At 39.9% G+C, this 72,089-nt stretch overlaps 3 protein-coding genes across 3 annotated transcripts; 1 reads left to right on the top strand and 2 right to left on the bottom strand.

Moving 5' to 3' along the window:
• Positions 1–12,634: 12,634 nt before the first annotated feature.
• On the top strand, positions 12,635–19,018 carry LOC140143725 (uncharacterized). The gene is given in 6 exon segments (XM_072165537.1): positions 12,635–13,251; positions 13,439–14,084; positions 14,087–14,432; positions 14,944–15,107; positions 16,985–17,174; positions 18,957–19,018. Coding segments are annotated over 6 exon segments (2,025 nt in total).
• A 25,699-nt stretch (positions 19,019–44,717) lies between these two features.
• LOC140143724 (uncharacterized) lies at positions 44,718–45,362 on the bottom strand. Its single transcript, XM_072165536.1, has one exon. The coding sequence runs from the start codon at positions 45,360–45,362 to the stop codon at positions 44,718–44,720; it is 645 nt and encodes a 214-aa protein (XP_072021637.1).
• Positions 45,363–45,440: 78 nt separating this feature from the next.
• LOC140143722 (uncharacterized) lies at positions 45,441–45,971 on the bottom strand. Its single transcript, XM_072165535.1, has one exon. It carries the CDS (start codon positions 45,969–45,971, stop codon positions 45,441–45,443), a length of 531 nt encoding a protein of 176 aa, XP_072021636.1.
• Positions 45,972–72,089: the final 26,118 nt, after the last annotated feature.

Genomic DNA, 72,089 nt, shown 5'->3' with positions numbered 1-72,089 from the left:
AACGGCTGGGAAATATTGAGAAGGACATTGGCAATATGAAGAAAACAATTCGGGATCTTGAACAGAGTCAGGAATATTATGATAAAGAACTGGACTTAAAAGTCAACACAACTGAATTCGATAGACTGACAACACTGGTGGATAACCTAGAAAATAGATCACGCAGAAACAACTTGATATTGTTCAATGTTCGGAGAAAGCAGAAGGAAATGCTACTGGTAATCAAGGTCAGAAATCTGTTAATTTTGTAAAAAAATTCATAAAGGAACACTTGAGATTAGAAGAAGATGTTGACATCGAGAGAGCACATCGAACGCCTACTAGATTAGACCGCCCTAGAGATAAACCTAGACCTATCCACGTAGCTTTCCTAACGTTATACACAAAAACAAAAACACTAAATGCTGCCTCAAACTTAAAAGATCATCCTTTTCCCAATGCTACGGTGATTGTAGCAGAAGATCTGAGCCAAAGACTACAAGAAGAAAGAAAGAAGCTGTGGAAGAAAAGAGGAGAGCTGCTCAAAGAGACGCAATTAGAAAGGTATATGTGAATTACCCAGCAAGTCTACGGCTAGTGAACCAAGATGGAACCAGCTGTGTAATAAAAGCAAGCGAAATTTGACATATAGACTGCAAAACTTGATTTCATAATTTATGGCATAGAGAAACAGTGACATGTGTTTTGTTTACATCAAGAACAAGTATAATTTTCTGACCAGTTCCTTTTAATTTTGTTTAAAAGAAACAAAAAGTTTTCCTTGAAGTGGTCTAAATCCCTTGAGTATACAGTACCGTATTGAATATCATATCGGTACAGCTGTAATTATGCGGTACACAAGGAAGTTAATGTTTTGTGTAGTCCTAATGGACTTTTTATGTTTCATGTTTATATGTGGTGCCATCAATAGCGCATAATTTTATGCATATCAGAATAATACTTAATCAACTCAATGACTGAACTCACAGTATGTACGTTGAATGCTAAAGGTCTACGGGCAGAAAAAGAGACGTGAAACATTTTTATGGCTACGAGAAAAGAAATTCTCTGTTTATTTTTTGCAAGAGACTCACAGTGTTGCAAATGATATAAAATGCTGGTCAAATGAATGGGGTGCAAAAGCACTATGGAGCCATGGAAGCTCCAACAGTAAAGGCACTGGTATCCTGTTTCATAGTAATTTTGATTTTACAATTATGAAAACCTTATGTGACCCGAATGGTCGTTTTATTATTATTGATATTGATGTATCTGGTAAAACATTCACCCTGGTTAATATTTATGCACCAAACGATGATTGTCCTGAATTTTTTAGAGCAATTGATGACCATCTTAATCAATTCCAGTGTGATTCAATTATATTTGGTGGCGATTTTAATTGCCTGTTAAATATAACTTTGGATAAAAATGGTGGTAGAATGCAAACTAATTTTAAAGCTCGCACTGAAATTCTGAAGTTAATGGAAAAAAGGTGTCTAATTGACATTTGGCGTGAAATGAACCCTAATAGTAAAAGTTTTACTTGGAAGTCGAACACAAATCCACCAATCATGTGTCGTTTAGATTATTTTTTAATTAGTAAAACACTTAGAGGATGTATAGAAAATAGTGCAATTTCACATGGTTTTAGAACTGATCACAGTTTGGTTTCTGTAAAACTCAATGATAATTAGTCCCAAACAGAAATGTTTGGTAGACTCATAACCGGTGCGATCTTACCTTTCCGATGTTGATTAAGATACTTCTTGCATCGATCCCGAGATGCGGAAAAACCAATAGTCATTTTGTCCCACATAAATGAATAAATAACAAAAACCCCGATCCCCGGTGGACTCACCCAAAAGGTGACGCCACACCATCTGATCGCCCTTATCCGACTTGGGATCCCCTACCGGACCAAACTTGTAGGGGGTGGCGGGGTCGGGATAATCAACATCGGAAAGGTAAGATCGCACCGGTTATGAGTCTACCAAACATTTCTGTTTGGGACTAGACTCAGTACACCGTCGATCTTACCGCTTCCGATGTTGATTAAGATACTTCTTGCATCAACATCTGAAAGATCGATCTAGCATGTAACCGGACGGATGGAGGTATAAGATTGGTCAGCATCTGATCAGGGATCGGGAGCGGGTAACGATGGTTTTCGCGAGGTCAGAAAATATTTTCCCCAACGGTCGGGAAAACAAAAAGACCACGCGATCACAGACATAAACCTCCTTACTTAATAAGTTCGTGGTTAAGAATAGAGACACTGGTTCTTACCATGCTGAGTATTCTGTATAGTCTGAAAACCTGGTACCCGTACACCACCGTATTATGATCGCCGAACAATGTCCCGGTAAACCTCCCGCCCGCCTCTGATTACTAACGTAAACGGAAGTATCGTAGAGAAGGGCGAAGGTGGCTTCCGGGACAGCGCCTGCTAGATCTCCTCAAGGGACAACCGAACGGTATACCCAAGATGATGAGATAGCTCGTGTCGAGTGGGTCGTGGGGACGCGAAACCTTCGCGATCGCCCGGACTCCACCAACACCTGGACCAGCCATTGCGACAGCGGCTGGACGAAAAGGCTCTGTAAGGGTGATGAATGCGGTCGTGAGTCCTCGCAAGGCTTGTGTTCGGAAGAAATAGTGCTGCAGCGCCTTATCGGACACCCCAGCCTATCTTTGGCTTCAGCCGAACCTTGCCCAACCCTGGGGATTGGAGAGGGACGAATGTCAGTATGCACCGCGCCCGTTCGTAACCATGAGAACAGAGCGCCGAAACAGTGTCGCTCCAGTGTTTGTGAACACGGAAGCTAACCTCGAGACCGTGTGCAACTCAGCACCGGCGTCCCGAAGCCAACGCCAAACCGGAAAGCCATCTTGAGAGTTACGATTTAAGCGTCGCTTTTGGACGGAAGCTCAAAAGGGTGACCCTTAAAGTAATCTAAGACTGTGTTGGGATCCCTTAGGAGGATCACTTTCCTTTTTGGCGGACACTCGTTGAACATACCGTCGAGGCGTAGACTAATAAGGTAACCATCGGCTATGATAGTCTAACCCGCCTCGAAACCTCGGTGAATGGAGAGGATAGCTGACTTATAGCTGGCCCCAGTGGCCCGCTGAAGTCTTGCTTGGAACTTTTCTGTCAGAAACTCCGGAACTAGCAGCACAGAGGTTTCTAGCGGAGAGCTATTTGTCTCATTGCACCAAGCGTAGTATGGAGCCAGACTCTGGCTATACGCACGGAGGGTAGACTTCCGTCAGCCCGGCGATGAGAAAAACAGCTTCTGATGAAAAGTATCCCTCCGCTGCGCGTTCCCTGGTAAGGGCCATGCAGCTAACTGCAGGTGCTCTAGTGATACACTGGGTACCTCCGCTCCGGGCATCCGGAGTAGATCTGGTACCTCGGGGAGTGCCAGCGGCCTTGCCGCTAGCAGAATGACAATGCAGTCTTCCCACCCGATCTTGGCCACCACCCTCATGAGTAGTGAGATCGGAGGGAATGCATAAGCTGTCATCCCTCCCCAGTCTATGGACAGAGCGCCCACGGCGAATGCTTGGGGGTCCGCGACCCTTGAGCAGTACACCGGCAGTGGATGATTGCGATGAGATGCGAACAGATCTATCGAGGGGTGGTACATCCCCCTGAAGATCGTCTGAGCGACCTGCGGAGCAAGGGACCATTCTGTTGGTCCCGACACCCTTCCTCGTGACAGATTGTGCGTGAGGATGCTGGTGACGCCCGCTGATGTGTATCGCTCTCATCGTAATCTGCCTGAACTTGCACCACCCTATCAGGTGTCGTGGATGCAGGCACAATCGTGGTGGCCCGGAGTCCCCTTGTCTGTTGGGGTAGGCTACCACGGTTGTGTTGTCCGTCAGGACAACGGTATGTGATTCCACGATCACCTCCTCGTAAGCGAGGGAGGTTGATGTGAAACTCTGTCTCTATGGCCCCCATAGGCCCGAGACGGAGTCTCCGTGGATGTGGACCCCCAGCCCCGCTTTTGGCGCTTATGGTCGTCACTACGTGACATACCGGGGGTGCAGGAAACCTGACACTCTGGGTCAAATTGGGCTGATGGTTCCTCTCGCACGATCTCCGACAACGGAACCGCGAGGGATATTGGGTGACGACTGGGCCTGCAAGCAGGCTAGAAGGTGTAGTTGGGTAAGCCTAACGTAGAAACGGCAGCACGGCACGAGGTCTACCATACTGGCCATTAGGCCTACCACCTTCATCCATGCCACAGCGGTATTGCCCGAGACTCGCCAAGAGTCGGGCACACCGCACCATGTTAAATCACCCGCCGGGTGAGGGCACGAACCCCTCCGTGAGGGTGATCTGAGCCCCTACAAATAGTGGTGTCTGCGTCGGGACCACGCTGGACTCTTTGTGATCAAAAATCCAGGGTCCCGCACCCCACGGACTATCAACCCCATGAGACCCGTAGTCTCTAGTGGAGTGCGTCCGTATATGAGCCAAACGTCCAGGTAGCAACTGATGTTGACACCCCTGTGCTTCAGGTACGCTGCCACCGCTCTGACCAAGAGTGTAAACACCCTGGGAGAGATGGACAGGCGGATGGCCGGTATCAAAACTGGTAATTTTGATCCTGTACCTAGAAGCGCAGATACCTCCGATCTTGAGAGGCGATTGGCATATGCAGATAGGCGTCCGAGAGATCTAGCGATGCTGTTCCCATACCCCTGATGGGGCAGGCTAGCACCGAGGCGAGAGTCCCCACCCTGAACCTCTTGGGCCTGAAGAACTTGTTCAACAGCCTGCGGTTCCGGATGGGGCTCCTGTCGCCGGTCTTCCTTGGAGCCAATGGCTCCAAGTTCACCCGTAGAACGGGGGGTAGACCGTGACAATCGCCCGCTTCGTGAGAAGCTGTGTGATCCCTGTCAGTAGTGCCCGACGCTGGGGGCCGTCTGGCGGCACTACTGTGGACCTCTGAAATGTGCAGACGAATGTGGGGAGACTGGGTTGCCAGTCTGTAACCCCCACTCACCACTGACCATACCCAGGCGCCCAAAGAGATGGTTTCCCACCTCTGGGCGAAAGCCATAAGCGGTCGTCCACTGGGAGATCCCCCTGTGGAAAACCGCCGAGCCCCCAGGAATGCTCCGCCTAGCTTCCCTTGGAAGAGTGCTTGCTCTTCTTCGGGGCTTGCCAGCTGTTCCTGTGCTACCTTGCGCTCGGGTATTGTTGGTGGTGCACGGCCTGCAGAAGTCGGAGATCCTACCCATGGTAAGGGCAGTTACCGACTTCTTCAGAGTGCTCCCGTTGGTAGCTTCTTTGCACGGTCCTCCACCGTAGCGCAGAAGCATCCAAAGAGAAAAAGGACCCTGCCTTTCCATCGCGTTGCGTGATTGGAGTGGCAGGCCCCCACCCCCGGCGCTGAGTGGACACCCTATGGGCTAGTAGGCTCACCTCGCGGAAGAGCTCAGATGTTGTCTGAGCGTCATACGCTTGACGACATCTGGGTCCCTCTCGGATCCCCTCAGGTAGGTCCCGTGGTCCTCCCGCGTTACACGCAGAGGAAGCGTGCAAGCACGCGGCGTCATAGCTCTACTGAGCTCGACAGCCCTACGAAATCTACCCTTGAGGTTTGCCGGGAATGAGAGTGCAGGCGTCCCCTGTGAGGAAGCAGCAGCTGAGCATCCTACTGAAAGGATCCCCTGGTCCTCCTCCATGGACTCCCCCTTAGGAGGTGTCCGGAGGGAGATCAGTGCTGTTGCTCCCCTCGCGGGCAGCGGGGGAAGGAGATTGTAGTGATGTCGCCAGACTCACTACCGGCTCAGCTTCCGACTCCTTTCCCTCGCCCCAGTATCCGTGATCATGCTCCGATGATGACGGTAACTGGGGACGGGCATCTGAAAGCGGGTAAGAAGGCATAACCACCGTGTGGCTCGCCGACTACCTGCCAGCAGAAGAGGGAGGACTCCCGCAAGACCCTGAGCTACGCGTTATGGCACCACTGGGTCCGCAGATGCTCTCGCAGCGTCGCCCTAGCGCTAGCAGCACGGGCCTACCCTGATCAAGATCTGGGTTAGCCCCATGCCGCTGGCGTGGTCAACAGCTGATGGTACTGCGTGGCCATCGCTAGGCGACACTTGCCACGGTGCTAGACCGTGGAAGAAAACACCCTGCGGCGGGTACTACGGGGCATACCCAGCCGGCAGCTGACCCTGAAAGGATCCGCCACCAGGGTAACCCCATGGTACTGCAGTACCAGCACCGCCTCCCCCTTGTTGCCACACAGACTGTGGCGACTAAGGCGGGTGCTGCGGTACCGGTGCGGTATCAGCGTGGGTACCCGTGAGGGTTCCCAACTGTGGACCGCTGTACCCTCGCGTTCCCTGTTTGGGGGATCAAGCTGTGTGCTGGCGTGGTACCGGCGCGGTACTAGCATGGGTACCCGTGAGGGTTCCCGGCTGTGTACCGCTGTATGCGTGGTTCCAGCGTAGGTGCCCGCGAGGGCTCCCGGCTGTGTACCACTGTACCCATGCCTCACCGCGTCCCCGCAAGGGGATCAAGCCGTGTGTATGGGTACCCCGCCATACCGGCTGTCCCTTGGCTAGAGGGAGCTTGCCTAGTACCACGGGTAGCTGAGCGTGCATACCCCCGATCAATCACCTCGCCACCTGAATAGGCAGCGTCAATCAATGGAGCTATGCTCTGTTGATTTGACAGTGATCGATCAAGAGAGGATAATTGACCCATTGACGATAATGGATCACCCACGCTCCGCTGGCTCTCGAGGACATAAGTGGGTTGTTGATCAGCTAGGCTGTTCAAACCACCTACACTACCCTCTAGAGCTTCGCCCAAGGTCGCTGTGTGTGGCGGACCACTCACGGCAGCTATGGGCGGGTGCATAGCGGCTACCACTGAAGTCAAGCCGTAGCTCGTCTTTGTAGCTGCCACCGAATGCACCTGGGTCGCTGTCCCGTGAGAGACTGCGAGCCCAACCCCTGAATAATCGCCAGCCAGTCCCTGAGGACAGCCAGCAGCTATTCTAGGGCCCAGGGTATCACTCGGCGGTCCCGCCATGGAACGCTGCCGTGTGACAACCCCAGTTGGTTCTGCTAAGACTACACCCACAGCGTTAGCAGCGGTATCGTCTCTGCTGAACCCATGCATGCTAGGGTTCAACCCAGGCAAGCCCGGGTACCCTTGCATGCTGCCCGTCGCTGGCTACTACTGTGGCTGTTTGAGCCCGTAGATATGCCTGCAACAGACGGGTGTCCTCCTGCTAAAAACCCGTGAGGATTTTTGCTAGAGGACTGGTATCCTCCTGCTACAAAACCCGCTAGGGTTTTCGCTGGTGGTTACCGCTCTGCTGCCTGCTACTTTGCTCCGACGTTAGTCAGTGCTTTCGCTGGCTGCTGAGCCTTTGGACGCGCTAGCAGTCCCCGAAGGAACCGCCTGCTTGTCCGGGGACCGGAGCCCCCTTAAGCAGACCTGCCATGACCCATAGGGGCTGTCACAGCAGAATCTACCGTGTCGACTGGTATCCTCCTGCTACAAAACCCGCTAGGGTTTTCGCTCGTGGTTACCGCTCTGCTGCCTCCTACTTTGCTCCGACGTTAGTCAGTGCTTTCGCTGGCTGCTGAGCCTTTGGACGCGCTTAGCAGTCCCGAAGGAACCGCCTGCTTGTCCGGGGACCGGAGCCCCTTAAGCAGACCTGCCATGACCCATAGGGGCTGTCACAGCAGAATCCACCGTATCGACCTTCTCAGTGCCCTTGGTAGATTTCTTCTTCGTCTTATGGCGATGACGGAGCCTATCCCAATCGTCAAGCTGGAACTTGGAGAGTCCTAAGCAAAAGAAAGACATCTAGAAGATCGTGAGCACTCCCTGTGGGTGAAACAGAGCGGGTGTGGGTCCCACTCCATCACCAGGGAAGGGCAAGCCCGACAGGGCCGAGGCGAAGCGAGGAGAAAAGGGGAGGGGGGCACTACCCCCCCCAACACGCGACTCAAGCCCAGTAAGCAAACCTGAGCACGGAGGCTGGTCGCTAACGCTAGTGGTAAAGTAAGGACTGGCTAACTTTATTACTAAAATGTCAGACGGGTCCCTACCAAGCCCCACCGTATGAATATCTGATTAACTCGTCTTATCGGACGGTAATGAAGACATAACGATAGAGTAATCACCCTAACATAGCAACAATAACCTACCGTACATGAAATACAATGTGCATGTACAAACATCTATTGTAACTTACAGGCTGCAATGGTTGTTTTACGTGGGAAACAAAATGAATGGCGTCAACGAGCGGCCATTTTGAATTGCTCGTGTGTCCCGTGATAAAAACGGAGGCACGATATGTAGCTAAGTTTTGGATTGTTTTTGTCACTTTTTCGCCAGAAAATGTCGTCAAAACTATCCTCAACCGAACAATACCGGTTTGGTTTTACCTAAGGTGTGAAACTACAACCGTATATCTCGCCTTTGGTCGAGAAATTGATACACAGTGCTATGAACAATCGATAGGCACGTCTGTGTCAGTCGGAGACCAAGGAGGATAAGGGCGATCAGATGGTGTGGCGTCACCTTTTGGGTGAGTCCACCGGGGATCGGGTTTTTTGTTATTTATTCATTTATGTGGGACAAAATGACTATTGGTTTTTCCGCATCTCGGGATCGATGCAAGAAGTATCTTAATCAACATCGGAAGCGGTAAGATCGACCGTGTACTGAGTCTATGAAAAACCAGGACGTGGTATTTGGAAGTTTAATGTTTCCTTGTTAAGTGACATTAATTATGTAAATATTGTTAAAGAAAGTATTGAGAACATTGTTAATGAGAACAAGGATGCCAATCCTCAGATTTTGTGGGAAACAATTAAATGCGTTGTTAGAGGTGATACCATAAGATACTCTGTAAGGAAAGCAAAAGATCGTAAAAAACACCAGGATGATCTTGAAAAGGATATTACAAGGCTAGAAATATTGTATTATCAAACAAACGACCCAGATACTCTTGCTGATTTAAATATTAAGAAAAGAGAACTGGAATCAGTGTATAGCTACAGAGCCAAAGGAGCTATGATCGTAGTAAAGCTAGATGGGTAGAAGATGGAGAGAAAAATTCCAAATACTTTCTGAATCTTGAAAAACGTCATTACTCAAAAAAATGTATCAGTAAATTGCAGGGGACAGATGGTAGCGTCATAACTGGTAAGAAGAAGAAGTCAATTTTTATTCTAATTTATATGCTAGTTGTAATGAACATGGTAATGAAAATATTCTTCATAAAATTGGAATCACTGAAAATGATATTCCCAAAGTGTCCAACCAGGATTCAAAAATGTGTGAAGGTATTATTTCATATGGTGAGTGTATGAGGCACGCTATCAAATCTATGCCTAATGGGAAACGCCTTTGAGGGTCTGATGGGTACCCCATTGAATTTTATAAAGTGTTTTGGAACCAAATTGGGTCTGTTTTAGTCAAATCCTTTAATTATTCTTTTAATTTAGGGCAATTATCTGTTAGCCAAAGAAGGGGTATCATTTCACTGATTCCAAAAGATGGTAAAGATGAACTTTTGTTGAAGAATTGGAGGCCGATTTCTCTCTTAAATGTAGACTATAAAATTGCTGCTAAGGTAATAGCAAATAGATTGAAAAAGGTTTTGAGCTCTGTAATTTCAAGTGACCAAACAGGGTTTTTGCCAGACAGATACATCGGTGAAAATGTCAGAGTAATTCTAGACATTATTGAGCATACTGATACAAATGATATACCAGGCACACTTTTCTTTATTGATTTTGAGAAAGCGTATGATAAATTAGAGTGGAATTATGTGCAAAAGTGCCTTGATTATTTTGGCTTTGGTAATGATTTGAAAAGATGGATTAAATTATTCTATACACAAATAAGCAGCTGTGTAATAAATAATGGTTATGTTTCAAAATATTTTCAGTTGTCCGTGGCGTATGTCAAGGATGCCCATTGAGCTGCTATATTTTTTTATTTTTATGCGCGGAACTGATGGGTATTGCCATCAGATCCAACGACAACATTAAAGGTATCCAAATTGGTGATGGTAACTGTGTAAAAATTTCCCAATTTGCTGATGATACCACTCTTGTCTTAGATGGTTCAAATGAATCCCTTATGAATGCTATTAATGTTATTGAAAATTTTGGCTCAATTTCTGGTTTAAAATTGAATGCTTCCAAATCTGTTATTTTGAAGATGGCTCATTACAGAATGATAAAGATCATATGCTTCCAGATAAGACCTATCAATATACAAAAGGTCCTGTAAAATTTCTTGGTATTATGATTTCACTCAACAAGCTTAAGGATGAGCTTATTAACATTAATTTTGAGCCTCAGTTAAAACAGTTAAGTACAATTCTTGATATATGGTCCCAGCGTGATCTTACTCCAATAGGCCGAATCACTATAATTAAGTCTTTAGCTTTGTCACAGCTGACTTACCTCTTTTCCATCTTACCAACTCCACCGAAAACATTCATTAAAAAGATTGAGCAAATTTTATTTAAATTTATTTGGAATGGTAAGCCAGACAAAGTTAATAGAAATGTGTTGTACTGTAAAAAAGAGGATGGTGGTATGAATATGACTAATATTTATAACTTCATTGATGCCTTAAAATGTGCTTGGGTTAAAAGGTTTTTAGATGATGAGAATAAAAGTAGTTGGAAATATTTGTTTTCAAATGAATTGTTAAAAGTTGGTGGGGATTGGATTTGGTTGTGTAATCCCAAAAGTCATATTAACTTCAGCTATGACAAAATTTGTAACACCTTTTTGTGTGATGTGTTGAAATCTTGGTTTAAATTAAGGAATATGGATCATGAAAAAACAGATGAAGTTTTATGGTACAATTGTAACATAAGAATTAACCGAAAAACTTTATATTTTAAGTCCTGGAGTAGTAAAGGTGTCAATTTTGTATCTGATTTAATTATTGATGGGCATTGGATGTCATATGAAAATTTCAAAGATAAATATGATATCAATTGTAATTTCTTAAAGTATCTGAGTGTGATAGATATTATTTCAAAAGCCTTTAAAAGTCAGCTGTTGGAAAGTAAACACAACCGTGAGCTACAGCTGATGTCCCAAATCAAGAATGCAAAGAAAGTTACCTCATTTGCATATCAATTACTTTGTCATACAGCTCATCACCCAGTCCCTAAAGCACAACAGAAGTGGAAGGTTGAATTTGAGGTCAATGATATGAATTGGAATTTGATTTATGCTATGCCATATAGATGTACATTGGATACCAAAACACGGTATTTACAATTTCATTTTATTCATAGAATCCTTCCAACAAATAAGTTTCTCTATAAAATTGGCTTAATTCATGAGTATAAATGCTCCTTTTGTAAAGAGGAAGAAGAAACCATGAAGCATTTGATGTGGTCATGTAAATTTGCCAAAGCAATGTGGAGTGATATTTTTGGCTGGTTGAGAGAATTAAATATTACCGTGAATATTACCTATCGGGAAGTATGTTTTGGTATTTATGATGACAAATATGCCACTTTTTTGAACTTGATTCTATTATTGACAAAAAGATTTATTTATAAATGTAGAGTTCAAGAAATTAACCCTATCTTTAATGATTTTAAAAACTGGGTTTTTTTCATTGAAAAAGTAGAGAAGGAAATTGCAAATAAAAAAGATACTTATGGTTATCATGTAAAGAAATGGGAACCATTATTAATATTAAGATGAGTTCTGTCCAAAAGATGTCAGAAAAAAAGTTGTTTGTAATAATTTTGGTATCGTGTTTGATGGTTGTTTGTAAACTTGTGTGTTTTATTTCATTTTGTATGCAAATAGAAATATTAAGGTACATTGTATTTACTTTATGATATTATTGTATTTGCATTTTATGTAATGTTCGTGAGTAAAAAAAAAATAATAAAGACCCTCACGGGCTTTGAAAGACAAAAAAAACAACCCACTAATGGTTATGAATTCCCGTCGTAAAAGCCTATCCTACAATATTGTGCAAGATCTGATTGCACCATGTTGCACGGTACTCTTTGATTGAGAGAGTGAGGTACATTTCGTCCCTATCGACCCATTGCATGTTGCGCCAGAGAGAAAATTAAAACAGAAAACTAAAATCGGAGACATGCATTGTGGGAAGTGTAAGAAGATATGCATTGTGGGAAGTGTAAGAAATCTTCTATGCTTTGGACCCGTATATTATACATTATTTTTTGCAGTACCTCGTATAGAACATTATACTAAATGTCTAAAGAATGTTTAAAAACAGAATTTTTCAGCTTAAGAAAAAATTAAATATGTTATCTTTCAAAGACAAAAAAAAAAAAAAAAAAAAAAAAAGTTACAAATGTGAAGATGCTGCTGATTGCAATCCCATAAGACCAGAGGATGTGAAGATGTGAAAGGAGACCTTTGGGTTGAACATCAATGGTGATGCTTCAAAAGTTACCCATAGTCTTCAAGCTAACTCATTGATGTCATTGATTTGACAAAACAAAATCTATACACAAGCGTTTTGAAAACCTACTCGGGAAGAATGAAGACTCTGGTGCACAGGCCTTTTCTTCAAACTTAAATCTTGACCTTTGCCAACTTTTCTTTCTTGAGAGGACTATCATTCTTGATTCTGACGATGCGACGATGGCGGAAGTCGCAGCTTGAAATAGATCGTCAAGCTTATGTTGAGCAGCAGAATGCCACAAACTTGCTGATTGAACATTCCAAGCAGGTGTACTATAAGCATGAATTTCAGAATGCAGACTGCAAAGCTATTTTCAAGAAGGCTGATGGCTTACTAAATGAAACTACAAAACAGCTTCCAGTCCATGATTCGGCAAAGGATCTCAGCAATGACTTTGCAACTTACTTCAATGATAAGATCAAAGATATTTATCTCTCCCTTGAAGATGGGCTGACTGATCCTAACTCTGCAGGGTCTGTACCTAGCTCTCCTTCTCTTTCTGAGTTTGATCTGTATAGTTTCACTTATAGTAAGCAGGCTTTGCAATTAACATGCAGGACAACCCCAAGTTCTTCCTATCGCACAATAGGTCGATTCCTTAAAGACGAATCAGCAGATCTGATTCAAATGCCAAGCGGCAGTGTACGCTGCGCATTCGATCATAATCATGATCATAATCAGATCATTGGACGAACATATATTACAAAGGGAGATAACAAGGTGCCATCCAGCATCATGACGAGCACATCCTATGTACAGATCAACTCTGGTAGTGATATTCAAACAAAGTAAGAATTGAAGCCAGCATACTGGATGTGGCGAGAGCTAACCGAGTCCGAGAAAGACGAGTTGGTTAATGATAACAAGTCACATCTTGTTTTCTGAAAACACACAGAATACACATATAAAACACCACTTGAAAATAATACAGGACCAACTTAATAATGACGACTCACCAACTGACTACATTGATAGATATGTAGCTGCAGAACTAGAGAGCGAAGAGGAGAAACTGTGTTCAAACTGTGGTGCCGAAAACTTCATATCCTACAGGTCTTGTCGCGTGTGCATGGGACCCCTTCTCAAGCGAGACCCTCTTGATATAACAAAGGAAGCGACCAAGAATGAGAAGTTCAACAATAACATCTTGTTCACGGAAGATATACCAGTCAGAGCCAACCCCGCAAATGTGCAACCTGGAGAGCCAGACTTTGTAAATCCCAATAGTTTTGAAACAATCGCCCAAGTTATGAGGGGGATGGGTCAATGAGCTGGAATTGGCCGTTATGGAGGCACAGTCAGGGAATGGATGTTTTTGGAGTGTGACAGACTCCCCTATAAAATTGTCCGGGATCTATGCGATCATGTGTTATTGTGTCATAGTTGCGGTGTGTCATTTTATGGTACTACCAACTTCGAGTCTGAAGACCATCGGTGCTTCAGGTTGAAGCCACAAGAGTGTATTGACAAGAGAGAAAGAGAGTTTGATTGGGTAGTTCCAGTCATGGGACTCTTACATTTAGAAATGAACGCAGCAAGATCGTTTTTGTCTCTGAACTGGGACGTTTTTGTCAGCCGACTTGCGCACATTATTGGCTTCAAAAGCCAGAGAGCACAACTCTAAGTCCATGCAAAAGGGGATCAGATCATCATAAGAGTTGGAATTTTCTACAGATCATGTACCATGCCTTAACAGAAGAACTTCTAATTGAATATGTGAAATCCTGTCGCAAATACAACCTCCAGGCAACTTGTCAAGGCTATTGGGACTGGTCAGAAAACATCAAGAATCCCAATTACAATTACCTTCAACACATGGTTTTCACTTACCTGCATGGCTTGATGTTGTTTCGTACAGGAGTGAGGCACAACGACGTAAATGCTATACATGCAGCAATGACGAGGTTCACCCCTCTGTTTTACGGTCATCACCACCCCAAATTCCAGGATATACTATACAGAAACCTACGTGATCTGGTAAATATGTATATATCTTAAAGTCTATTACCAACTGATTACTATATATTACCCGGGGCACTCCCACTTTTGGAGATGAATCGTATGTCACCCAAAGACCCCATTTGTTTTCCAATCACTTGCTATGTTACCAAAAGATCTCATATTTTTCCATTCGATCTATTGACCCAAAGACCCTTATTTTTACATTTGAACTTTCATTTTTCACTGAGTTTGTTACTTACATGTTTGAAAATAACAAACCAATTTAGAACTAGAAATTCAATGTTCGATTCTTCTTTTGGCTCTCTTGTTTCTCTTCTTTTTTTTCAAATCCATAATGAGGCAACTATTTCTAGAGAGATTTGTGTTTAATGTTTGCATAATGGATATGCAGTAAATAACAGTACAAATCAAGCAGTACCAGTGACATTAAGGAAAATAAGACACAAAAAATAAGGGCACCGTCTAAGCCTATCTGAAATCTCTCTATCCGCTTAAAATAATTTATATTTTGATTTCAGATAACCATGCCTTCAGTAGAACTGACAATCCCAGCCACTACCAAGGGGGAGACGCAAATTTCGAGGAGCTCAACAAAGAAGCAAAGCAACATGTGTCTTGCACGGGAGTTCCTAAGGACAAAGACTGGGAGCAAGTGTTTAGGAACTTGCAGAAAATGAAAAAGGTAAGAAATCGTCTAGTAAATCAATATTTCTCTCTCAAAACACTCAATATGACGAGAGATGTCGCAGGTGTGTCAAGTGAAAACCCCTATGTCTTTGCACGAGCCTTCTATAAGTCCACACATCTAGAGTTGGGCGACTAAGTCGCAAATAGTCGTTAGTCGCGACTATTACTGATAGTCGCGACTACGACTATTGTAAACCAAAAGTCGACTAATGCAAGCATATTTTTGTGTTAAAAAATTACTTTAAAAGTGCCAGTTATTCGCACCAAAACCAACCAAATACTAACATATAAACTGTGAAAAATGTGAAAAAATGTTAGTCATTGTCTTACCAATAGTAACACTAACCAACAAGTAATCATAAAGTCCATAAATCATCATTAAATTGGTGTTATTGACTTGTTGTTGAACTACTTTCCCACATGATAAAAGCCGTCAAAAAACTCAAATTACTTAGAACTGTCGAACATCTCATTTATGATTATAATTTATGCAGCGATAACAGGTGTAGCAGCGTCATAGCGTGCATGTACATCCCAGACCCAGGTTGGGTGTTTGTACCAACTACTGAAGGTATGAGATTATTTTGACTTTGGAAAGAAACAGCGAGAACTTCCGAGAAGTGTTTTCCAAAAGGGAAAATTTAGGAAAATATTATTAGATTAGTAGAAGTACTTTTCACGTAATTTCAAAAAGCTATGCTTATTGTGGTAACAGAATATTTAGAAAGCAACAGGAAAATAAACAAATTAGCTGACAAACAGTCGTAATGTTGCAAATGCCACCCTGTAGCGACAAATGCAGTAGTCTAGATGAGGTCAGGTGCGAGGTCGGAGGTGAAAGTTAATCGTACATGCACGATGCAACACGTTCATGAGCATACCATGGAAAATATGCACTGCCGTACCGACATGTTTACATATTTTCATGCACAGCAAAACATGGAAACGAACGAAGATCGCTATTGGAATATTGAAGGTTTGAGAAATTATATGAAGTTTCTTGTGCTGTTGCTGGAAAACTTGTGGCAAGTGAATTTAATTGAACAGAAAAGTTAGGCCTATATTACAGCATTTTACAGTCAAATATTTGCATCGCAAACATGCGATACAGTGTAGCAATTTGTATCGCAACAGTGCTGGTTTGTGTAGCAAACTGTGATGTGATACCGGCAATCACGGGTCCTGTAATCATGCATTATAATTATACTAAATTGCCACCAATCTTTCACCCGATTTTTCAGTCCAATTTTAACCACAGATAGGCGCGACTATAGTCGTAGTCGCGACTATTTGCTGCCGACTAGTCGACTAGGAAAAAAGTGATAGTCGCCCAACTCTACACACCATTTCGTCGACGGGTCCTTAAAGAACTTGAGCAAAATTACCCTCGATTAGAGAAAAGCGAGGGTAATAAATTTTGTTTCACTGGTTTCATTTTCTGATATTGGATTTCATAATTTGATCTTATATACCTCGACACCTGCTGATGTTTGACCTTTTGCATGTCAACACATTCCTGGTGCTCTGGAGGTCAGCTGGGCAGGGAGTGAGTTTCAGGGCTGGGAATTGCCAGAGGGCATATAGTATGGTGACCCAAGTGAAGTCCAGCTGGTTAGGATGACAGATTGACCACTGTGTTTTAAGACTAACTTTCATGCTCATGGCAATTGCCATGGCAACTGGCTGTCAAAGCTGAAAACATTTGAAGAAAGCATGGATTCAAAAGTTTTAAGGATGTGTACATGAAATGCATCCACTAGTGCAGCAATGAGAAAGTACGCAACCAGTGCAGGTACAACCAATCCACTAACCATGAGAGCAACAAAGTTTCGCAAGCATATAGCTACAATGACACAACTACTATGTCTGAAGGACAACAAACTTGATCTTGTGGCAGGTTACATGGGCCATGATATCCGCATTCATAGGGAGTTTTATCGTCTACCATCAAGTTCTTTGCAGCTGGCAAAGGTTTCCAAAGTCCTGGTAATGATGGAGAAAGGGCTTGCAGGAAAGTACAGAGGGAAGTCACTGGATGAAATAGACATCATCCTTGATGAAGGTAAGTATCATTTTGTCATGGCAAAGCATATCAACTTTTGTTTTGTCATTGATTTAAAATTTAAGGCAAGGTTGGATTATACTTGCATGCCAGTATATGGATGCCATTCACAGTATCAGAATTTCTATGTACAATGGAATGGCGTTGAGAACCAAATTTGTCTCAAAATTGCTATTTTAGCTCTCGTAAACAAAACCCCTATAGTGTTTGTGGTTTATTATTGCCACAAATATTCTGTGCTTCAGGTTTTTAAAAAGCAGCCACGGTACCTATTTTGTCCTTTTTACCACCTTTACACTGTACCCCACCCCTACTTTGTATTGAAGATCGAACCAAAGTTCAATACTGTTTTGGGTGGGTGTATATGACTATGCAATGAAAAAAGGCTGAGAAAATCCGTATCCCATGTTTCAAAGTCAAATAGCGAATGTCAGTTTCAAAGTCAATAATATTAAAGTGGGTCCATTGAAATCCTCATTAACATGCTAGTTTAGGAAGCAGGTAACATTTTTTTTCATTCTTTTTTTTATTATTCTTTTTAATGTTTTAATAGTCATAGGCTGTATGGGTGTAGTTGCAAACAGCTTAGGGTACCAGCTTATTTGATGCAGCTTGTTGGTCTGAGTAATTTGACACCAATTTTATTGAAATCGGCCAAAAATTGAGACAGTGCCGGCCAAATAACGACACACAAGGGGGCGGATTTGACCTTTATTTTCTAGTTTTAAGGGAATTTTATCACATTAAGGATTATGTAATGCATTTTTGGTACTTACTTACATAGTTTTAGGTCCAGGAAGGTCATTGATGCACTTTGTGTCAAATGAAACTTTTACGTGTTCTTAAAATTAACGGTTTTGGGCAAAATTAGGCTGTGAGGGCGCTTTACCCTTTAGTGACCCTTTCGCAGCCATTTTTATTTTTAAGTTAATCATACTAGAGATAATCATTAATCATCCATATTCTGAAATTTTCAGTCATTTGTCACATTTGGTGTGACCGTGGCGCTAATTTTTAATACAGGGGTAACCTGCCCAAACGAACTTTGTATCACATGTAAGTCTATGTAAATAGTCATTAGAATCCAACAAACAGCAAAGAAAATGCCCATAATTGTCAAAATAGTGAAAAACAGGGGGGGTCCCAAGAAATCCCCCTTGTGCGTAGTTTTTTGGCCCGCACTGTCTCATTTTCAACCGATATTTTTTTAAAAGGTGTCAAAATGCTCAGAAGGATTACCTGCTTCAATTCAGCTAGTACCCTAAGCTTTTTCCAACATCACCCCTTTTTTTGGGCTGTACAGCCTATCACTAGTTTTAACTAGTTGAAGCCCACAGACCTTCAGTTCCAAGAAGAAAAAATCAAAGATATCTACGAACAGACACTGCTGGACAGAAGATGAGCTTAATGAAGTGCAGTCTTTGTTCAGGAAATTCTTTGATAAGGATAGAACTCCAGGAGAAGCAGCTGTATCATTGGCGATGAAGAAGAGTAAAAAAAATGGAGGCAACATCTGGAGGCTTCCCTTGAAAAGTATAAAAAGCAAAATAAGCTACATGCGTATACATGCATCAAAAACTGAAGCATTTTAATGGATGGAGACTTGATTTCATGTTTGTGGTACTACCCAACTGTTCAGAAATCTAATATTATAAAGAAAAACATGGATGGAGATTTTATTTCATGTTTGTAGTAGTACCTAACTGTCTGGAGATCTTATAAAACTTCTTATTTTCTGCATAAACTGTGACTTTGAATATGAATGTTGGTCTTCAAACTTAGCTGATCATGCTGATGGGGCATATAAAACATACGAGGTGAACATTGCAGGCGTGCCGTATTAGCAACAACGACTATCGGTAAAGGTTACACGGGCCTTCGTAAATTTTGCAGCTTGATGAATATGCCAAAACCAATGACAAAAAAATCCTTTGAACAAAATTGCAGTGTGGTATTTCCGTGATAAACTACTACAAGCACGCTCGTAATATCATTATGCATTTAAAGTGTATTTTGGTCAATCGTACATAGTAATGCTATTCTAATTTAATTATATTGATTTAATTGTTACTGCCTAAATGTGTTGATATTTATTTATACCAATGACTCTTGTTTACATTCAATGTTATTACTTTGTGTTGAGCTATTAGTATCACTTGTATATTGATGTTGATGATTGATGAAAATAAAATATGAATGAATGAATGAATTCTAAATCCTGTAATAAAATTGTAAACAATATGGCGGACTACAATATGAAACAGGCAGCCAAGACTGCAGTAAAAGCAACCGGTAATAACAACCTTACAGTGACCTCAGATGGTGCGTGGTCAAGACGCGGATTTGCTTCAAACAATGGTCTTGTGGCTGTGATGTCGACAGTAACCGATCAAGTTGTGGATGTTGAGGTCATGGGTAATGCAAAGCATACACTATTTGGGATAAGAACGAAGGAAGTGAGGAATATGATCAATGGAAACTCAAACACAAATGCAGTATAAACCACGATGGATCTTCCGGCAAGATGGAATCTGATGGGGCAAAGAAGATCTGGGAACGTTCAATGGAGAAACATGGAGTTATGTACACAACAATGGTTGGAGATGGGGATTCATCAACCTTTGAAACAATTAAAAATTCTTATGATGGAATTAAGGTTGAAAAGGGGGAATGCATTGGGCACGTGCAGAAGAGGGTGGGAAAATGACTCCGGGAGCTCGCAAAGAAGCACACGAAGAACTGCAACCCCCTTTCGGATGGAAAGGGTCTTGGAGGAATGGGGAGATTGACTGTCGCCGCACTGTGCCTGCGCATTGTCGCAAATCGGCCACAAATTTTTGTTGTTGTATGATTGTCAGCCGGTGGAATAGTCACAGAATTGTTCAGTACTTCCGTGTTTATGCCAGGCTGGTTTATCATGCTCATGCTGCTACAGTAGGCCTACATTGAAAAATATATATATACAAATTGCGACAAGGCAATGTTGTTTTTCCACTGCCAGAGATTGCAAGAGGTGAATGCATGACCTACAAAAATTGGTCCCTGGAAATCAATTTGTATGATAATTAAAATGTGTTACTAATGTTGCTATTATGTTTTTGTTTTTTTACAGGTACTTAGATAAATAAACAAACAAACATGTGGTCAGCAATAAGGAAGTTGGAGATTGTTGAGTTGCCAGGGCTGCCGGAGAGGTGGCTCAGAGAAGCAGATGGTGGGCTAAGGAAAGAGATGCTGTGGAGCGAGGAGGTAGAGAGAGAGGAGAGGGAGGAGGCGGAATGGGAGAAGAAGGAGGCAACGGAAACGGAAGAGGCGGCGAGGAGAAGACAAGAAGCAGAAGAAAGCCGCATTGAAAGAAAGCAAGAGGGACAGACTCTGATGAAGAGAGAGATGCCTATGTCATCTGTAGCTTGTGAGAGTGCATTTTCCACCCAGAACTGTACTTTTAGAAGGCTCACTGCTTCCAACCTACAGAACCTGATGACCATTCATGCTGCAGTGGCAGATGACTTCAACTTTGATAGAGCAAAATTTTGCACTATGGGAAGCCTCTGCAGCAAGAATGATCAAGAACTTACTACTAGAAGTGGTCATTGTTTTCTAAAATGGTTTCTAATCTGGTGACTAGCGCAGAGATCCATGACCGCAAACACGCTGAAATATAACTCCAGCAAGATCTAACAGCAAGAAACAACAAAGAACTATAGATCAATACTCCTTAGGCTCTGATAGTGATGGAGAAAGGAGCGGCTACTCGAAGTTGGAAAATTTTTGAAACTCAAAGATCCGGAAGAAAAATCCCATCTGGGGTTAAACTGCAATAATTTCACATATCAACAGTGACGAGGTACAAAAATGTAACTCAAGCAGAAGATGGTGGTTTGGGAGAGTTAGGAGCCATCAAAGACCTGATTAAACTTGTTACAGATGACCCAGGACCAAATTCAGATACAGCTACGCCAACCACAACGACAATTTCTACGACAGCCCCTAAAAAAAAAAAACCACTGGACTGAAAGTTATCAAGAATGCATTTAAGATCAGCGGACAGATTGGTAAGGCAAACCATAAGAACAGACTGACTTACTCCAGTCTGATCCATCAGATTGATAGTGGGATCAGCAAGAAGTATGCAGAAAAAGAAGTGGTAGAAGCCATCATCAAAGCAATTTCACCAGGTGTCAGACTTCGAAGCTATCTGGAGAGCTGCCCTAGTCTCTCGCTAGCGCAAGTGAAACAAGTATTACGTAGTCACTACCAGGAACAGGCTGCTACTGAACTGTATCATGAACTCACCGTGGCACGACAAGAGAAGAGCGAGACGCCTCAGGAGTTTGTGATGCAGGCATTAGATCTGTGGCAGAAGATCATCGTGGCATCAACCACTGATGACTCTGGCATCAAATATGACCACGCCACAGCCAGGGACCTCTTCCAAATGGCTGTGAAGTCCGGACTCCAGAACGACAAGGAACGTCCGGGAGACAGGCAGTGACCCAACCAGCACATATGTCCCCACAAATATGCCATTTAACACCAAAACATCAAAAACTGGTCAAGCTTGTAGGACACAAGTGTACCATTTGTAGCAGCATTAATGGAAAGGCTGTGACAGCTCTTTGGGACACTGGGGCCCAGGTATCAGTGATCTCTCGAGGATGGTGAAAGAAGAATCTTCCAAATGTTCAACTCCGACCCCTCACTGACCTGTTGGACCCAGATACTGACCTTCAGCTGAGCGTAGCCAATGGTACACGGATACCATATGATGGCTGGATACCCGTCATCCTAGACATGTCACTGGATGGAAAGGTAGCCCAACAGATTTCAGTTCCATTTCTGATTTCTCTAGATCCACTGTCTGACTCCATCATCGGGTATAATGTAATCGAGGAAATTATAAGAGGACCCACAAATGCACGAAAACCTACCATTAAAGCGATCATAAACCTTGTCAACACAAATGACCCCTGTGAAGTAAAGGCCGGCAAAACAGATATGGTTGTTCCGGGAGAGCAGCAAGTTCTTATCACATGCCGAATACACCTAGGACTATAACCGGACAGTTTACCACACTCTTCTTTCCTGACGAGCTGGAATGCAGGTCCAGTGGGTTACAGGTACCAGAACTGGATTGCAAGGAAGGATGCATGGGGAAATGACAAGTTGATGAAAAATCTACTGCTGAGCTACCCCCACCTCCATTAGATCGAACCAGCCACTCCCTTCAATTTCTCATCCACCTCCCTCAACTGCTGAGCCATCTTCACCTCCATCTTGCAGCAGTCAGCCATCTAACCCGCCATTAAGTATGTGCCAATGCAATCCATTTGGAATGAAGCAGGCACTGAGTAGGTCCTTGAAGAAAACAAGAAATAATTTACCAAAGGACTCAAGTCAAAAGGCCAATTTGTTGTCAAATATCATACATGTAGCAACAGATCTGTCACTAAACAAGGACTATGTTCTTCTAGGATGTACCATTCTTGAGTTATAATCGAAAAGGTCAAAGGTTAGGCTTTTGGCTCTATGAGGGCCAAAAACATTAAAGTGCTCCGATGTTGCAAAAAGAGGTGTCAAAATCTTCATTTTGATAAATCAATTCAAATAAGGATAGGACTGCACCATCTTGGATGTTTCGTTACCTAGGTAACAGAGCAAAATAAGTCAAGGTCAATGGGCCTCAATGGTACTTTTCAAATATTTTTGCAATTTTCATTACAGGTTGAAGCAGCAAAGACCCTTGACAATGGCCAGCAAGTCAGAAATGTCAGAATTAAAGAAGACAACACAGATATGCAATTATCCAAAAGCCCTGTCAAAATAGGTAAAAATCAAGGCTACCAATAGTAGTGTTAAAAAGAAGAGCTACCTTAGAGAATTGGCATTAAGCACACTGCAGATCTACAGATGTTGAGGTTAATATAATACATCACGTATTGAATTTTACTTATGTCTATTGAATACACTGGATATTTAAAAATAAAATGTACATGTTTTCAGGTCAAAAAACATTTTCATTGTGAACATTATGGCATTAATGCATGAAAACAGGCAAAATTTATATTTTGTTTTTGCTTTTTTCTTTCAATATACTTTTAGATGAAGCCCATAACAATGCAAAATTGGAACAAAAGTTCACTTTTAATATATTATATATTATTTATTACTAACATTTAATAATTAAATTAATTTGATAATGACCCATGCTGGAGATAAGAATGGCTTCACTGCTAGAGCTGGATTTATATTTGAAGTTAGCAAATCAGAGGGGGACTGTCATGGTGAGATGAATGCTGCCAAATATGAACGGTGGTCTACTGAACAGCTATTGCCCAATTTGAAGCCAAATTGTGATTGTGTTTGACAATGCCTCCTATCATAGTGCCCAGGAAGAATTGCTGCCCAGAAAGGGGTGGAGAAAGGCGACTTTCCAGAAGCTTGGCATTCAAGCCTGGCTAACTAGGAAACATATACCATATTATGAAGATGATCATTGCAGAGCTTCTTCAACTGGTGGATCCAATACGCCCCATTTACAGCCATAAGAGAGTGGATAACTGGCCAATTTATAACTATTAAATTAAATATCATTTTTGTATTTCTTCAGTTTCCAACTTCAGACAGTTTTAATGGTGAAATAATAGCTATAGAAGAGAAGAATAATAGCGTCAGCAGCAGCTGAATTCCAGTATGTCATAACAATTTGCATTGAGGACTATTCAGATGAAGGAGTCAAAGAAGTCATGGCAACAGAACAAATCCTGTATGGAACACTACAAATACAGAATACCAAATATATATTGAAAACACTTGAGTAGCTAATGAGTACATCTATATACAAGCTATGTCATAAGAAATTAATATATGGTCATCTTTCATTTTTAAACTAGACATATGAAAGGAGCGAGAGATGAGAGGGAGGAGGAGCCGACTGAGCGGGACGTGGTCATGGTGGTCGACATTATCAAATACGCAAGTGGAGGCAGTAACACCCGTCATGCCCGCCCTGACCATACCGGTAGTCAGAGAGGTTATCAACAAGCCATTTCAACATGTTCAAAACACCTCTGGCCCTTCTCATCGTGCTGATGATCGCAAAGAGAACCCATGGCGGAGGAAGAAATATTTGGGATACTGTGGTAGATCACCCTTATGTAATGTGATCAATTACATAAACTTTTATAGTCATGAACATATAACATTCGTTTCAAACATAACTAACATTACATGTAAAATTGTTCGCATATAAGTTATTCTCATTGATGTTTATACTACAGGCTGTATCAAAATGTTTGGTACCCATAAGTTTTTGGTGATTATTGACAAGTCTGTTCTTCAATATGCAGCATTGGATCCTCTTGAAATGCCCATGATTGATAGTTTTATGACCTTTCATAACATTAATCTATAAATAAGGTAGCTCCTATGTGGCATTTTGTTGCAGTAGTCTTGTCCAAAATCACTGAAACCTGTTGAGTACCAATCATTTTGATACACCCTGTATTTGTTTCTTTTTAGATGCATCTGATGAGACTCCTGTACGAAAGCGGAAATGGTGTAAACTTCCCTTTGCCCTCGTGGAAAATAGCAGGAAGCGTCAAAAGACCTTTGAACAGAAAAAATCTCGCGTGATTGAAACTACATAGAGATTGTTATTACATGTATAATGAATTAATATTTGTTTAAAAGATCATCACTAACCTATTCAATTCATGAAAGAAAGAAGGAAGGAAAAAACAAACAAAACAAAAAACACATCCCTATCGCCATCTCAAAATATCACTTTTGTCAATATTCAAAATAAGTGCATAGGCCTACAACTAATAACCCTAATCTTCGCCTCTAACTCTGCTTCAGTGCTCTCACGTTGAGTGTTGTCCACTTCACTTGCCAATTCTTCTTGAATTCTATAAAAGAATTCTATAAGTTCGCCTTTTTTCGCTTTCTTGCGTTTTTTTAATTTTATAATCATCCTCCATGATTGAAGCAATATCATTGGGAAGTTGATCCAGGCTTTGGATAATGATTTGGTCAATCTGTTTGATCGTCTTTGAATGAATTCCTCTTGCAAACTCGGCTTCCTCGCTTGTCACCGCGATTGTATGATTACTGGGCTCTTTTCTGTTTATCTTGTCAGCAAAACTTGCAATGGCAGCTGACAAAATTAAAGCATTGCTTATCAGTATTTTATTATTTTATGAAATCTTAACTATCAACAAGTCTCTATGTAATAATCATTCTTTGGATTTTCAATCATTTTCCTGTTGCAGTGAGTTTCTAAAACAATTAGATGAAGACTGTCCATTCTGGTATGAAACAACTAACCAGAGGTTCAAGTCCGGTTCACTCAACAGGGAACTTTTTGACGCTGAGGATGATGGCAATCTGTTTAGACTTCATACTCTTCAACCAAGACTGAGAGACGGTGTGAGCATTATTCATTGCAGGGAGGGCATCTTGCCCTATCACAGGTGCAAGCACTGCCCGCACTCAAATATCATTCTATGGATTCTTAATTATTTTCCTGTTGCAGTGAGTTTCTAAAACAATTAGATGAAGACTGTCCATTCTGGTATGAAACAACTAACCAGAGGTTCAAGTCCGGTTCACTCAACAGGGAACTTTTGACGCTGAGGATGATGGCAATCTGTTTAGACTTCATACTCTTCAACCAAGACTGAGAGACGGTGTGAGCATTATTCATTGCAGGGAGGGCATCTTGCCCTATCACAGGTGCAAGCACTGCCCATACCAAATATCATTCTATGGATTCTTAATTATTTTCCTGTTGCAGTGAGTTTCTAAAACAATTAGATGAAGACTGATGTCCATTCTGGTATGAAACAACTAACCAGAGGTTCAAGTCCGTTCACTCAACAGGGAACTTTTGACGCTGAGGATGATGGCAATCTGTTTAGACTTCATACTCTTCAACCAAGACTGAGAGACGGTGTGAGCATTATTCATTGCAGGGAGGGCATCTTGCCCTATCACAGGTGCAAGCACTGCCCGTGCCAAATATCATTCTATGGATTCTTAATTATTTTCCTGTTGCAGTGAGTTTCTAAAACAATTAGATGAAGACTGTCCATTCTGGTATGAAACAACTAACCAGAGGTTCAAGTACGGTTCACTCAACAGGGAACTTTTGACGCTGAGGATGATGGCAATCTGTTTACACTTCATACTCTTCAACCAAGACTTGGAGACGGTGTGAGCATTATTCATTGCAGGGAGGGCATCTTGCCCTATCACAGGTGCAAGCACTGCCCATACCAAATATCATTCTATGGATTCTTAATCATTTTCCTGTTGCAGTGAGTTTCTAAAACAATTAGATGAAGACTGTCCATTCTGGTATGAAACAACTAACCAGAGGTTCAAGTCCGGTTCACTCAACAGGGAACCACCGAGATCTGGCAATCTGTTTAGACTTCATACTCTTCAACCAAGACTGAGAGACGGTGTGAGCATTATTCATTGCAGGGAGGGCATCTTGCCCTATCACAGGTGCAAGCACTGCCCGCACCAAATATCATTCTATGGATTCTTAATTATTTTCCTGTTGCAGTGAGTTTCTAAAACAATTAGATGAAGACTGTCCATTCTGGTATGAAACAACTAACCAGAGGTTCAAGTCCGGTTCACTCAACAGGGAACTTTTGACGCTGAGGATGATGGCAATCTGTTTAGACTTCATACTCTTCAACCAAGACTGAGAGACGGTGTGAGCATTATTCATTGCAGGGAGGGCATCTTGCCCTATCACAGGTGCAAGCACTGCCCGCACTCAAATATCATTCTATGGATTCTTAATTATTTTCCTGTTGCAGTGAGTTTCTAAAACAATTAGATGAAGACTGTCCATTCTGGTATGAAACAACTAACCAGAGGTTCAAGTCCGGTTCACTCAACAGGGAACTTTTGACGCTGAGGATGATGGCAATCTGTTTACACTTCATACTCTTCAACCAAGACTGAGAGACGGTGTGAGCATTATTCATTGCAGGGAGGGCATCTTGCCCTATCACAGGTGCAAGCACTGCCCGTACCAAATATCATTCTATGGATTCTTAATTATTTTCCTGTTGCAGTGAGTTTCTAAAACAATTAGATGAAGACTGTCCATTCTGGTATGAAACGACTAACAGTCGGGGCCACTCACTCGATCCAGCGTGACCGCTGCATTGAGCGATCACGCTCGATGCAGCAAACATTCACGCTCCATGAGGCGAGATCTCAATCACACACACGTCGGGCTTCACTACACTATGTCACTCGAAGCTACACTGAATGTTTTTCGTTCCTAGTAAGTGTTTCTAGATTGTTTAAGTTTTGACCGGGTGAAAAAAAAATCACAGAGTAATTCAGTTGTGGCAACGGCAAAGCCGAATGGTACGTCGCTGCTACGCCGTATTGAGCGTGCCCGCTTGATTGAGCAATACCAACGTGACTTGCAATTTATTATAGGCCTAATCATGCGTGATACATGTATAAACAAAATGTTTGATATTGACCCATTTCGACTTATCCATTACAGGTATAGGTACTTTTGCTTTTTACTCACAGCTCGGGCAGGATTGACTTCAAAATTAATGCCTTGCTATCTGCAAAATATTGCATTTTTTGCAGAAACTTTTAACAATTGGAAACAAAACTGTAGGATTTTCTTCTTTTTTTTTCTTCAGGTTAGTCGGCAATGAAAATTCTGTTCAAGTGTAGCCTAAAACTTTAAAACAATTCACCTCTAATAAATGCCCCCTTACTTTGCATCGATCGGAGTGGGGCATTAGAGATAATATTTATTATAATCCGACTTACTGTTGTTTATTTAATCTCTATCTCCTGGCTCTACCTCTTCCTCCTCCTCCTCTTGCATTCTCAGAACTGTTACTTCTTCCACAGCTTCCACCGCCTCATAGTACAGTTTCAAGTAGTCTATTTTTTGTTGCTGGTCTTCAGTTTCTTAAGACTTATTTCCAGTTCTTGCAGTCCTGCCTCCCTAACGAGTTTCGAAATTTCATCTTTTATTTCATCCTTTGTCTTGTTCTCTATGTTTTCTCCGTGGTCCCGCTCTGCCTTTGTTATGTACAATGTTTTACTTATTCTTTTACTTCCGAATAAACCGCTCTCCTTAAGATCATCCTTGTACTGTTGGTAACATGTTTGCATTGTTTGAAGCATGTTCGGCAAGTCATAGTCTAAGCTTTCTTCGCCAGTTATGCTTGCCATCCTACTTGCTTGACGCGGTGATTCCAGCAGTCCCGAATCACGGATTTCCCGACGAAACATCGTTTCTTCATGTTCATGTTTCTGTGGCACTTTACTACCGCATGTGGAAGATGGACTAAATGAACAAGAGTATGTAGAGAAATCGGGGGAAGATGAAGTTAGGCCAATGGACACAGAAGATCAGCAAGTAGTGGAAGATGTGGGAGGAGAAAATGACAAGCAACAGCAGATGGAAAATGACATGGAAGAAAATGAAAATGCAAGAGAAGAAGAACAACAAAACTTACCAAAGCAACAGCATGTGGAAGATGGACCAAATGAGCAACAGCAGGTAATATAGATGGTAGCATCCAGGATTTTCAGTTGGGGCGTAGTAATATGATGACAAATCGAATTGTAAAGGTTTTTCAGAAGGTGTTTAGCCTTTAGAAGGTTTAACCGTAAAACTTTGTACAATAAACAAAATACTTTTACCGATCTTGAAAAAATAAACATGATCTCATAATTCTTTTCTCTTTTTTCCCTTTTGTGTTCTTCTTTCTCTGTGTAAATTTTAGGTTCCACCACTGCCTGTTAATATGGAAGCTGGTAAAGAAGCGCCACCGCCTGTTGGATCCGTGCCTGAAGCCGATAACATAGAAGCTGGTAAAGAAGCGCAAGGAGCCAAGAAAAGGAAATATACAAGAAGGAATTTTAGTGATCCGATACATTCCGGAAGAGATCAATAACACTTATAAATAACGGGGAAACACTGCATAAACTGACAAATTGTCATGTCAATGTGGAAGTAATAGCCACTTGGCCTGGGGAAAAGATAGGAAATGGCAATCGCCAGGTTTCCCAGCTGCCCCCGGTCCAGCTGCTGCTCAGCAATCTGCAACCGTGACAAGTAGCATTTCTAGTAGACCAGAAAATCCACCGGGTAAAAGTCCCCAGAAGCGTGTTAATACTCCCATGGCAGAGCATGATGAGGCAAATGAGCCTACAACTTCAGGGACAACTTCAGGGGCATCAAAGAAGCGCGGCGAAGAAAAGCGTGGAAAGAAAAAAGCGCGAGCTCAACAATCTAAAGACGAGTGTGCCGCTTATGGATCGAGTTTGATAGCCCCTGCGGATATGCTAATGCAAGATGCTTATTGGCTAAATTGCCAACATAAAGGGGGAAAGCGGGGTTGTTCTTACTGGGTACACTCAACATGTACTGGTATTTATTATCCGGATACCAGGGCAGGGCGGTGTGCCCTTGACAGATGGGCGCCCTCCCATTTTTTTTGTACCGCTCACATGCCAGGCTCACATATGCCATCTGGCTTGGGTAAGAAAAAGAAGTAGTAATGCATTATTAGCATATCATCGTTGTTTAAACACAAAAATGCATGAAAACAGGTTTAGAAAATGCATTGTTACTGTTAGTTTAAAACAGTTTTTAGAAATGCATTGTTAGTTACTTGAAAATTAAAAGAATTAGGCATTGTGCCTTGCGTTACTTGTTAGTTGAATAAACTACAATACCAAACTTGAACTACCTTCACTTGTTTGTGTGTTTTACTCTTTTGCATCTCAACTCAATTTGTTTTACTGCTTTCAAATCGTTTCAAAGCACTCTTGACACTTGACAGAGAAGGTAGTTAGACATGTTTACTTGAATTATTTTTAAATCCTTGCTCATTTCAAAAACATTCCTTCTCTTCTGAATCTCCACAGAAAGTCCAATGAGGTTAAATCACATTGTTTCATCCATCTACATTAGTAGTACTACACAGCGCCCATATCATTGACATATCTCAAAGTTATAGTAATTGTACGCACGAATGTGCGATATCACGCCAATGTAGCGACATCACGCCTAATGTAGCAACATCCGGTGTCGAATGGGCGTGATGAATCACGTGTTCAAAACATGTGATACACATGAATAAAATTAATGGTGAGCTATTTTCAGCGTTTAATAATGAACTACAAGCTAATACAATGACATTTAATTAACTATTATTCCATATTATGCCTGGATTCAAAAGATATAACAATATTGCTTGATCGAGCGTGTACGCTCTATCGAGCCGTGCACTCGGCTGCTTGATCCAGCGGGCCGCTTGATCCAGTGGGCCGCTCAATCGAGCGAGTGGCCCCGACTGAATGGCGGCAAAGGTCAAACGGACATCTACCCCTGTCAAGTTATATGACCAAAAACGATTTAAACCAGATTTAAACAACTCTATCTTAGAGCTTCAGGGGATGGATACTCCTTTAGAGTGTGACAAAAGAAAAGTTGAAAGCCTCGAGGATATTGTAAAAGAGACAATTTCCAAAATCATGCCAAGCATGGCAGAGTCGCAGAATTCGACAGGCAGTTACAAACCAAAGCGTGGAAGTAACAGTAATAACAGCAACATCGAGGATATTGTGTCAAGTGTATTGAACAAACTGGTACCGGTAATAGTTGCATCGGTGGCTGAGGCCGTCAACCAAGCCACTAAGCATGCTTTTGAGGAAAATCACAAGAGGGAACTAGCTAAAGAAGAGAAGTTTCAACGTCTCTCTACTCAGCCACTATAACTATGATAAACTTGAACAATATTCACGCCGAGAGACCATTCGTGTTGCAGGTATTAAAGGTGAAGTTGGTGACAATGAAGATAAGTTAATTGATGAGCTTATTGACATTGGTAATTAATGCTATTGACGTACAGATTAAGAAGGAAGATATCTCCGTAGCCCACAGAGTGGGCAAACCGGGTGGTGACAAGGCTCGTCCTGTTCTGTTTAAGTTCATCTCAAGAAGGTCAAAGGATAAGCTCATGCAAAGCAGGAAAAAACTTAAAGACAATCCCTTGTACAAAGGGAAGATCTATCTCAATGATGATCTTACCCCACTTAGAGCAAGATTACTAGCCTATGCTAAGAGTGTGCCTGGAGTTCAGCGTGTGAACAGTGCAAATGGGAAGATCCATTGCAATCTTGAAAAGAAAAATGTCAGTAAATTCACTGATTCGTAGGATCCGCCGATCGGTGAACACACCAATATGTCTGTACTGCTGCGCAACGCACTGGCAAATCAGTAATGTTAGCCTTTTAATGCAATAAGCCGAGTTCCTCTTGGGTAAGGGTTGTCTACCATCAACTTCATTGACAAGCTTATTCCCTGCCTCACACCCGGCACCCCCTTAACCAGATGATAATCTCACTGATGTTTAATTCTTCTTTACCCTCAACAGATCATGAAGCCAAGAGAGATGGTCTGTTATTCCTAGATGAGGACTCCATTAAAGAAATCATCCAGCCTGTGGGACCGAGCTTAATTTTTCATGAAGAAATTGAAAGAGCTACTTAATATACAATTGTCAATGTATACACCTGTGTTAAATATGGCTTATAAATGTTTGCCTAAAATGTAGCAAGTTCGTACCTGGTGATGATAAAGAATTTCTTTGGCAACTACAACATGTGCACGATTTCATTAAGGGTCACATTTTTACTCATAGTACTATGATATGCATGCAGGAGGGATGCCAAAGAACATATTCCGGAAGAACAGAGCAGTTTAGACGGCATTTAGCAACTACTAGCCCTGCTAGACCACATCATCACATGGATCTGGTTCATGACACAGGAGATGGAAGGTTTCTTATGCCAGGAAAACTACCACAACGCGGTGAGGAAGCAACATAAGATGCACGCGATGCGTATGACGTGAAAGGAATAAGCATAGAATGCGCAGAAGAGGTTGATATCTTCAATCCTAATATCTTTCCATGTGTAGGAGATTCTAGACCGACATCTTCAATCCTAAGGTATTTCCATGCGTACTGAAGAAGATTCTAGACAGACATCTTCAATCCTGATGTATTTCCATGCGTACTGAAGAAGATTCTAGACAGACATCTTCAATCCTGATGTATTTCCATGCGTACTGAAGAAGATTCTAGACAGACATCTTCAATCCTGATGTATTTCCATGCGTACTGAAGAAGATTCTAGACAGACATCTTCAATCCTGATGTATTTCCATGCGTACAGAAGAAGATTCTAGACAGACATCTTCAATCCTAATGTATTTCCATGCGTACAGAAGAAGATTCTAGACAGACATCTTCAATCCTAATGTATTTCCATGAGTACAGAAGAAGATTTTAGACCGACATCTTCAATCCCAATGTATTCCCATGAGTACAGAAGATGATTCTAGATCGACATCTTCAATCCCAATGTATTCCCATGAGTACAGAAGAAGATTCTAGACCGACATCTTCAATCCTAATGTTTTTCCATGTGTACAGAAGATTCTAGACCAACATAAAGAAGCCACTGTAGTTTCTCGTACTGCAGTAAAAAGCTCATTTGGTGCTGTAACACCTATTCACACCTAACAACAACTACTTCAAAGTAGAGTTTTAAGACGTCCAACATACCAGAGGTTTCATTGGAAGGTACATCAAGTTTGCCCCAATATGAGAAATCAAGCAGTATCTGGAAGGCTTATGGTTTGCCTGTGATGATCACCCTCTATGTGCACATAGACGGAGATCAACTCACACCAGGTGGACCTGCTCAAGATTTAAACATTGTAGCTCAAATGACTTTACTGTTGTACCAATTCTGTTCATTTGTCTCCTGCTTTTAGAGTAATATTGAAATTGTCTGAAGGTCAACAAAGTCCTGCCTAGTGTAGAAGTTCAAGCAAAGAAACTGCTGCATCCAGACAGTTGATTGGTCAAACTCAAAGATATGGATGTATATGACTCTTGATTTAAAGACGTTATTTGCAAACAGGCAATAATCATACACCACAACAACACATGATCCATGTGATGAGTTACCAGAGTATATAAATGAGGAACACTTAGACACAGTATTTGAAATTGCTAGTCAACAAATCTGTGTTGGTAATCATCACAAAGAGCTCATGCAGGAAAACCAGGTGTTCCGGAATTGTAGTGGTGACATTCTAGCAGTTGTCAAGAACAATGTTATTCAAGGGGATTTCCAGCTCTACTGCTTATTCCAGAAAAATACAGAATTCTTTTAATAAAAAATATATTATCCTGTTTTGCCAAATGAAACATAGCTAAATCCTAATCCTTTAGTTAGTCCTAACTAACAATTAAAGTGAAACTTTAATATTTAGCCAATTTTTGGAAATAAGGGCCAAAAAACATGCATTTTTAGGGTGTTTTTCATATGTTGTGACAATGAAGCCCAAAGACTTGTACTAAGACTAATTTCAGTTTATGCATTCTATATTTTGGAAAAGACGTGTTTCATTCTTATAACCAACCATTTAATTAAATTAACAAAAAAAATTAGAGCAAGATTTTGGCATATACTCAAGTTTTTTAAATGCTTAAACTTGTTCCAAGTCTGTTTTTTGTGATTGTCAGAAAACATCTCGAAAATACATGTTTTTGGCTCTTTTTTCAAGATATGAGTAAAATAGTGAACTTTTTCTTTTATCTCCAGTTCGGAAGGACTAATTGAATGATTAGGATTGAGCTATGTTTCATTTGGCAGAACTTGATAATGTTTTTTTAATCCCAAGAAATTAGTGCTGTATTTTGTCTGGAATGGGGAGTAATGCAAAACAATGCATTATTTGTCAGAAATATAAAGACGACTAGTATGCCTGGGCTGGACAAGAGGGCAAAACAACTGCTAAACCTGGGGATACATCTTCCAATGCTTGCAATGACCAGATGCCAAAAGAAGTCTTAATAAAGATGAAGTTACAAGAAGAAAAATTGGCACTTAAAAAACAGGTGACTTCCATGAAAGAACTCTTCAAATCTTTGATGGATGCAGAAGCCATGGTGATACATGTAGACACTGAATAAAGTTCAAGCATTACTGGTGTAGTGCCCCATAATGCAACCCATTTGAATAGAATTTTACCAGAAGGGACACCACATCGACTCCTTTGGGAAGAGCAGAAAAATATTGTTCTCTCTCTGATTCCCGCCAAATGTGATGGCACCCTGCAATCATATGCTGGTGCGTTGTACTGTATGAGAAATCACTAGATTTGCATTTTTTTCATGCAGATTAAACAAATGATATTCAAGATTTGAAAATGATGGTTGAATTTCATGCTAAAGAAATGCCTCTCTTGTAATTTTTGTATGATGATCTTTATATTCCTGAATCCTACAGGAAATACTCAGACATGGAACAAAAATCTGGAGATAGCAAACATGAAGGTGGACAAGCAGCAACTCCTCCAAAAGGTGTTAATTCTGGAGGACAGGCTGAAATTATATGATGGGTGAGTTACACAGAAATAAGCTTTTTTTTTGGTTTAAGAAGTTCAATGAAATAAAAAAAGTTTGCTTGGATTCATTCAGCAGTACATTCAGAAAGACACTCATCAATTCCACAAGAGTAATACCCACATCAAAACATGCAAATGTATTTTTAGTTAATTGTTGAAATGCATGTAACATAGTGTTGAAATATTTGACAAGTGACTTTAAAAAGTATGTTTTGAGGGCTATTTCACACTTAGTGTGTGTGTGTGCACTTCGAGTGTCACGGAGGGTCAATATTCAACTTCTCCAAAATCAAATAAATGACCGCTTATACTTATAGGTAGCTTTGCTCCAAAGCCAACCTATTTTCCATCCAATTGAAAGAAAAAATGAAAAACCATGCCATATGCCCTCTGACACTAATAGTAAAGACCAACTGCAGGTCCTCGCCTGGCGGCTCGGTGAGTGGACTTTCGCGGTTGGTGGGTTTTGTAGATCAATACCTCAGGTAGACAGTGATCTTTACTGCATAGTGGTCCTACTGCATAGTGGTCCTACTTACTTGTTGGTGACTTTGTAGCTTGCCTATAGCTCTGTACATGTACTGCTGGGAGTGGTATTAATTTTTTACAGAATGGTCTAAACCAGGCAGGGATTGGCCTATATATATTTTCTTTACTAGTCACTTGCTTGGGTTTATTTTACTTGAGATCACTGGATCTTCTAAGGTACTGCGAGGGCTCTGATCAAGAGCTAACTTATAGGTTGGAATTGCAACCAGCCTAATCACGAAGCTCCAGTGGCCAAGTGGTTAAGGCACAGGTCTTGTAATCATGAGATCCTAAGTTCTCAAGTCATCCGATGATGTGTTTCTTTTGCATGCACAATTAAACATCAATGTGTATAACAGGGCTGTAGCAAGTGGGGAGGCTTCCCCAGGTTGCTGCAGATTGTGATGAGAGTGTTGCAATACCCTCCGCTCAATGGCTTGGACTCCAGTTCTGGTGCAGTAGAACTTCAGCAGCTGTTATGAAGAACACAGGTAGAGTGAAAGTAAAGATGATGATATCAGCTCGTCAACATAGGAAGCATCATGCTGACACTTATTATGCTTCTGCAATATTCTGTTATCAGAAGGAATTTGCGCTTAAGTTTTGTGAGGTTCCGATATTTGTCTGTGAAGACGACAAGCATACAATTAAAGTTGGTGAACCAAACTATCCAGTGGCAGCTGTTGAAAGGGGTAAGCAGGTCATCGTCGAACTAAATCAAAGAATGACTGTTGGTGACCATGATTTCACTAGATTCTCATTGAGTCCATTGGTGAGCTTCATTGCAAACATTCAAGAGGACATTGATGGGTCATTTTAGTATGGAGAAGTTCATGTTGGCCTCAAAGAAAACTGCTTTGAACCATCATCAGCATGCAGACACGCATGTGAACTTAACAAACTGTTAACTTAAAAGTCAAACCAACCTGTGGAGTGTTATTATCATGACAGTGGGCCCGACCATAACATCCAGTTTGCAAGGACACAGTTAACTAACATTGCCTATTTCCTCCAGTGGGATTTGGACATGTTAATGTCTGTGCAAACACCCCCACATCACAGCTGGAAGAAGCCTGCTGAGCGTGTCATGTCGAACTTAAATTTAGGACATCAAGGTGTGGGAGTTTTGAGAAATGAGATGGCAACTCTGAAGTCCAAAATAAAATCCGCGAACAAAATCAAGGCCATCTGCAATCTTGCAAAGAAGGAGGGAAATCTAAGAGAGGAAGTGATTGACTGCATTTAGCCAGCAAACCAGCAAAGGAAAAGTGTTTTTTCAAGAGGCTGAAAATTGAAAGGAAAGAACTTCCAATAATGGATGGAATTGGATTTGGTCTGTTCATGTGAGGCCCTTTATTTCCAGTCTAATTTTTTTTGTTGAGGAACAAGTATAGTAAAACCCTTCTACATCAACATGTCCTCCCGCCCTCTATCTTATCTTTTTCTCATCCATAACATTAAAGTCCTTGTGGTTCAATGTCTCCACAAGCAATTCACTGGTCATGCATTGAAGAAACGTCTGATTTATCAAAATTCTGAACCAGGTATTGCTTTTCAACTTGCCTAGCCCAAACACATCACTTTCAGAAATCATCTGTAGATAGAATATCCTTCAAGGTAAATTGATTGAAGATTTGCAGTAACATCTCTTCACACCTAACAACTAAATTGGATTGCAGATAGTGAGCCATTTTTAAGACATCCAACACAGTAGTGGTTTAATTGGAAGGTCCATCAAGTTTGCCCAAGTATGAGAAATCAAGCAGAATCTGGAAGGCTTATGGTTTGCCTGTGATGGTAGCTTCTGAAGCATGGCTTTCATGAAATTCTGATGTAAACATTGTGTGGAAGAAGTCGCTATTTGAGGCGAGAACTGCTTTATGAGCTTCAAATGATGTGTCGCCGACTTTTATGGTGATATCACAAAGGTTCTGTTTTCTTGAAGTCTATGAAGATCCTCACATACTTTCTGGACATGATCAAGTAAACAGCAATTTTCGGTATGCCCTTTGTTGCTTATTTTCAGGCTATGTTCTGCATCTGCCATCTTGTCATCTGAAGTTTAGCAACTACTAGCCCTGTTAGACCACATGGATCTAGTTCATGACACGGGAGATGGAAGGTTTCTTGTGCCAGAAAGCTACCACAACATGGTGAGGAAGTAACATGAGATGCACGCGATGCATATGATATGAAAGGAATAAGCATAGAATGTGCAGAAGAGGTCGATATCTTCATGTGTAGAAGATTCTAGACCGACATCTTCAATCCTAATGTATTTCCATGCGTACTGAAGAAGATTCTAGACAGACATCTTCAATCCTAAGGTATTCCCATGAGTACAGAAGAAGATTCTAGACCGACATCTTCAATCCTAAGGTATTCCCATGAGTACAGAAGAAGATTCTAGACCGACATCTTCAATCCTAATGTATTTCCATGCGTACTGAAGAAGATTTTAGACCGACATCTTCAATCCTAATGTATACAGAAGAAGATTCTAGACAGACATCTTCAATCCTAAGGTATTCCCATGAGTACAGAAGAAGATTCTAGACCGACATCTTCAATCCTAATGTATTTCCATGCGTACTGAAGAAGATTTTAGACCGACATCTTCAATCCTAATGTATACAGAAGAAGATTAGACCGACATCTTCAAACGTGTTTCCATGCGTACTGAAGAAGATTCTAGACCGACATCTTCAATCCTAATCTGTTTCCATGGGTACTGAAGAAGATTCTAGACCGACATATTTAATCCTAATGTTTTTTCTTGTGTACAAAAGAAGATTCTAGACCAACATAAAGAAGCCACTGTAGTTTCTCATATTGCAGTAAAAAGCTCACTTGGTGCTGCAGACATTTTCGTTCAGCTTGCAAAGTACCGTGATTCTAGACCAACACGAAGAAGCCACTGTAGTTTCTCATACTGCAGTAAAAAGCTAACTTGGTGCTGTAGACATTTTCGTTCAGCTTGCAAAGTACCGTGATTCTAGACCAACATAAAGAAGCCACTGTAGTTTCTCACACTGCTGTAAAAAGCTCACTTGGTGCTGTAGACATTTTCGTTCAGCTTGCAAAGTACCGTGATTCTAGACCAACATAAAGAGGCCACTGTAGTTTCTCATACTGCTGTAAAAAGCTCACTTGGTGCTGTAGACATTTTCGTTCAACTTGCAAAGTACCGTGATTCTAGACCAACATAAAGAAGCCACTGTAGTTTCTCATACTGCAGTAAAAAGCTCACTTGGTGCTGTAGACATTTTCGTTCAGCTTGCAAAGTACCGTGATTCTAGACCAACATAAAGAAGCCACTGTAGTTTCTCATACTGCTGTAAAAAGCTCACTTGGTGCTGTAGACATTTTCGTTCAACTTGCAAAGTACCGTGATTCTAGACCAACATAAAGAAGCCACTGTAGTTTCTCATACTGCAGTAAAAAGCTCACTTGGTGCTGTAGACATTTTCGTTCAGCTTGCAAAGTACCGTGATTCTAGACCAACATAAAGAAGCCACTGTAGTTTCTCATACTGCAGTAAAAAAGCTCACTTGGTGCTGTAGACATTTTCGTTCAGCTTGCAAAATACCATGATTCTAGACCAACATAAAGAAGCCACTGTAGTTTCTCATACTGCAGTAAAAAGCTCACTTGGTGCTGTAGACATTTTCGTTCAGCTTGCAAAGTACCGTGATTCTAGACCAACATAAAGAAGCCACTGTAGTTTCTCATACTGCAGTAAAAAGCTAACTTGGTGCTGTAGACATTTTCGTTCAACTTGCAAAGTACTGTGATTCTAGACCAACATAAAGAAGCCACTGTAGTTTCTCATACTGCCGTAAAAAGCTCACTTGGTGCTGTAGACATTTTTGTTCAACTTGCAAAGTACCGTGATTCTAGACCAACATAAAGAAGCCACTGTAGTTTCTCATACTGCTGTAAAAAGCTCACTTGGTGCTGTAGAAATTTTCGTTCAACTTGCAAAGTACCGTGATTCTAGGCCAACATAAAGAAGCCACTGTAGTTTCTCATACTGCTGTAAAAAGCTCACTTGGTGCTGTAGACATTTTCGTTCAGCTTGCAAAGTACTGTGATTCTAGACCAACATAAAGAAGCCACTGTAGTTTCTCATACTGCAGTAAAAAGCTCACTTGGTGCTGCAGACATTTTCGTTCAGCTTGCAAAGTACCGTGATTCTAGACCAACATAATAAAGAAGCCACTGTAGTTTCTCATACTGCAGTAAAATGCTCACTTGGTGCTGTAGACATTTTCGTTCAGCTTGCAAAGTACCGTGATTCTAGACCAACATAAAGAAGCCACTGTAGTTTCTCATACTGCAATAAAAAGCTCACTTGGTGCTGTAGACATTTTCATTCAGCTTGCAAAGTACCGTGATTCTAGACCAACATAAAGAAGCCACTGTAGTTTCTCATACTGCATTTAAAAGCTCACTTGGTGCTGTAGAAATTTTCGTTCAACTTGCAAAGTACCGTGATTCTAGACCAACATAAAGAAGCCACTGTAGTTTCTCATACTGCAGTAAAAAGCTCACTTGGTGCTGTAGACATTTTCGTTCAGCTTGCAAAGTACCGTGATTCTAGACCAACATAATAAAGAAGCCACTGTAGTTTCTCATACTGCAGTAAAAAGCTTACTTGGTGCTGTAGACATTTTCGTTCAGCTTGCAAAGTACCGTGATTCTAGACCAACATGAAGAAGCCACTGTAGTTTCTCATACTGCAGTAAAAAGCTCACTTGGTGCTGCAGACATTTTCGTTCAGCTTGCAAAGTACCGTGATTCTAGACCAACATAATAAAGAAGCCACTGTAGTTTCTCATACTGCAGTAAAATGCTCACTTGGTGCTGTAGACATTTTCGTTCAGCTTGCAAAGTACCGTGATTCTAGACCAACATAAAGAAGCCACTGTAGTTTCTCATACTGCAGTAAAAAGCTCACTTGGTGCTGTAGACATTTTCGTTCAGCTTGCAAAGTACCATGATTCTAGACCAACATAATAAAGAAGCCACTGTAGTTTCTCATACTGCAGTAAAAAGCTTACTTGGTGCTGTAGACATTTTCGTTCAGCTTGCAAAGTACCGTGATTCTAGACCAACATGAAGAAGCCACTGTAGTTTCTCATACTGCAGTAAAAAGCTCACTTGGTGCTGTAGACATTTTCGTTCAGCTTGCAAAGTACCGTGATTCTAGACCAACATAAAGAAGCCACTGTAGTTTCTCATACTGCAGTAAAATGCTCACTTGGTGCTGTAGAAATTTTCGTTCAGCTTGCAAAGTACCGTGATTCTAGACCAACATAATAAAGAAGCCACTGTAGTTTCTCATACTGCTGTAAAAAGCTCACTTGGTGCTGTAGACATTTTTGTTCAGCTTGCAAAGTACCGTGATTCTAGACCAACATAAAGAAGCCACTGTAGTTTCTCATACTGCAGTAAAATGCTCACTTGGTGCTGTAGACATTTTCGTTCAGCTTGCAAAGTACCGTGATTCTAGACCAACATAAAGAAGCCACTGTAGTTTCTCATACTGCAGTAAAAAGCTCACTTGGTGCTGTAGACATTTTCGCTCAGCTTGCAAAGTACCGTGATTCTAGACCAACATGAAGAAGCCACTGTAGTTTCTCATACTGCAGTAAAAAGCTCACTTGGTGCTGCAGACATTTTCGTTCAGCTTGCAAAGTACCGTGATTCTAGACCAACATAATAAAGAAGCCACTGTAGTTTCTCATACTGCAGTAAAATGCTCACTTGGTGCTGTAGACATTTTCGTTCAGCTTGCAAAGTACCGTGATTCTAGACCAACATAAAGAAGCCACTGTAGTTTCTCATACTGCAGTAAAAAGCTCACTTGGTGCTGTAGACATTTTCGTTCAGCTTGCAAAGTACCGTGATTCTAGACCAACATAAAGAAGCCACTGTAGTTTCTCATACTGCAGTAAAATGCTCACTTGGTGCTGTAGAAATTTTCGTTCAGCTTGCAAAGTACCGTGATTCTAGACCAACATAATAAAGAAGCCACTGTAGTTTCTCATACTGCTGTAAAAAGCTCACTTGGTGCTGTAGACATTTTTGTTCAGCTTGCAAAGTACCGTGATTCTAGACCAACATAAAGAAGCCACTGTAGTTTCTCATACTGCAGTAAAATGCTCACTTGGTGCTGTAGACATTTTCGTTCAGCTTGCAAAGTACCGTGATTCTAGACCAACATAAAGAAGCCACTGTAGTTTCTCATACTGCAGTAAAAAGCTCACTTGGTGCTGTAGACATTTTCGTTCAGCTTGCAAAGTACCGTGATTCTAGACCAACATAAAGAAGCCACTGTAGTTTCTCATACTGCAGTAAAAAGCTAACTTGGTGCTGTAGACAATTTGCTGACAGTTTCAAATTTAACAGTACTCTGTAGTTATATCTGCTTATTAGTTAACAGTTAACCAAGTATTTCAGCTCGGGCACAAAGTGGTTATTTGGCTTTTCTTGATGACATGAAGAGATTTTACAGGCCACCTATTTAACTGCCCACTGCCTAATTAAACATTCTTAGCAAAGTATTTGATTCTTTTGAACAGGTATCAGACGCAATGAAACGAACCATTGAGGGAAAACTGGTAAGCATTGATAACCTTGATGGTCAGCCAGACTCCAGCTACATCAACATTGTTGTCGAAAGTGGGGAACAGCTGTTTGATTTGTCCATCAACAAAGCTCTAGTAGCTTTTACTTTTAAGACCTATGATGTACAGGAGCTGTTGAAGATTACAGAAGATAAGGAATATACAATCAAACTGGAATCGTCAATCATAGTGAGCATCACCCCTTCTACTAGTACATCATAAATACTTTCAGATGGAATGTAAACATGACTAGACTGAACGTTTGAAAATATTAGAATGTTTTAAAGAAAATCTTATTCACAAACAAAATCGTTTTTAAAGAAAAAATTGTTTATGGTAAATAGAATACTTTTAAAATCTGAAGATACTATGTATAACGAAATAAAAGCAATTTTAGATAATGTAATTGGTTCATACAAAAGAAATTGTTTCTAGGATAGTCATTAATTGATAAATAAAATATAGTGATGTAACTGAGGATTAAATTATTTTGAAAAGAAAGTAAAAGATGAAATATATATTAACAAACTTTTCATTGTAAACAACTTGATAATTAAAGGGGCATTTCGTGATCCACAGCCTCATCCCCCCACTTTTCTAAAAAAAAGTTGAGATTTTTATATCACTGGAAACCTCTGGCTACATAATGTTTATGTACAAAATATTTCTTGCAGATTAATTCGTTTTGCAAAGATATCGTGAAATTTGAATTTCGTTCTGGTGCACCAGAACGAAATTACAACGTATTGTCTATGGAGCAGTGTAATACACATAATCATGCATAACTCGCAAACGCAAAATCGGAATCAACTGAAATTTTGGGAATAGGCTTTTTTCGTGGATATGTACTGAAAAATGTCATAAAAAGAGGATGCTAGGATCAAGAAATACTCCTTTAAGTTACTTATTAACTGAATTATTTTGAATCACATTAATATTTTTCAAAGGTGTTCAACAACCATATGATGAGATGGCAATGGATTATGTTACAGGAAGATGATATTCCACTAGCCATGTTGGTCAGCAAAAGTAACAATCAACATGCTGAAAATGGTAAGTTACAAATGTGAAGATGCTGCTGATTGCAATCCCATAAGACCAGAGGATGTGAAGATGTGAAAGGAGACCTTTGGGTTGAACATCAATGGTGCACAGTGTCTTCGACCCTATATCTTCATGGCAGGAATCGCCATGGTAGGTTAAATCCACAGCCACGATTAGCCATTTGGTTCAAACCTTTAAAGCTCTTTTAAACTAATAATTAGTCGAGGGACATAACTAAGGCTACTCACAATAGCCGGGTAATCGATCTTGGTTGTGCGTGATTAAGCTTGTATACCCCATTGAGGTCAATGGTCATCGACTTTTATACTGCCTACAGTGAGTGCACGCTGTAGTCCATAACAGGACCAACGCAATATAAAATGGTCAAATTTTGAGTTCAAAGCGCACGGCCAATTTTCAAAGCGCATTCTAGCGACTATCATATCTGTTCAACACGTATTTCCAAGTTTATGAGACCAAATCTGGTTTCTTGAGAAAAAAAAAAATCATGACGGAGATATTCATCATTTTCTAACCCGGTATCAGAAGATTTTCGTCTGATATCAAAATCGTGCATCCTGCATAGCAATTCACGTGTATCGATCCCGTGTATTCATTTTAGTGTCCCTTCTGCACCAAATAATTATTAGCCAGGCGGTGTCGGTGTGTGGTGATGCTTCAAAAGTTATCCATAGTCTTCAAGCTAACTCAAAGATAATAATACATAATAGTACAACCAATCCACTAACCATGAGAGCCACAAAGTTTCGCAAGCATATAGCTACAATGACACAACTACTATGTCTGAAGGACAACAAACTTGATCTTGTGGCAGGTTACATGGGCCATGATATCCGCATTCATAGGGAGTTTTATCGTCTACCATCAAGTTCTTTGCAGCTGGCAAAGGTTTCCAAAGTCTTGGTAATGATGGAGAAAGGGCTTGCAGGAAAGTACAGAGGGAAGTCACTGGATGAAATAGACATCATCCTTGATGAAGGTAAGTAATCATTTTGTCATGGCAAACCATATCAGCTTTTGTTTGAATGATATTGGCATTGTTTTAAAATTTAAGGCAAGGTTGGATTACTTGTATGCCAGTTTATGGAAAGCCATTCACAGTATCAGAATTTCTATGTACAATGGAATGGCGTTGCGAACCAAATTTGTCTCAAAATTGCTATTTTAGCTCTCATAAATTATACATATAAGAAAATTCCTGGATAATGAATTATGACTTGTAAGCAGTATAGGGTTCCGAATACAAGGTTCGTTTTTCAAAACCAAAAAATACTGTTTTACACTGACCTGACAGTTTCGAGTGTCTTGGGCGACACTCTTCTTCAGAGTGATCTATGTCCACACACCTCCGGCGGATTTCGCCTGTAGAGGGCGCACTACTCATGGAGATGATTGGGTCATAGATGTGACTTAGAAAATGGGCCCCCTCGTCTCTGTTCATGACTTGCGGGGATTTCTTCCTTATCCAGATGGATTCCATGATTCTTCTTGATCTCGCGTCACCTTCCTTGCTAAGGATTTTGGACCCTTGCCAATCGATGACGTGATTTTGTTGTACTGAGTGATCAGCTATGGCAGATTTGCTGAGCTCACTTTCCGACTGTTTTCTGGTCTGACGGGTGTAGTTCTTTTTCAAACCCGTTACTTTGTCCGTTTCTTTCATGTGTTCACTTAGTCTCGTGGAAAAACGTCTCCCCGTTTCACCCACATATGAATGATCACAATTTGAACAAGGGATCTCATATACACAGTCTGTTGTAGAGTCTGGATCTCTCTTGTCCTTGGGGTGGACGAGCATTTTTCTCAATGTTGAGTTGGGTCTCATAGCTGTGGCGATTCCATGTTTTGGAAAATCCTATTAGCCTTCTCTGATAATCCGCTGACATAAGGTATAACTACCAGTCCTTTGGATTTCTCGCTATTATCACTTTTCTTAGATGTTTTCATAGTCTTTTTATTTGCAATCTGTTGTTTCACCTTCTTGAAGGACCAATTTGGATAGCCACAGAGACTAAGTGCTTTCTTGATCTTTTCCTCTTCTTGTTGTTTGTCATCCTCGTCCGAAACTAAATTATTCATTCTGTCCATTAAAGTTCGGACAACACCCAGCTTGTGGTGAACTGGGTGATGAGACTCAAAATTCAGATATTGGTCTGTGTGCGAAGCTTTGCGGTAAATGAGCAATTTCACTGAGCCGTCTGACTTTCTGACTATGAGTGTGTCGAGGAATGGTATTTTACCGTCATGTTCTTTTTCGTAAGTGAATTTTATACTGTCCGTGGGGTCTGTGCTGTTGAGGTGATCAGTAAGGTTGTCAACTTGATCAGATTTTACAATCTCCAAAACATCATCCACGTACCTTTTCCACATATGCGGTTTACACTCAAGAGGGACGGACGCAATAGCTTTTTCTTCCAAAAACTCCATGTATAAGTTGGCCACCACCGGTGAAACAGGGCTGCCCATGGCCGCGCCAAATCTTTGTTTGAAAATTTTGCCCCTGAACAGAAAGTATGTGGTTGTGAGGACGAAACGCATAAAAGTTCAATGACATAAATCCACTGAAAGCAAGGTGCGGTCTTTCAACGTAGTGTCTTGCTGAAGTCTGTTCTTTATTACCTCTAGCGACTCAGTGATAGGCGTGTTGGTAAACAATGAAACCACGTCATGAGAGTTGAATATCTCACCTTCCTCAATAAAAACTTCTGCCATGTCCTCAGCGAGATTTTTTGAATTTAACACATGATGTTCAGTTGTGCCGACTAACGGTGCAAGTATGTCAGCCAAGGCTCGGGAAGTTTGATATGCAATTGAACCAGTATAGTCAACAATTGGTCTGACTTTATTGCCTTCTTTGTGAATTTTAGGCGTGGCGTAAATCCTGGGGACATTCTCCGCAGTAGGGTAAAGGTAGTCATACTGTGCTCTGGTGATCTTATTCTCAGTCTTAAATCTAGTTAGAATAGAAACCAACTCACGTTTGTATTTGGCAGTAGGATCTTTTGTTAGCACTTCGTATGTCTTTTCATCACTAAGCATGTTGTTAAGCTTCTGTTCATATTCATCAGTGTCCATAACCACGGTGGCCTTGCCTTTATCCGCAGGCAAAATGAGGATTGATTCATCTTTTTAAGATCAAAAATCGCTTGCCGTTCCTCCTTGGAAATGTTTGACTTCGGTGGTTTTGCACTCACGAGCGTGTTGGCCATCTCCGATCTGAGCACCGTCGCTTCATTTTGCGGTAGTTTGTAACATGCAAGCTCCGTAGCAACAATATACTCATCGTGGGGATTCTGTTGGCGATGGAGCAAAATTCAAGCCCTTGGCGAGAACACGTTTTGTGGATCAGTAAGCTTATGCTTCGACAGGTTCACTACCCATTTTTGAGTTGTTCACCTCCTAATTCCGGATTTTCAGGCGTATTCCTTCTCTTTGAAGACTGTTGTAATCTCTCCAATTTTTGTTGATGCCGCCATTTTGTCTTTTGGAATTCGCTCTCTGACTTCCGCGTCACGTGATCGGTCACCTGTTGTTTTGTGTTTTCCGACACCCGCGAAAATAAATCATCCTCGATTTGCGATTTCTTGCACTTAAAGTCTGTAATTTTGTTGTTGATTACCCGGATCGTTCCCGAATTAGCTGGGTTTGTGCCTTTTGACAATACTGCGGCGTTTGCTGTATTGATGGGACATTTTAGCCGCAAACTGCGTGGGGTAATTTCCGATTCCTTACAACGTAGGTTAAACACTAGATGGTTCCTGTGTCTGGTGATCTTTTTCCCAATATTTTCCAAGTCGCGTACGTTCTTCACGCTATTTTGTCCATATTCATTTCTTAAGTCCGTAAATAAATTCATCAGGTTTGCAGAAATTCAGAATACAAGGTTCGTTTTTCAAAACCAAAAAATACTGTTTTACACTGACCTGACAGTTTCGAGTGTCTTGGGCGACACTCTTCTTCAGAGTGATCTATGTCCACACACCTCCGGCGGATTTCGTTTTCTAAGTCACATCTATGACCCAATCATCTCCGGAGATGAAAACCGCCGAAGGTGTGTGGACATAAATCACTCTGAAGAAGAGTGTCGCCCAAGACACTCTAAACTGTCAGGTCAGTGTAAAACAGTATTTTTTGGTTTTGAAAAACGAACCTTGTATTCTGAATTTCTGCAAACCTGATGAATTTATTTACGGAGTATAGGGTTCCTTTTCCAAGATGGAAATTGACAGTTTAGTTTTTCAGCAATTTGATCTGAATTTCAGTGTTCATAAAATTATTAATATGTTAGTGCAATATACTCGCATGAGTATTTTGATTGATATTTAGGTGAATACACAGAATTTAAGCTTGAGGTTTTGCACACTTCATCCTGTGAGATATTGAAGAAATACAAAGCTTTGAAAAACAAACTGGGGTTTTTCTCCAATTGTACATGTATATTGCACTGGTGAATGGGGGAAGCTTGTAAGATGAAATCCCAACATAGTTGCATTAATTTAGCTGTTTGTTTTTCTCAGCCATGCTTCATCTTGTGCAATCACAACTTCCCATTTGTTGTTCTCTAATATGAATGTTATTATTTTCAAACACTTTCTGTCATTATCTTGTAGTTGATGGATGTAACACCGCAGCAGCAAAAATGGATAGTCGACCACTTAAGACACACGCTAGACATTCACAATCTGCATTATAGAGCAACACTTGATGTAATTGAAAGAGTAGACATAGCTAAATTGTTGCTTGCTATGGACCTGAATAAGCTGAGTTTGCTTAAAGGACGTAGCATTGGTGACATTGATTTGAAAGGTACAGTGACAAAGTTCTGTATTGCCACAACAACTATCTGCCTTTGCATTCTGCTTCTTCTTGCCTTTCCCATGCGTATGGCTTTGAATAGTGTATATCAAAAAAATTGACAGCATTGATCCCATTCAGCATGAACTCTTATCATGTTTAGTTTACAAATATTCATAGGTGATACATGTACTGCCAGCATTTGGGGGGGGGGAGCAACCGTAGAATTCAGTGCCAACCCTACTCAAGTTTCACTAAGACTGTATCACTGAACATCATTGTTTAAAAACGACACAAGATTAGAAACAAGACACCTAGATAGGCACTGTATTTAGCAGTTGTGCCTCTTTTGTACTGACATGTATGATTTAAATAATCCAATGTTACATTAGTTAGTACAATTTGAAGTGGAAATTATAGTATTGAGATCTGTTGGAATTTCACTTTCTGTGACTATATACCATCAATAGGATTACTTCTCTGGTCTTCAAAGTGACCAATTAGGTGGCGTTTAGGGGGTTTAAAGAGGTGAATGCATGACCTACAAAAATTGGTCCCTGGAAATTAATTTGTATGATAATTAAAATGTGTTACTAACATTGCTATTATGGTTTTGTTTTTTTACAGGTACTTAGATAAATAAACAAGCAAACATGTGGTCAGCAATAAGGAAGTTGGAGATTGTTGAGTTGCCGGAAAAGGTTGCTCAGAGGAGCAGATGGTGGGCTAAGGAAAGAGATGCTGTGGAGCGAGGAGGTAGAGAGAGAGGAGAGGGAGGAGGTGGAAAGGGAGAAGAAGGAGGCAGCGGAAACGGAAGAGGCAGCGAGGAGAAGACAAGAAGCAGAAGAAAGACGCATTGAAAGAAAGCAAGAGGGACAGACTCTGATGAAGAGAGAGATGCCTATGTCATCTGTAGCTTGTGAGAGTGCAATTTCCACCCAGAACCGTACTTTTAGAAGGCTCACTGCTTCCAACCTACAGAACCTGATGACCATTCATGCTGTAGTGGCAGATGACTTCAACTTTGACAGAGTAAAATTTTGCACTATGGGAAACCTCTGCAGCAAGAATGATCGAGAACTTACTACTACATGTAGTTACTAGAAGTGGTCATTGTTTTCTAAAATGGTTTCTAATCTGGTGACTAGCGCACAGATCCATGACTGCAAACATGCTGAAATATAACTCCAGCAAGATCTAACAGCAAGAAACAACAAAGAACTATAGATCAATACTCCTTAGGTTCTGATAGTGACGGAGAAAGGAGCGGCTACTCGAAGAAAAATCCCATCTGGGGTTAATTACTGCAATAATTTCACATATCGACAGTGACGAGGTACAAAAATGTAACTCAAGCAGAAGATGGTGGTTTGGGAGAGTTAGGAGCCATCAAAGACCTGATTAAACTTGTTACAGATGACCCAGGACCAAATTCAGATACGGCTACGCCAACCACAACGACAATTTCCACGACAGCCCCTTAAAAAAAACCACACTGGACTGAAAGTCATCAAGAATGAATTTAAGATCAGCGGACAGATTGGTAAGGCAAACCAGAAGAACAGACTGACTTACTCCAGTCTGATCCATCAGATTGATAGTGTGATCAGCAAGAAGTATGCAGAAAAAGAAGTGGTAGAAGCCATCATCAAAGCAATTTCACCAGGTGTCAGACTTCGAAGCTATCTGGAGAGCTGCCCTAGTCTCTCGCTAGCGCAAGTGAAACGAGTATTACGTAGTCACTACCAGGAACAGGTTGCTACTGATCATGAACTGTATCATGAACTCACCGTGGCACGACAAGAGAAAAGTGAGACGCCCCATGAGTTTGTGATGCGGGCATTAGATCTGCGGCAGAAGATCATAGTGGCATATCAACCACTGATGACTCTGGCATCAAATATGACCCCGCCACAGCCAGGGACCTCTTCCAAATGGCTGTGAAGACCGGACTCCAGAACGACAAGGGAAACGACCAACGGTCACGTCCGGGGGACAGGCAGTGACCCAACCAGCACATATGTCCCCACAAATATGCCATTTAACACCAAAATATCAAAAACTGGTCAAGCTTGTAGGACACAAGTGTACCATTTGTTGCAGCATTAATGGAAAGGCTGTGACAGCTCTTTGGGACACTGGGGCCCAGGTATCAGTGATCTCTCGAGGATGGCAGAAGAAGAATCTTCCAAATGTTCAACTCCGACCCCTCACTGACCTGTTGGACCCAGATACTGACCTTCAGCTGAGCGTAGCCAGTGGTACACAGATACCATATGATGGCTGGATACCCGTCATCCTAGACATGTCACTGGATGGAAAGGTAGCCCAACAGATTTCAGTTCCATTTCTGGTTTCTGTAGATCCACTGTCTGCAGGGTTCGATTTACTTTGAAAAATTTGCGTAGCAATTTTTAGCGAAAACCTTATTTCGGTGATGTTCTTATAATATTAACATATGTTTACATAGTAAAAAATTGCTATACAAGCTGAAATTTGTGTAGCAGGTTGTCCAAAATGGGGAGCATTTTGCTCCACGACACCAGTTAAATCGAACCCTGACTGTCTGACTCCATCATCGGGTATAATGTAATCGAGGAAATTATAAGAGGACCCACAAATGCACGAAAACCTACCATTAAAGCGATCATAAACCTTGTCAACACAAATGACCCCTGTGAAGTAAAGGCCGGCAAAACATATATGGTTGTTCCGGGAGAGCAGCAAGTTCTTATCACATGCCGAATACACCTAGGACTATAACCGGACAGTTTACCACACTCTTCTTTCCTGACGAGCTGGAATGCAGGTCCAGTGGGTTACAGGTACCAGAACTGGATTGCAAGGAAGGATGCATGGGGAAATGACAAGTTGATGAAAAATCTACTGCTGAGCTACCCCCACCTCCACTAGATCGAACCAGCCACTCCCTTCAATTTCTCATCCACCTCCCTCAACTGCTGAGCCATCTTCACCTCCATCTTGCAGCAGTCAGCCATCTAACCCGCCATTAAGTATGTGCCAATGCAATCCATTTGGAATGAAGCAGGCACTGAGTAGGTCCTTGAAGAAAACAAGAAATAATTTACCAAAGGACTCAAGTCAAAAGGCCAATTTGTTGTCAAATATCATACATGTAGCAACAGATCTGTCACTAAACAAGGACTATGTTCTTCTAGGATGTACCATTCTTGAGTTATAATCGAAAAGGTCAAAGGTTAGGCTTTTGGCTCTATGAGGGCCAAAAACATTAAAGTGCTCCGATGTTGCAAAAAGAGGTGTCAAAATCTTCATTTTGATAAATCAATTCAAATAAGGATAGGACTGCACCATCTTGGATGTTTCGTTACCCAGGTAACAGAGCAAAATAAGTCAAGGTCAATGGGCCTCAATGGTACTTTTCAAATATTTTTGCAATTTTCATTACAGGTTGAAGCAGCAAAGACCCTTGACAATGACCAGCAAGTCAGAAATGTCAGAATTAAAGAAGACAACACAGATATGCAATTATCCAAAAGCCCTGTCAAAATAGGTAAAAATCAAGGCTACCAATAGTAGTGTTAAAAAGAAGAGCTACCTTAGAGAATTGGCATTAAGCACACTGCAGATTTACAGATGTTGAGGTTAATATAATACATCACATATTGAATTTTACTTATGTCTATTGAATACACTGGATATTTAAAAATAAAATGTACATGTATGTTTTCAGGTCAAAAAACATTTTCATTGTGAACATTATGGCATTAATGCATGAAAACAGGCAAAATTTATATTTTGTTTTTGCTTTTTTCTTTCAATATATACTTTTAGATGAAGCCCATAACAATGCAAAATTGGAACAAAAGTTCACCTTTATTATATTATATATTATTTATTACTAACATTTAATAATTAAATTAATTTGATAATGACCCATGCTGGAGATAAGAATGGCTTCACTGCTAGAGCTGGATTTATATTTGAAGTTAGCAAATCAGAGGGGGGCTGTCATGGTGAGATGAATGCTGCCAAATATGAACGGTGGTCTACTGAACAGCTATTGCCCAATTTGAAGCCAAATTGTGATTGTGTTTGACAATGCCTCCTATCATAGTGCCCAGGAAGAATTGCTGCCCAGAAAGGGGTGGAGAAAGGCGACTTTCCAGAAGCTTGGCATTCAAAACTGGCTAACTAGGAAACATATACCATATTATGAAGATGATCATTGCAGAGTTTCTTCAACTGGTGGATCCAATACGCCCCATTTACAGCCATAAGAGAGTGGATAACTGGCCAATTTATAACTATTAAATTAAATATCATTTTTGTATTTCTTCAGTTTCCAACTTCAGACAGTTTTAATGGTGAAATAATAGCTATAGAAGAGAAGCAATAAGCGTCAGCAAGCAGCTGAATTCCAGTATGTCATAACAATTTGCATTGAGGACTATTCAGATGAAGGAGTCAAAGAAGTCATGGCAACAGAACAAATCCTGTATGGAACACTACAAATACAGAATACCAAATATATATTGAAAACACTTGAGTAGCTAATGAGTACATCTATATACAAGCTATGTCATAAGAAATTAATATATGGTCATCTTTCATTTTTAAACTAGACATATGAAAGGAGCGAGAGATGAGAGGGAGGAGGAGCCGACTGAGCAGGACGTGGTCATGGTGGTCGACATTATCAAATACGCAAGTGGAGGCAGTAACACCCGTCATGCCCGCCCTGACCATACCGGTAGTCAGAGAGGTTATCAACAAGCCATTTCAACATGTTCAAAACACCTCTGGCCCTTCTCATCGTGCTGATGATCGCAAAGAGAACCCATGGCAGAGGAAGAAATATTTGGGATACTGTGGTAGATCACCCTTATGTAATGTGATCAATTACATAAACTTTTATAGTCATGAACATATAACATTCGTTTCAAATATAACTAACATTACATGTAAAATTGTTCGCATATAAGTTATTCGCATTGATGTTTATACTATTTGTTTCTTTTTAGATGCATCTGATGAGACTCCTGTACGAAAGCGGAAATGGTGTAAACTTCCCTTTGCCCTCGTGGAAAATAGCAGGAAGCGTCAAAAGACCTTTGAACAGAAAAAATCTCGCGTGATTGAAACTACATATATAGAGATTGTTATTACATGTATAATGAATTAATATTTGTTTAAAAGATCATCACTAACCTATTCAATTCATGAAAGAAAGAAGGAAGGAAAAAACAAACAAAACAAAAAACACATCCCTATCGCCATCTCAAAATATCACTTTTGTCAATATTCCGAAAATAAGTGCATAGGCCTACAACTAATAACCCTAATCTTCGTCTCTTAACTCTGCTTCAGTGCTCTCACGTTGAGTGTTGTCCACTTCACTTGCCAATTCTTCTTGAATTCTATAAAAGAATTCTATAAGTTCGCTTTTTTTCGCTTTCTTGCGTTTTTTATATTTTATAATCATCCTCCATGATTGAAGCAATATCATTGGGAAGTTGATCCAGGCTTTGGATAATGATTTGGTCAATCTGTTTGATCGTCTTTGAATGAATTCCTCTTGCGAACTCGGCTTCCTCGCTTGTCACCGCGATTGTATGATTACTGGGCTCTTTTCTGTTTATCTTGTCAGCAAAACTTGCAATGGCAGCTGACAAAATTAAAGCATTGCTTATCAGTATTTTATTATTTTATGAAATCTTAACTATCAACAAGTCTCTATGTAATAATCATTCTTTGGATTTTCAATCATTTTCCTGTTGCAGTGAGTTTCTAAAACAATTAGATGAAGACTGTCCATTCTGGTATGAAACAACTAACCAGAGGTTCAAGTCCGGTTCACTCAACAGGGAACTTTTGACGCTGAGGATGATGGCAATCTGTTTAGACTTCATACTCTTCAACCAAGACTGAGAGGCGGTGTGAGCATTATTCATTGCAGGAGGGCATCTTGCCCTATCACAGGTGCAAGCACTGCCCGTACTCAAATATCATTCTATGGATTCTTAATTATTTTCCTGTTGCAGTGAGTTTCTAAAACAATTAGATGAAGACTGTCCATTCTGGTATGAAACAACTAACCAGAGGTTCAAGTCCGTTCACTCAACAGGGAACTTTTGACGCTGAGGATGATGGCAATCTGTTTAGACTTCATACTCTTCAACCAAGACTGAGAGACGGTGTGAGCATTATTCATTGCAGGGAGGGCATCTTGCCCTATCACAGGTGCAAGCACTGCCCGTACCAAATATATCATTCTATGGATTCTTAATTATTTTCCTGTTGCAGTGAGTTTCTAAAACAATTAGATGAAGACTGTCCATTCTGGTATGAAACAACTAACCAGAGGTTCAAGTCCGTTCACTCAACAGGGAACTTTTGACGCTGAGGATGATGGCAATCTGTTTAGACTTCATACTCTTCAACCAAGACTGAGAGACGGTGTGAGCATTATTCATTGCAGGGAGGGCATCTTGCCCTATCACAGGTGCAAGCACTGCCCGTACCAAATATCATTCTATGGATTCTTAATTATTTTCCTGTTGCAGTGAGTTTCTAAAACAATTAGATGAAGACTGTCCATTCTGGTATGAAACAACTAACCAGAGGTTCAAGTCCGGTTCACTCAACAGGGAACTTTTGACACTGAGGATGATGGCAATCTGTTTAGACTTCATACTCTTCAACCAAGACTGAGAGACGGTGTGAGCATTATTCATTGCAGGGAGGGCATCTTGCCCTATCACAGGTGCAAGCACTGCCCGTACCAAATATCATTCTATGGATTCTTAATTTTTTTCCTGTTGCAGTGAGTTTCTAAAACAATTAGATGATGACTGTCCATTCTGGTATGAAACAACTAACCAGAGGTTCAAGTCCGGTTCAATCAACAGGGAACTTTTGACACTGAGGATGATGGCAATCTGTTTAGACTTCATACTCCTCAACCAAGACTGAGAGACGGTGTGAGCATTATTCATTGCAGGGAGGGCATCTTGCCCTATCACAGGTGCAAGCACTGCCCGTACCAAATATCATTCTATGGATTCTTAATTATTTTCCTGTTGCAGTGAGTTTCTAAAACAATTAGATGAAGACTGTCCATTCTGGTATGAAACAACTAACCAGAGGTTCAAGTCCGGTTCACTCAACAGGGAACTTTTGACGCTTGAGGATGATGGCAATCTGTTTAGACTTCATACTCTTCAACCAAGACTGAGAGACGGTGTGAGCATTATTCATTGCAGGGAGGGCATCTTGCCCTATCACAGGTGCAACCACTGCCCGTACCAAATATCATTCTATGGATTCTTAATTATTTTCCTGTTGCAGTGAGTTTCTAAAACAATTAGATGAAGACTGTCCATTCTGGTATGAAACAACTAACCAGAGGTTCAAGTGCCCGGTTCACTCAACAGGGAACTTTTGACGCTGAGGATGATGGCAATCTGTTTAGACTTCATACTCTTCAACCAAGACTGAGAGACGGTGTGAGCATTATTCATTGCAGGGAGGGCATCTTGCCCTATCACAGGTGCAAGCACTGCCCGTACCAAATATCATTCTATGGATTCTTAATTATTTTCCTGTTGCAGTGAGTTTCTAAAACAATTAGATGAAGACTGTCCATTCTGGTATGAAACAACTAACCAGAGGTTCAAGTCCGGGTCACGCAACAGGGAACTTTTGACGCTGAGGATGATGGCAATCTGTTTAGACTTCATACTCTTCAACCAAGACTGAGAGACGGTGTGAGCATTATTCATTGCAGGGAGGGCATCTTGCCCTATCACAGGTGCAAGCACTGCCCGTACCAAATATCATTCTATGGATTCTTAATTATTTTCCTGTTGCAGTGAGTTTCTAAAACAATTAGATGAAGACTGTCCATTCTGGTATGAAACAACTAACCAGAGGTTCAAGTCCGTTCACTCAACAGGGAACTTTTGACGCTGAGGATGATGGCAATCTGTTTAGACTTCATACTCTTCAACCAAGACTGAGAGACGGTGTGAGCATTATTCATTGCAGGGAGGGCATCTTGCCCTATCACAGGTGCAAGCACTGCCCATACCAAATATCATTCTATGGATTCTTAATTATTTTCCTGTTGCAGTGAGTTTCTAAAACAATTAGATGAAGACTGTCCATTCTGGTATGAAACAACTAACCAGAGGTTCAAGTCAGTTCACTCAACAGGAACTTTTGACACTGAGGATGATGGCAATCTGTTTAGACTTCATACTCTTCAACCAAGACTGAGAGACGGTGTGAGCATTATTCATTGCAGGGAGGGCATCTTGCCCTATCACAGGTGCAAGCACTGCCCGTACCAAATATCATTCTATGGATTCTTAATTATTTTCCTGTTGCAGTGAGTTTCTAAAACAATTAGATGAAGACTGTCCATTCTGGTATGAAACAACTAACCAGAGGTTCAAGTCAGTTCACTCAACAGGGAACTTTTGACGCTGAGGATGATGGCAATCTGTTTAGACTTCATACTCTTCAACCAAGACTGAGAGACGGTGTGAGCATTATTCATTGCAGGGAGGGCATCTTGCCCTATCACAGGTGCAAGCACTGCCCGTACCAAATATCATTCTATGGATTCTTAATTATTTTCCTGTTGCAGTGAGTTTCTAAAACAATTAGATGAAGACTGTCCATTCTGGTATGAAACAACTAACCAGAGGTTCAAGTCCGTTCACTCAACAGGGAACTTTTGACGCTGAGGATGATGGCAATCTGTTTAGACTTCATACTCTTCAACCAAGACTGAGAGACGGTGTGAGCATTATTCATTGCAGGGAGGGCATCTTGCCCTATCACAGGTGCAAGCACTGCCCGTACCAAATATCACAAAGGTACAAGTGATTTGCCTAGTGTGACACATCAAAGTGATCATGATCCAAGCCCTTCATAGATTATGTGACAAGTACAAAGCCTTTTTGCTTTCTTTATTTTTCTACTACATGTATAATGGTGTTGACAATTCATCTAAAAAGTCTTGAAAGAAAGAAGCAGGCTAAGGCTAATGTGACAGGAACAGATGATGCCGAGCAACATGCTGGTTCTTCATGTAGTGCTTCTGCACGCCATTCTAGGAAATTTAGAGCACAAATGCAGAAAGACCCTGACAAAAAGTCAAAATTCAAAGCAGATGAAGCAGCTTACCTAGATGTGAACATCCAGCTAACAGAAAGAGGGGGACAGGGAAATTGCTCACATGCGACAACAGAAATTCCTGACAAAAAGGAAAGCTGAAGAAGCAAGCGGTATAATAACCTCGCAAAAGAAAGCAAAAGTACTCACCCGTATCGAAAAACCAAATGGATAGAACCTCTGCAAAATCATATTGAATCTCAGGAACCCATGGAGATGGAAGAAGTTAGAATTGAAAAAGGAGAATCCAACACACTCAAGAGAACGGTAATCAAAACATGAAAATGCAGGACAAGTGTTCCACGTGTGGGGGATTTTATTCCAAGGTGTACATTAAGAGACACCAGAATGTATGAAGAGACACCAGAACAATATGTATCTGACAGTAGCAACTGTGATACAAAACCAATAAGGCTTGATATGTTTGTAAGGTTCACAAGCAGAGAAAATAGCCATTTTGTGATGAATGTACTAGGAAGATTTAGGTCTGATTCAGTTGGCGAGATGTGCAATAGATCCAGTACTCATGGAAAAAGAAACTGTGGTCAAAAGAGAAGAGAAAAGAGACAATACTGCCCTGTCATGGGGTTGACCAAAGTTTCCAACATCAAGGAGTTTGATCCAGCAGACCTGGATTTCACAACATTCTAATTGCCAGGACCATGAGAAGGGCCAGATTTGAAATCATTGCTAGCAACCTGTCAGTGCTGCTCTGATCCTAGAAAAGACCCGCTGGACATGTCATCAACCACCAACAAAGAGAAACAGAACAAGTACAATTACATCAAGTCCCACCCGAATTTTGATTACAAACACTTGTGGGACACCATCTTAGAAAACTGCAGAAGCAAATACAACTGCAAAGCATAATCTGGCCATTGATGAAACCATGATACCATACTTGGGCTTTTGGTCATGGTGCACCAAATTTCACATGTCCTGTAAACCAATCAGAGCCGGCTTTAAAGTCTATGCCATGGCAGAGAGTGAAACAAACAGGCTATATCTGCAATTAATTAAAATGTAAAATAAGCAGGCAAAAGATGAAGCACTTCCTTTACATGAAATAGTTAAGGAAGTCATGAGTTCAGATGAGAAAAGTGTGGTCACATACATATGGCTCCAAAAAGCAAGGGGCTGGCTCTTTTTCAGCGCAAGGTATCACAGTTAATGGCCAGTACAGATCTTTACCCACAATGAGAATTGCCTTAGAATCAAGAAAAATCCTAGCTGAGTTCAATTTTGAGTGAATGATTTTTGGCTAGTTATAAAAAAAACTTGCTTACAAAGGAAGTAAGTAACCTGAAGCATATCTGGAGGTTGACAATTCACCTGAAAAAATGGGAAATATCCACAGGGCACTTTACAGTAACAAAGAAGTTGAAGCAGTGTGAGGCTCTTACCGAGCAACAGTTACGCAAGTATCACTTATCACTTTGGTGGTATCATCTGTGGCTTTAGCAAGATTCAATTTTTACCCATTTGTGATGTTTTATCTTGCTAGTTTCTCATAGTCTCTGTGGCCGACGTGAGACCGCCCAAGTAAAATAATCATAGACTCCCCCTGGTAATTCCACATGGAGGTTGCTGGGCGGTTTCCCTGTCTGTCCCGGTCACTTTGGCTTTCGTAGGCGGTGTTTTGACTCACTTTCTCGCACATAAACACTGTTAGCTTAAAAATTGCAGTATTTCCGCTTAATAGTGTGGGGCAAATGCTCAAAACTTTTTCTGTGTGCACTTTCCAGTAGTAGGGGATCACTTGTTCATCTTTTGGATCCTGTGCACTTTTTCATGTTTTGGATTCTCTGGCAGTAGAGGAGGGGGGTCCTCCCCCTTTGGGGAATTTGTGGCCCCCTATCTTACTTGCCCAATTCTGCAGGGTGAAATCTTCATTTTAAAAAGTACATTATAACTGAAAGACAACGACTAACAATTCTCCATTCTTTTCAGGATTGTTCAGAAGCAGTATAGTGCAGTTGCAGTAACAGGGCAGACACAGAACTAGTGAAAGCGAAGTCTTGGTGTTTGAATTGAAGCAGTATTATGCACAATCTGAATTACTTGTTGCAATGAAGTCCAATGAGATAGGACAACCATTATTACATCCAACTAAGAAAAGTCAAACATAAGTTTTAGTTCATTTCCCGTTTCTGGAGCCAAATTTCTACATAAAATGCCTCCCACTTCTGAATAGCTTTAAATAATTAATTGTGCCATTAGTAATACTCTTCAAAACTAATGATGTAAATCAATACGTATTCACTCAGTTGATAATCCTGCCGACCAGAGATGTGAGCCGAGATAAACATCCCCAAGTAGATTAACTTCAAAAAATGTGTAGTTACATATCATGATAATACAGCAAGTTGAAATTGAACATCAAACCTATCAAAAGCATAATATTGCATCATACTAAATTTTGAAAGTGTACTATTATTACAGAGGGTAGCATTGCTGTAAGTGTACTAAATATTACAGACGATACCATTACCGGTACTATGAAGATCATGAAGACTTCGGGTAGTGTGCAACACAATGATATGATATTATACTGGGAACTTCAATTGAATGAACACATCTTTCAACAGTTGTATTTAACCCAACAGCGATGAGCGATCATATATTGTGTATTTCAAATTACAACGTGAACGCACAACCCTAACCAATCACAAGTGGCATGGTCGGATTAACTTCCATGTCACGAACATGTGAGCATTCATCACACAGTGTATGCAGAAGATCGTCACGCAGTTGTGTAGCTGCTTTCATTCAATTGAAATTCCCAGTATAATTGACCTGTTCTGTTGCAGGATACCTGTTAAACACATGAGCCACATATTTCAATTCAAATAAATACAATCATAACAAAATGTTAGCACAAAATATACATGTATTTCAAATTAACAATGAAAGCCATATTCAGAGATTTACATTTAGATTTGTCATTATTGTAACATATTCACAGACAGACCTCAAAATATGCTGTATTACACTGCAGGTTTCCTAATTTGCATTATAATAAGGTGTTCATGTAAAAAATTGAAATTACTTTTTTCAGAAAGATTAGCTTTTTGCTACACTTTATATCACCCTCTGTGCCATGCATTGAGCATAGTATTGAATTATGCACATGGGATTTTGCAATACAAATTACAAGTTACAGAAATTTGCAATTCTGTCAAAGAAGTGATGCCATGTACAAGTGTAATCAGGGTTGCCAAATTTGTGAGTTAGTTGCCCAATTTATGTGACTTTGACATGAAAATGCCCAGCTGCGATATTTGGACATTTAGGCTACTTTTTTGTATCTTATAGTAATATATATATTTAGACCATTTTCAGTGTATTTTACATGTTAACTAATACAATACAAGAACAATTATATTTATATTTGGGCAGTTTTTGTAAATTGTATGACATTTCAAGTGTTTAATGCTGAAAATGTTTGGCAACCCTGGCAATAATGACAAATCCAAAACTGAGAGATGTAAAGACAAATAACACACAGTGGTTATAAATACATGGAAATGTGCTTATCTATTAAAAGAGACATTTTGTGATCCATATCCTCCTTTTCTCAAAACAATCTGAGATACCACGTACTGGAAACCTCTACATGATGTTTGTGTGCAAAACATTTATCCACTAAGCTTTTGTTTTAGCTTTGTCCACTTTCACAAATCAGTAGTCCTAATAGCTTCCTTTTCTCACCAAAAATATAATTGCTCAGAAATCACTGAATATGGCTTGATTGACAGAGGATGAATTTCACTACTCATTTTGATTCTGTAGATGTGTTTAAATGTAATATGACAGTGCTCATTAAAAGAGGACCATGTTTCAAACATGTAGAATTATTTAGGGTAGAAACTGGAAAATAAGACTAAACTGGTATAATTCGTCCTCTATCTACTTGGACTTACTTTGGACTTATTGCGTTCCTCCCTCGGATCCTAGAGAGAATCTTGGAGCTAGAAGCTATTCGCCATGTACTTGTACTTGTTGCATTTTAACTTGATGGAATCCCAAGTTCTTGGCAGCTTTTTGGCATCCGTAAGATGTGTCCGAAGTAGAAGAGTTGTTTGGCTTTGATTGTGATTTGGCTATTTGTTGCCTCCTTGATTAATGTGTTCCTTAGTCTATCTCTTCTGGTGACTCCCATTATCCATATTAACAAATTTATCTACACAAAATGTATTTACCAATGCTGCAGTCCTTCCTTCCCTTCCTTATTAGTTGTCGATTCCTGCAGTTATTTAATCATGAGTTGATGTTCCTCTGCCTTGCTCATAAGAATCCTGCTCTAGAGTTCATTACGTTTAATGGATCCAGAGTTAATCCTCCAGTTATTTGCCAATATTTCTTGTATCCAGAGTTATTAAATGTTCCACTGCATTCAGAGGTAAATCACTAACAAGACTGTTACATAGTTCCCAAGAGATGTGCTTACCTCTTCCACAAATGCGTTGCGATAATAAGAATTGAATTGTGGTGGTGGTGTTGACCTGTTGCAGAGCTGCATTTAAGACTGCAAATTTTCCTTTACCTTTCTCATCTTGAGGTGTTTATTATCTGTCACCATTTCTCAGATTGTTCTCAACTTTCAGTTGGCTTTGTCATCACCTTTTGGTGTCTGGAACAGGAATGGAAAACAACAAAATAACTGACAGATATCCAGCCCAAAAACATGCAACCTTTCTTTTCTAATTTACATGGTGACAACTGCCTTGGAGCACATAAAACAAATATTGGCAATGTTTCAGATTTTGACTTTTGTTCCTATGGTGCTAGCCAACACCCATCTGTGTTTGGGTATGGGTAGATATGAATCACTAACCTCTCATTTTGATAATCATCATGGGGCCCCTCATTTTCTTTCTTGAGATGTTTTAACAATGTTGTTAAAACATCTCTATAACATCTGTAAAGTGTGCCGAGGCTTGTAGATTCAACGTCTTTTTTTAACAACATTTTAACAATGTTGTTGTAGAGGTTTTTCCTCATTCAAAATATTTTCATGACCCTTCTATAACCCTGATTTAGTATCATTAAAATGTTTTGACCAAAACCAAAAACCAATTGCAAAATGTTGTTGTGTTTGCTGGGTGATGACTTGTTAAATTCTGGCTTTCAAATGTCATGAATAGCCATCAATCTTCACCTATGTGGCTGATCTTTAAGCCAAGGTCTTGGGTCCATTCAGCAATTTGCTCATTCAGAGGATTGTAAATATCATTAAAATTCAGATTTTTACACCTTTGTTAGTATCATAGATGTGCTAACATAGCTTGCTAGTGGTCAAGTCAAAAGCTTTGTCTTACTTTACTTTTGGTTGCCGCTTGTTCCTTTCAAAGTTTATGGGAAATGATTGGTTGTCTCTCTTGCATGGGCTTCATAAGTGGCATCCGTCATTTTGGTGTTGTGCCTGGTCAGCAACTAACTGCTAGACTCCCTCAAACCATCTTCTGGGTCTTCCCTTGAGTCATGAACCATATAGTTAGTTATCTATAATTTAGTCCATGAGAGCTGGTTGCTTTGGTAACATGCACGTAAGATGCCCAAACCTCTTCAAACATTGGTTTTCCACTTGCTCTACAATGGGGTTTGGTGCTATGTAAAAGACAAAATAAGAAATTTTACATGAAGCTGTAATATTTTACTGAACTATAACTCAATTTTTTTATATTGTACAACAAGGCTACCAAATTTGATATGGTACGGCGCTAGCAGTAGATACCAAGGATAGCAATTTACATTTTTTAAGGGGCTTTCAGGGTGGGTTATTTACAATAACCATTATATAAACATGATAATTATACTGTGATCAAATCGACCTATGGTCATTGATTGTTTGATGGTGCAGTTAGACAACAGAAAATCACTGAATGATCTTTTAATAGCTATGAATACTTTGCAATACTCTGTGCTCAGTACCATACAAAGCTCAGCCTTCAGCATTGCCTAAGTGTAATGCAAATACTCCACATTAAATTTGTGGATGATATTTATCACACCATATGTACATATTTTGCTTCATTTAATAACAGTAATAGCCCCATGTCAATTCAGAAAACACAGTAAATAACACATTATTTGCAGAATCTATCCTCTTTTTCCACCATTTTCAAGATTTTAAGCTTATCTGCCAGATTTTGTAGTCATCTTTGGCGATTTAAGCTTTTTTGAGCGATTTCGCTCATTTTAGCGCGTTTTCCGAAGTGACATGGGGCCTAGTAATCCCCATCCCCATATTTTTTTTTATATAGGTCAGCATTCTAAAAGCAGGATGCTTGCACCTTGTAATGTAAGTGAATGTATCCCCAACTGATATTACACTTAATACAATCCTTGTCCCTTCTCACCTCATCTCCCATAAATACTGCATCTTGATGTTCTTCTGTACCACACTCCCATCTCCAAATATGATACACATGTCCGTTCCTCAGCTGAGCAGACTGGTGTACCATCATAAAGTATAAAGACTGTCATCCAAATGCAGATATGCCAAAGAACTTGTTCATTTCTGAATCACCTATAACAATTTAATAAATTGCAGAATAAAAACTCATAAATAACATGACAAAAATTAACCTGCATTCTAAAGGTAACAACCTTTGCACATTCCATTCATGACTGATATTACACTACAAAGAAAGTCCTTGTCCCTACTCACCTCATCATCTCCATAGTTGCTACGTCTTGAAGTTCTTTGGTGCCACACTCATATCTCCATTCATATGATTACATGTCTGTTCCTCAGTAGAGTAGAATGAGTCATAAAATGTTATCGAGACTGTCATCTGCAGGTATGCCCACATTTGCCCATGAAACTTGGGCCCATTTCCAAATCATCTATAACAGTTTTAATTTAACAAAATGTCAAAACAAATTAAATTAAATAAGAAAATGGAGGCAATCTTCTGTATACAAATTACCACAATAAGAACTATGTCGGATACGGTCAATGATCGAAACTAAGGGTGTGATTTTCGGGTAATTTTGTGCCAAATTGCAACAACAACAAAATTTAAGTTATTTACTTTTTCGGTTTTGTTAAGATCATTCATGGTTGACCTAAAAAAAAAATGCGATCAAGCAAAATCAGTCGGAACTCGGCAATAATAAATTTTCAGTTTCTTACAGGATAGTAAAAAGCATTTACAAAGCTGGATTTTGCAGAAAACCCCATTGAAATTGAACAACCAGTTCCAAAGATATGAGCAATTAAAGAGTTTCCAAAAACAAGAGGAAATATTTCCTTTGCTTGGCTATATCTCAAAATCAATATTTCCGAGTTCCGACTGATTTTGTTTGATCGCATCACATTGATCGCATCAATGAAAATTGATAATTTGTTTTCATGTACGTCATACTCTATTAATGATATCAATTTTGATATCATTAAAAGAGTATGATATGAATACAAATGATCAATTTTCATATTAAAAACACAAAATATTTTTTTTAGGTAGGGGTATAGGGTTTGAGGAAATAACAAAAATATTAGGGACCTCCCCGATTTTATGATGGGTTGACAAACATTTTGCAATAGTAATTTTACACAGAAATGAATGGTAAAAAAATAACACAATAACAAATAATAAGGACCTCCCGCACCGATTTTTCGGAAGTCCGGACGATATTCCTTTTTTTACTTGGGGTCTTTTTATCTTTTCAGTTTCCGTAAGTCTATTGTTCAGATACGAAAACGCAAGTGATTCAGTAAGTTTACTGTAATCTGCCATGAATAGAATACATTATCTTTGCTCCAATGCAAATTCTTTTGTATTGCATTTCAATATAAAACATGATTACCAAATCACCACTTGTACGCGCCTCATTGGGAGATTTTAGACGCTCGTTTCATCGCCAATATGAAATACTTTTGCTTATAACTTGTTAACATGGTTAGTATATATTTCAATGCAAGACTTTTTTTAGGAGCCACTTACGTCTAGGGCCCATTTCACGGTTAGGCGCCACTTTTGGTGAAAAAAACTTGAAATTTTCAAAATGGATTAAATTTCATTTAATTGGGGTTTTCTTTTCCACATAAGACCAGATTTTCATAAAAATATCATTTCCCAGCTTAAATCTCTTACTTCTTGAAGAAAATTATAATTTATTATCTCATGTCATGTAATTTTTTAACAAATTTGATAAATATTGAGTAGTGAATATTTATACTTTTACTGTCCAATACATATATAATAGATATTTAAAATAAACAGGTATGTCATAGGCTCTCTTCTGACCAAATTTGGGCAAATTTTGTTGTGTAATGACAAATTTATGGCCACTTACATGTAATTTTTGTGGTAAAAAAGGGAAATTGACATGAAAAGGTTTACTCAACAATTTTAATAATCAATGAATGACTCTGATATTTCACAGCTTTGATGTTCATAATATGGGTAATGTTCACAAATAATATCAGCCAGTTTGAAAGCACAGGTCAAATTCAAGATTCTTATGTTTGTGCAATTTTGGATGTGACAGATGTCAATGTGAACGGAAACCACACATTGTAAAGCAGAGTATGTTTCAGAAAATAATGATTCAAAGAGTTTTCACACACTCAGTAAATTAAATGGGATATATTGAAACATATTAACCTGTGTTAGTGTTCATTTTAAAACATTGTTTACAATTTATAGAGGTGGATGTGACACTTTTAATTGTGAACAGAATATTTCATTATTATAAACAGTTTGCTTGTCAAAATATAAGCTTTAAAGCACTTCTAACACATATATATTTTGATAGATTCTATTGAATTGAGCAATGCTAAAATGTTTTTCCTGACCCTTTATATTTTTGCCAAGCAAAATGTTTATAATACTGAAATATTCCGTTCACAATTGAAAATGTCACATCCGCTTCTGTAAATTGTATACAAAACTGTCCCCTAAAAGACAACAACAAAGCCATGAAATAATCATATGTGACATGTATGAAATAATAAACCTATTTTAGAAAGTCAAATATCATGTTGTTTAGTATTTTGGCCTAAAAACTACTAATTTTGAGGATGTGACATGTGAACGGAAATTGAAGCTTTTTGAATCTCCTGTCACAATTAAAGAAGGCATGCTGAATTAAAAACTTATTGTGCCTTTTGATCCCCACAAACTTGTAATGAAATAACTTCAAACTGGCATCCTAGTCCCATACCTGTCTTAGTTCTTTGAAGAAACTATTTTGGATGTGACAGGTACCATGGATGTGACACATGTGAACGGAAACTTTGAAATGACATCTGCAAGCTAAGTTGATGAAGGAGTTTTCATTAAATGGTGTCATTAGATAGCTCATAGCAGGAGATTTTTAAAAATCAAGGAGAACAAATTCTGCCACTTATTTGTTAATAAATTATACTATTTGGAAAATTAATCGGATGTGACAAAATTGTGAACGGAATTTGTTGGCAAAAATTCAAAATATCGCTGTATCTACGTATTAAGAGCAACAAGTGTAATTTGTTCAACAAATAGTAACAAGACTCTGAACTTTACTAAAACACACTAGTTTGCCATTCATGTAAAGTATTAGTCGATCTATTCCACATTGAATAAGGTACATAGATGTGAACGGAAAATGTCACATCCGAATTCAGAAATTTAAATGGTTCTCATGCTAGTTTAACTGACAACTACTACTTTGTTCATGTATGGCTGTATAGTGCAACTTGTTCATTACATAAAAACAACAAAAGCAGCTGGTAGGCTCAACATAGTTAAAAGTGGCAGCATTGGAAAATAAATGTCTGTTTTTAGGTTGCTAGTAAAATGTGGTTTTGACCACTTCTGACCCCTGTGCGCCCTGAAAGATAAAAGCAGAAAGGCCGATTAAGCTAGTGGAGGTAGGCTATACAGAGACAATGAAAAATCACCAACAGTCAATTCTGTAACCCCATTATTTTTTACACACCAGGCCAGATACGTTGAAAATCAAAAAGTGGCGCCTAACCGTGAAATGGGCCCTAGGCGTAAGTACATATACACCAAACACAAGTCAATTGAAGCCGTACAATTTACCGCGAATTGAGGACCGTAAAATTTAGACTCTTCTTTTGTCTAGATTGGCACCCAACCGCACATCTCAAGGTTTTATGTAAAAAATCAATATAACTTACCAAAACGAAAACTGAAATTCACAAGCTTCAAATTTTCAGTAACTAACAAAAGGCTAGAATAAAAGATTGGTCATACCTGGGATACTACCACTTCAGAATAACAATGACTTACAAAAACTATTACGGATACGGAAACAGAAACTGAAAAGATGAAACGACGGTTGGCCTTAAGCTTCTTGTGCACCAAGATCCTGTCTTAACTGGCCTTAGCTCCCTCAATAATTTTGGTGCAGGGGCTGGAATGCCTTTCAGCCTCCCCCAATTTATCAGGACTGTCAAATTTTTGGAATTGCTTGGCGTGAAACAGAGCCGTAGTACAGGGATTTATCGACTACAATGTTTATTTTGACCCATGATTATTTGAGCCATGGCGCTCGGGAATCTGAAAGGTAGGGACAACTAATTTTTTTGACGATGCGTGAGTATCTTTGGTGAGATTTTGCGTGAGATTTACTACCTATAGGAATGAGATTATATGACCCAATGCGTGAGACTCACGGCCATGGCAATGGGAATGCGTGAGAGTTTTTTTTTGTTTTTGTTTTTGTTTTTATTCCCTGTGCTTGGAACTCGTGGAGGGAGAAAAAACATACACAAAGAACCACCAGTTCCCAACTATCATGAACAATTACATTTATATAAATTTACAATCACATTAATTTCTATACTTTTAATATTAGGCTATAATCCATACTTATAAAAGCAACAGGTACAGAGAGAGACAAAAGAGACAAAGACAGAGGACAACTTGACAACATGCATGATGGTATTCATGATTACTTGTATTACATGTAGGCTACTATTAGCTGTATAAATGGGCAAAAATGGGCACATAAACATGGAACATGGTGAATAATACAGTCAACCAGTGGCGTAACCAGTGGGGTGGCCGGAGGCAAGCTGCCCCCCGGACACAAAAAACTGGGAAGAAGAGCAAAAAATTGGGAAGGGAAAAGGGGGGAAGGAGAGAAAAAGAGGAAGAAAAAAGAAGAAGGAGAAGAGAAAAAAAGGGAAAAAGAGGGAAGAAGAGAAAGGGGAAAGAAGAAAAGAAAAAAGAGGGAAAAAGGGGAAGGGAGAAGAGAAAAGGGAGAAGAGAAAAGGGAAAGAAAGGGTCAAGGGGGCAGAGCCCTTTGAAGCTCCTGGTTTTTGGCATATTAGAAGCTAAAAAATCAGTGTTTCAGAGTACAAATTTCAACCCCCGCCGGGGCTTTGCCCCTGGACCCCACCAGGGCCCCTAAGGCGGGCCCCTGGACCCCACCCGTTTAACGCTCCGCGGCAAGCCGCTCGCGACTTTTGGTCAAGAATTGGGAAATTTTTCAATCTTGCCCCCCCCCCGGAAGGTCAGGTCTGGTTACGCCCCTGCAGTCAACATTATGCAGGTTGGCTGATTACATGAATATGTGTAGCATGAAAAATAAATGGGAGTAGTAAAATCAGGAAAAACAAAAGTAAAAAAGCAAAATGAATAATACTAAATAGATATTCACTCTCCTGAGATGTCAAATGAAAATTTTTTAAAGTGTTTTCCCAATTTACCATTTTTTTCTGCAATTTTATATTCAGTTTTAAACTTAGTTTTGACCAAATTTAAAAAGGCTTGAAAATTTGGAATAATTTGTTGAAACTTACACCTGTAAACATAAAACTTGAGACAGAGAATACAAAAGTTCAAGCATGTGTAATGCTTTGTACTAGTGGTATCGGTCCCAAACATTTTTTCAAAATTAGAAAAATAAAATTTTCACCAGTTTTATTATAAAATAGAGTTGTAAGTTTGTTCCACAAAGGAGACACACAATCGCACTCACAGAATATGTGAGCTAAAGATCCATTTGATTTCTTACAAAAGAAACACAAAGGCTTAATCTGTTCTACCAATTTTATAAAGGAAATTATTTGTGCAGATAGTTCTATGAAAAACTTTAAAGTAAAATGCCCTGAGGTGTGTTTCGATGGTACATTTAAAATTATTTTCATGAATGGATGTCCAGTCAATTTCCTCTTCAACTCCCAAAGTGTCAATCCAATAAACCTCTGTATTTTCTGGTCTATCCTGACTCTTTAAAATGTTGTATGCAAATTTTGTCACTTTATTTGTTTCAAACAAAGTTTCCACAATTTTATCAAAAATGTTCACATCAACATTCATGGGATTTTCAAACCATTCAATCAGAGTTCCATTCATGAGGGAATTGTATTTCCGTCTATCTCTAATTGGAATTTCATACTCAATGACAAGATCCTCAAAAGTCTTAACTAAATTGTAACCTCTATTAAGATCAGAAAGAGTAGAAATACCAAGATTACTCCACTCGGGATAAAAGAAAAACTGTTTTGTTTTCAGCCGGACATTTTGTTCCACCAGATTGGATCCTGCAAGTGGTAATTTCCATAACCCATATTTTCCTTTACTTTGTCTCTATACAGATACCAATTCTTTATGGTTTCCGCAAGCTGTGAATTTGTCAAGGAATTCAAAACACAGGGCATTAGTTTTGAACAAAATTGAAGTGCCATGGTTGAAATGAGAAAGAACATTAACCTCCAAAAATTTCCAAGTGCTAACAAAATTAGGGTCTAATAAATGTTTTATCCAAACCATTTTCTGTGCTTGGGAAAAGGCAACAATGTCAGTCATACGAAGACCGGCATCGGAATAATCATTACAGAAAAACTTCCGCTTCACACGGTCATTACCCCATTCCAAATAAACTTGAAAAAAATAGTGTTTAATTTTTTTAAAAAGATTTTGGGGATTGAAATACAAAGCACTGAAAATAAATACAGAAGTTGGGGTAACAAAAGGCTTTTAATTACAGTTATCTAATTTCCAATCAAAGACAAATTTCTAGAACGCCAACAATTAAGGATTTGCTGAATCTGAATCAATTTTGGGACAAAATTGAGTTCATAGAGAGACTTAGTGTTCAATGAAAATTGAACACCGAGAGTTTTAAAAGTATTTTCTTGCCACACCAGCCCGTCATCCTGAAAGGGTTTGAAAGGGTTTCCTTTTAGATTACCAATATGAATAGCCTCGGACTTACTCATGTTTAGCTTACAACCAGATAACCTAGCAAATTTATTTAATAGATTAAAAAGGTTCTGAAAAGATTCCAAATCACCATGTAAAAACAGGTAGTATCGTCAGCTAAAAGTCTGACTTTTTTCTCAATGTTGCCAATCTTAATACCTTTAATTTGCTCATTATTTCTTATTGAAACTGCCAAGCCCTCAATCGCGCAAAGAAATAAAAGTGGTGAAATAGGGCAACCCTGAAAAATACCACGTTCCATAGTGATTAATTCAGATAGAAAACCATTGTTAATAACATAACTCTTCCTATCACTATAAAAGGTTTTCATCCAGCGTATAAAATTTTCACCAAAGTTGAAGGACTCCAGGACCCGAAATAAATAGTTATGTTCCACACTATCGAACGCTTTTTCCATATCAAGTAAAATAATGGAGCCTGAAATATCATTAGAATCACAATATTCAATAAGATCAATAATTGTACGGATATTGTTGCCAATATTTCTCCCTTTCATGAAGCCGGATTGGTCTTCATGAATTATATCCTGCAAAAATAGTTTAAGACGATTGGCCATAACTTTAGCAATAATTTTGTAATCTGTGGTGAGAAGAGAAATCGGCCGGTGATTTTTAACCAAAAGGGGGTCTTTATCTTTTTTAGGAAGCAGAGTAACGTACTACACCATTTCTTTGAGAAACAGACAAAGAACCATTTTCAAAAGAATAAAGGTATGAATTCATAAGCATATCTGAGATATCATTGAAAAAAACAATATAGAATTCAAATGGCAAGCCATCCAGACCAGGAGACTTATTCTGATTCATAGCTTTCAAGGTCGATAAAATCTCAGATTTGGTGATTGGTTTATTAAGGGTGGTTTTACTGTTTTCAGATAAATTTGGAAGATTGATTTCATTCAAAAAAGGAGCAATGTCCTTTTCAATGTCGGAGTCATCTGGGATGAGTATAAGGATTCATAAAAAGAATGAAGTTCTTTGAGAATATCTTTATGGTCTGAGATAATAGAGCCATTATCTTTTTTAAGAAGGTGAATGTTTTTCTTTTCATATGAACGCTTCTCCAGGTTGCAAAAATATTTTGAACTTTTCTCGCCAAATTCTGCCCACTTGATGCGAGACCTGACTATCAAACCAGCAGTTTCTTGATCCAAAATTGAATTAAATTTTTCCTCCAAAGAGCTCAATGTTGTAAGTAAATCTGAGAGTGGGTTCTCGACATCACCACTGCAGTGATTTGATATTTTCAGTTTGGTTTCATCAATTTCAATTTGAAGATCATTTTTAATCTTATCTTTCTCCTTCTTTTTTCTACTACAGTAGGCCTACTGGATACAATGACCTGTTATAGTGCATTTAAAGGCATCCCACATAACATGGGGATTACAAGATGCATTACTATGAATATTCTTATAATCAGTAATTTTATCCTTAATAAAGGAAACAAAGTCTGCATCATGTCTTAAATAATGGCAATTTAACTTCCAGTAACCTCTGCCTCGAGGAGGCTCATTAGTAGAAATTTTACATTTTACAATAGAGTGATCAGATTTAACACCACTAATGATACCAGAATCGGAAATATTATCAGCTAAATCAGTGGAAACAAATATATAATCTAATCTTGAAAGAGCAGGAGGGTTTTCTGATGTCTAGTAAAAACCCGTAAATCAGGGTGTTCATTTCTCCACACATCCAAAAGATTAAATTCTTCAATGAGTGAAATCACAGCGTTACGAGAATTGATATTAGAATGGGAAGGGCGTGAGCCTTGATAGTCCAAAGAGCTTAAGGCAATATTCAAGTCACCAGCAATTAATAAATGAGAAGAATTAATATTGTCAAGTCTGGCGAACACATCAAAAAAGAAGTCGGGATCATCTTTTGGAGCATAGATATTGAGCAAGATTAAATGAAAATCGTCAATAATAACATCCAAAATCAAAAATCTCCCTCCTGGGTCAGAAAAGACAGGAATGCGTGAGAGTTGACAGCCCTGCAATAATCTTAGGAGAAGTTAAAAAAATTGTAATATAGGCCAAATAAAA

Source organism: Amphiura filiformis, unplaced genomic scaffold (assembly GCF_039555335.1).
Source record: "Amphiura filiformis unplaced genomic scaffold, Afil_fr2py scaffold_26, whole genome shotgun sequence".
Lineage (NCBI taxonomy): Eukaryota > Metazoa > Echinodermata > Ophiuroidea > Amphilepidida > Amphiuridae > Amphiura > Amphiura filiformis.
This window is presented reverse-complemented; position numbering and strand designations above follow the sequence as displayed.

What these genes read in the sequence shown, in the direction of transcription:
- LOC140143724 (XM_072165536.1), bottom strand. Translation starts at nt 45,362, where the DNA reads ATGGGCAGCCCTGTTTCACCGGTGGTGGCCAACTTATACATGGAGTTT.
- LOC140143722 (XM_072165535.1), bottom strand. Translation starts at nt 45,971, where the DNA reads ATGGACACTGATGAATATGAACAGAAGCTTAACAACATGCTTAGTGAT.